Below are 71355 nucleotides of genomic sequence, written 5' to 3'. Positions count from 1 at the left end.
CCTGAGTCCTGTCTCCCTTGGTTACTTGTCTTGTCTTAGTCTGTCTTGTTTTCCGTGCCCTCTCCTGTGCCAACTCCTGGGGGGTTTAGGTGTACGCGCCCCGGGAGTTGCGCGTTCATGGGGGGGGGCATCTGTCACGCCTTCGTCTCGTCATGTCTGTTGTCCCCGGTCATGTGCTCTTTTTAGCACATGGCTATGTTTTGTTTATGTTCGAGTCTCCGCCTTTGTTCCGCCTCCTCGTCCGTGTCATGTGTTAACCCGTCCTCGTTATCTGTCCAGGTGTTTCTCATTTGTGTCTGTATTTAAGCCCTCTTGTGTCACGTCCTGTTGGTCGTACATTTCACCTTTGTTCAGTCGCGTTGGTTTACCTTTCACATTTCTCCTCTGTTATGTCGGTCGTGTTATCTGTCTGTCTCCTTAGTTTCCCTCGTCGTTGTTTTGTTCCCCGGTCTAGTCTGTCTCTGTGATAGTTTCGTTTCATTTCGTGTTGTGTTGTAACTACTGTCGCCTGTCGTTGTTTTGTTATTTCTTTCATTTAAATTAAAATACTGTGCTTTAGCGAGTGCGTGCGCCTCCCTCAATCCGCCCCTCGATCCTGACAGCTGTTCTCTTACAGATGTAATCAACTACAGTGTATGTTTGTTGAGTTTTTATTTTTACATCGATTAACTTCATTAAACATAACTATAGAAAATGTGGAATATTATGCAATGTACACATTTACATTTTTAGTCATTAATTAATTCCTTAATTATTTATTTTTTAGGTCATCTGGCAAACCATCTCTTGCTGCTTCATGTGATATTCGTACCACAGTTTGAAAACCAGTTCTTTAAGCAGTTTAATGTCCACACCTTGTTCTCCTCTCGCTGAGGTAAGCAGGTGAAGACCCACCCGTGTTCAGAGGCCTGGCTCAGAGCGTGGAGTTTCTTGGTTCTGCTTCAGGATCATTAGACAACGCTTGATTAGATTAACACAACTCAAGGGAGTGAAAATCACCTCTCTGGCCTGGGGCTTGATTGAAAGTAGGGCTAGTCTTGTAATCTAGTGGGCTCTTTTGTCTTCCTGCTGGTCAGGAACAGCTTTAAAGGAATCAAAGACGTTAAATGTCTAAAAATATATATATTAGATCATCAGCACTTTTATAACAAGCCCAGATCTGAGCATGTGCACAGCTGTCTGTGTCCATCCTTTCACTGTGAGAACAACAACTCAGCACACTGAGTCTGAAAGGATGTGGAGCTGGAGGAAAGCTTGCATTTGGAAAAGGAAACAAACACGAATTAATTATTTTTTTAAAGATGAAGCTATCCACATTGTGAGTGTGTGAAACTGACCACAGTTGTGAGTGTATGAGTGACTGGGTGAGTGTGTGAAACTGATCACAGGTGTGAGTGTGTGAGTGAGTGACTGGGTGAGTGTGTGAAACTGATCAAAGGTGTGAGTGTGTGAGTGAGTGTGTGAAAATGATCACAGGTGTGAGTGAGTGACTGGGTGAGTGTGTGAAACTCACAGGTGTGAGTGAATGAGTGAGTGTTTGAAACTGATCACAGGTGTGAGTGAATGAGTGAGTGTGTGAAACTGATCACAGGTGTGAGTGAATGAGTGAGTGTGTGAAACTGATCACAGGTGTGAGTGACTGGGTGAGTGTGTGAAACTGATCAAATATTGTGAGTGTGTGAGTGACTGGGTGAGTGTGTGAAACTGATCAAAGGTGTGAGTGAATGAGTGAAACTGATTACATGTGTGAGTGAATGAGTGAGTGTGTGAAACTGATCACAGGTGTGAGTGAATGAGTGAGTGTGTGAAACTGATCACAGGTGTGAGTGAATGAGTGAGTGTGTGAAACCGATCACATGTGTGAGTGAATGAGTGAGTGTGTGAAACTTTTCACAGGTGTGAGTGTGTGAGTGACTGGGTGAGTGTGTGAAACTGATCAAAGGTGTGAGTGGGTGAATGACTAAGTGTGTGAAACTGATCACAGGTGTGAGTGTGTGAGTGACTGGGTGAGTGTGTGAAACTGATCAAAGTGTGAATGATTATAGAGAGAATACAAACATCACAGCATAACCTGAATGTTTATAAAAACAATTATACATTCATAAAAACATACTTAGGGGAAATAAAGGTTTCAGTCGTCAATTAAATAAGTCGTCAAATAAAATGACGGCTGTTCTCTTACAGATGTAATCAACTACAGTGTATGTTTGTTGAGTTTTTATTTTTACATCGATTAACTTCATTAAACATAACTATAGAAAATGTGGAATATTATGCAATGTACACATTTACATTTTTAGTCATTAATTAATTCCTTAATTATTTATTTTTTAGGTCATCTGGCAAACCATCTCTTGCTGCTTCATGTGATATTCGTACCACAGTTTGAAAACCAGTTCTTTAAGCAGTTTAATGTCCACACCTTGTTCTCCTCTCGCTGAGGTAAGCAGGTGAAGACCCACCCGTGTTCAGAGGCCTGGCTCAGAGCGTGGAGTTCCTTGGTTCTGCTTCAGGATCATTAGACAACGCTTGATTAGATTAACACAACTCAAGGGAGTGAAAATCACCTCTCTGGCCTGGGGCTTGATTGAAAGTAGGGCTAGTCTTGTAATCTAGTGGGCTCTTTTGTCTTCCTGTTGGTCAGGAACAGCTTTAAAGGAATCAAAGACATTAAATGTCTAAAAATATATATATTAGATCATCAGCACTTTTATAACAAGCCCAGATCTGAGCATGTGCACAGCTGTCTGTGTCCATCCTTTCACTGTGAGAACAACAACTCAGCACACTGAGTCTGAAAGGATGTGGAGCTGGAGGAAAGCTTGCATTTGGAAAAGGAAACAAACACGAATTAATTATTTTAAAGATGAAGCTATCCACATTGTGAGTGTGTGAAACTGACCACAGTTGTGAGTGTGTGAAACTGATCACAGGTGTGAGTGTGTGAGTGAATGACTATGTGAGTGTGTGAAACTGATCAAAGGTGTGAGTGTGTGAGTGAGTGTGTGAAAATGATCACAGGTGTGAGTGAATGAGTGAGTGTGTGAAACTGATCAAAGGTGTGAGTGTGTGAGTAAGTGTGTGAAACTGATCACAGGTGTGAGTGACTGGGTGAGTGTGTGAAACTGATCAAAGGTGTGAGTGAATGAGTGAGTGTGTGAAACTGATAAAAGGTGTGAGTGTGTGAGTGAGTGTGTGAAACTGATCACAGGTGTGAGTGAATGAGTGAGTGTGTGAAACTGATCACAGGTGTGAGTGTGTGAGTGACTGGGTGAGTGTGTGAAACTGATCAAAGGTGTGAGTGAATGAGTGAGTGTGTGAAACTGATCAAAGGTGTGAGTGTGTGAGTGAGTGTGTGAAACTGATCACAGGTGTGAGTGAATGAGTGAGTGTGTGAAACTGATCACAGGTGTGAGTGTGTGAGTGACTGGGTGAGTGTGTGAAACTGATCAAAGGTGTGAGTGAATGAGTGAGTGTGTGAAACTGATCAAAGGTGTGAGTGTGTGAGTGAGTGTGTGAAACTGATCACAGTTGTGAGTGAATGAGTGAGTGTGTGAAACTGATCACAGGTGTGAGTGTGTGAGTGAGTGACTGGGTGAGTGTGTGAAACTGATCAAAGGTGTGAGTGGATGAGTGAGTGTGTGAAACTGATCAAAGGTGTGAGTGGATGAGTGAGTGTGTGAAACTGATCACATGTGTGAGTGAATGAGTGAGTGTGTGAAACTGATCACATGTGTGAGTGAATGAGTGAGTGTGTGAAACTGATCACAGGTGTGATTGTGTGAGTGAATGATTGAGTGTGTGAAACTGATCACATGTGTGAGTGAATGAGTGAGTGTGTGAAACTGATCACATGTGTGATTGAATGAGTGAGTGTGTGAAACTGATCACATGTGTGGGTGTGTGAGTGAGTGACTGGGTGAGTGTGTGAAACTGATCAAAGGTTTGAGTGAATGAGTGAGTGTGTGAAACTGATCAAAGGTGTGAGTGGATGAGTGAGTGTGTGAAACTGATCACAGGTGTGAGTGAGTGACTGAGTGAGTGTGAAACTGATCAAATGTGTGAGTGAATGAGTGAGTGTGTGAAACTGATCACAAGTGTGAGTGAATGAGTGAGTGTGTGAAACTGATCACAGGTGTGAGTGTGTGAGTGACTGGGTGAGTGTGTGAAACTGATCAAAGGTGTGAGTGTGTGAATGAGTGAGTGTGTGTAACTGATCACAGGTGTGAGTGGGTGAGTGACTGGGTGAATGTGTGAAACTGATCACAGGTGTGAGTGAATGAGTGAGTGTGTGAAACCGATCACATGTGTGAGTGAATGAGTGAGTGTGTGAAACTTTTCACAGGTGTGAGTGTGTGAGTGACTGGGTGAGTGTGTGAAACTGATCAAAGGTGTGAGTGTGTGAATGACTAAGTGTGTGAAACTGATCACAGGTGTGAGTGTGTGAGTGACTGGGTGAGTGTGTGAAACTGATCAAAGTGTGAATGTCTAAGTGTGTGAAACTGATCACAGGTGAGAGGGTGTGAGTGACTGAGCGTGAAACTGATCACAGGTGTGAGTGTGTGTGACTGAGTGAATGACATCTGCAGAGCATGGTTTAGTTTGGTTGCATGATACTAGAGCTTTATATTTAATGAGTAAATTAATTGTTCAGTAATAATGACAAATGCGTTGAGCCCCTGGTAATGAGCCAGTTACTGGGCAACTGCTCTTAATTTGTTTCTCTCTGAATGTTCAGGTGATATCTTGAAACCCACCTACAACTAGAATTCATGCGTGGTCAATGTGCCTCACTATTTATCACATGAAATGAATCACGCCTCACGGGTGTCTCTGCAATTAAGTATAAAACATCTGTCCACTTACAGAAAATAATCTCCAATGTTCTTCCACTTACACGTCACATCAGCCTCAGATCCTATTTGTCTGTACCAGGCTGGAGGGTTATTAAGCGCCCTCAGCATTAGGATGGACAAACTATGGGTTGTAGCTAACGTCACTGTACAAAGTAGCTGCTATATTGGGGACCTCTTCATTACTCTGAACTCAAATAAAAACTGTGATGTTTAAATTGTTTTATTGTTTCGGTCAACACTTGTAGGCCTCATTTAGAAGTTAAAATGAAATATAAGTATGGATCTCTGACCCATTTACCTACATCATGTTTAAAGAAAAGCATGGGCCATGTCCAAACAGAGCGCCATACTACCTACATAGTGCACATCACAGAGAATAAAACGAATAATACAGACTGTAATTAGATGCTGTTCTTGCAGGGCAATGTGAACTTTATTTATGAGTTGCATTGACAGAATGTTTTTAGTGTGAGCGCCATATTGGGGACCGATTTTCTGGTTTTAGAGCACAGCACTAATGTAAATGAATGGGAAAGACGGACATTTATCTCATACACAAGTCCTCTCCCTGCTCTCTGGAGAGAGTCTCACAGCACTCAGAAGCACAGAAGGAGTAAAGGATTACACTGTGAAGTATAATGAGAAGTAAAAAATCATTACCAACTGTTAGCCACATTAGCATTTTAATCATAGGTTCTAATAGAAAATTGTTAGTGTTAGTCTCTAACAGGTTTCTCTGCCCTTTTGTCTGAATTTGAGTGAGTTATTCACACACAAGCCCCATACTCCTCCATCTCAGTCTTTTCCCCTGTATACAGGTAAATAATTAAATCATATATATATATATATATATATATATCAGTGGCGGATGCTGGTCTTTCAAGGAGGCAAAGCTCAATTTCGGCCTACATCATAAAATGTGTTGGTTTATTTATGCGTAAATTCTACCCTCCGTTCCTTAAGAAAATGATCTGTGACCCTGTCGTACCAACAAGGCGTCTTCTCCAGGGACTTGACTAGTGTCCTCTCAATGGCCAGCAGAGCTAGGCTGCTTAAACGGCCTTGGCCCATGTGAAGTGTGTCCGCCTGTGCTCCCACGGATCTTTACACCAAAGGATCGCTGATTCGCTCATTTTGCTGTCAATCAAAAAGGGATTCAGCCTCAGACAGATCATCCAATCATCATGCAGAAGCTGAGCGTCCGGGCCAGCCGAGGCCAGCCCACTGCCCCATAGACCCCCAGAGACGCTGAGCGTCATTTATCCAATGACTCGTCTCGTTTTGCTGCACTTTGCTGCTTCACAATTGAACTCTGTGGACACTCAGTGTCCACATTTTACCAGTGTTAAGAAGCTGTTTCTGAACAAAAGTTGAGCGCGTTGTAGTGCATATTTATTAAATTACATGTACACACAACAGTATATATTTGATCACTTATTTTTTACAATTTAGGGGAAGCTGAGCTTCCCTTGCAGTCTTAGAGCAATCGCCACTTATATATATATATACATATATATATATATGATCTGTATTTTTATTTTTATTTTCTGTAATGGTCACTAGGTTGGGAATATGTCACTACTTTGGGACTTGGCTCAAGCTCAATCCAACATCATGTATCTAATAGGGGATGGGATCAGTGAAGACACCTTCAGTAAGGCACTTAATATCCAACGGTCCAGTTTATGAAAGACGCTTATTCTCTCATTTTGTAGTTCTGGGACAACAACATGTGCATTCATGAAGAAGGGCCTAATTATCTCATTTAGCCAAGAGAACACAGCTTTTCTCTTCAGCTTTGCAGGTTCCGAAACAAGACGTTGAGGTACACAGCTCAGTTACACTGTTAATTGTTCCCACAGTTGTAATCAAATTAGTAAGTCTTAGAGTAAATCAATAATGAAGCCCATTATGCTAATGTCCTGTTGAGATCCATTAGGTGATTTAATGTTTTTAGTTCTTTTCCATGTGCCATGTTTTGGTTTGATTCCTGGTCATGTGATCTTTCTTCCCTTGTGTGTCATGTCTTCTTTTGTGTGATTTTTTTTTTCTAGTCTGTGTTCTAACACTCTTCTAACACTGGTTGTCTGCCATTTGTGTTTGTCCTACTCTTTGCATTGCTCTCATGTTGTGTTTGCTTTGAGATTGTTTCATGTTGGTATTTTGGTCTTTCTTTCTTTCAGTTTTGAATTATTTTTGTGTAGCATTTCCTTAGTCTTGAGGTTTTCTTGTATTTTCTTTTGTCATGTTTACTAATCCTTTGTAATTGATCTATGTAGTCCTATTGCCCTTGTTTAGCTTTTACTTCAGTGTTTTTAGTGTGCTATAATTTTTACTTTGACTCTCTGGTATCTAGTACTGTATTATGTCTAGTGTCCCTTTAGTCCTTAGTTTACTTACTCGATTATTGCCTTGATATATCACGTTACAGTCCAAATATGCCTCACAAAAGATGGGCTCAGTATTGAGAGCTAGAAAAAGAGATACAGGCTACAGATAATAAGTGCCATACCAAGTGCTGACCAAGTGCAGCAACAAGTGCTGATAATTGGTAAAAAGCAACACAGCAGCACAAATCAACACATTGCAAGCAGGAGTTATTCAAAAGCAATTCTAGTAATAGATGACTCTCAAGACTGCATTTCAAGGCAGTGAGGGACTGTTCTGTTCTATGCAGAAACCATTCAGAAGTCGGTAATCTTGCCAAATTTATCTGGGCCAATAAACATGTCAACAAACAGCTATATTTTAAATTGCAGCAGCATTTCAAGAATTCAAACCCTGACTTGTACAATAACAAGACCAAAGCTACTCAATCCATGCATCACTGTGAATCCACAAATGTGTGAACACAAAAAAAAAACTACAGAAATACCCTAAAAGATCCACTTTTGTTTAAGAGATGGGTGAGTGTGAAGAATATTTTAAAGATTTAAAAACCCCTTATTTGATCATAAGGTAATTTACCCATTTCATCAGCAAAAATGGTTCTTTATGGAACCAGAAGTGGTTCTTCTATGGCATCGCTCGAAGAACCATTGGTAGCATCTTTATTTTTAATAGTTTTCATTTAATTATGCTCATGTGAGGCTTTTTATTGTAAAAAGGAGTGATTTACCAAGGAGCATGATGCGCTGACTTCCCTACCTTGCATGTCCATGTATAACATGTCAGTTCCTGAAGCAGGCAGATATATCTGACAAGTTGGCAATGAGAAGGTGGAAGTGGCAGTCTCTAATATAACCCACGGTGAAGCAGCGGTCATTAATAAGTGGTAGTGCTGTGGTGGGTGAAGTGATTGCTAGATTAGAGATGGGGTCAGACTTTAGTCTTTTAAAAGACTTTTTCTGAGTCCTTTCTAAGTCTTTTAGTGTACGCTTAGCTCAAGATGCAAATGATGTTGACGGAGTGATGAGACAAAGTACCCAGCTGGCCACCAACGTCAAAAGACGTTGATATGTGGTTGAATGTTGGTCGTGACGTCGGATGACCAAAATTTTACATCAGGGTAACGTCTAATACCGATGTTAAACTGACGTAAGAAACTGACGACATATGACACTGATATTTTGTTAGTTTTAAGTCATGATATTATGTAACCACAATCCAACGTCTAATAAACGTCATATCCTCATGTCAAATAGACATAAATTACCAACATTTAGTTGTAAGGTATGGTGACCAAATCCCAACGTTTGATAAACGTCTGAATTTTAACGTCAGTTCAACCTGCCATTCTAACATCAATAGACGTTGATAATTTGTTGGTTTTAAGTAGTGATGTTATGCAACCAAAATCCAACATCTTCCAAACGTCACATCCTGATGTCAAATTGACGTAAATTACCAACATTAAGCTGTAAAGTATGGTGACCAAATCCCAACATCTGATAAAAATCTGAAATTTAACGTCAGTTCAACCTGCCATTCTAACATCAATAGACGTTGATAATTTGTTGATTTTAAGTAGTGATGTTATGTACCCAAAATCCAACATCTTCCAAACATCACATCCTGATGTCAAATTGACGTAAATTATCAACATTAAGCTGTAAGGTATGGTGACCAAATCCCAACGTCTGATAAACGTCTGGATTTTAACGTCAGTTCAACCTGCCATTCTAACATCAATAGACGTTGATAATTTGTTGGTTTTAAGTAGTGATGTTATGTAACCAAAATCCAACATCTTCCAAACGTCACATCCTGATGTCAAATTGACGTAAATTACCAACATTAAACTGTAAGGTATGGTGACCAAATCCCAACGTCTGATAAACGTCTGAATTTTAACGTCAGTTCAACCTGCCATTCTAACATCAATAGACGTTGATAATTTGTTGGTTTTAAGTAGTGATGTTATGTAACCAAAATCCAACATCTTCCAAACGTCACATCCTGATGTCAAATTGTTGTAAATTACTAACATTAAGCTGTAAGGTATGGTGACCAAATCCCAACGTCTGATAAACGTCTGAATTTTAACGTCAGTTCAACCTGCCATTCTAACATCAATAGACGTTGATAATTTGTTGGTTTTAAGTAGTGATGTTATCTAACCAAAATCCAACATCTTCCAAACATCACATCCTGATGTCAAATTGACGTAAATTACCAACATTAAGCTGTAAGGTATGGTGACCAAATCCCAACGTCTGATAAACGTCTGGATTTTAACGTCAGTTCAACCTGCCATTCTAACATCAATAGACGTTGATAATTTGTTGGTTTTAAGTAGTGATGTTATGTAACCAAAATCCAACATCTTCCAAACGTCACATCCTGATGTCAAATTGACGTAAATTACCAACATTAAGCTGTAAGGTATGGTGACCAAATCCCAACGTCTGATAAACATCTGAATTTTAACGTCAGTTCAACCTGCCATTCTAACATCAATAGACGTTGATAATTTGTTGGTTTTAAGTAGTGATGTTATGTAACCAAAATCCAACATCTTCCAAACGTCACATCCTGATGTCAAATTTACATAAATTACCAACATTAAGCTGTAAAGTATGGTGACCAAATCCCAACGTCTGATAAACGTCTGAATTTTAACGTCAGTTCAACCTGCCATTTTAACATCAATAGACGTTGATAATTTGTTGGTTTTAAGTAGTGATGTTATGTAACTAAAATCCAACATCTTCCAAACGTCACATCCTGATGTCAAATTGACGTAAATTACCAACATTAAGCTGTAAGGTACGGTGACCAAATCCCAACGTCTGGTAAACATCTGAATTTTAACGTCAGTTCAACTTGCCATTCTAACATCAATAGACGTTGATAATTTGTTGGTTTTAAGTAGTGATGTTATGTAACCAAAATCCAACATCTTCCAAACGTCACATCCTGATGTCCAATTGACCTAAATTACCAACATTAAGTTGTAAGGTATGGTGACCAAATCCCAACATCTGATAAACGCCTGAAATTTAACGTCAGCTCAATGTGCCATTCTAACATCAATAGACGTTGATAATTTGTTGGTTTAAAGTTGTCCTATTATGTGACCAAAATCCAACATCTTCCAATCATCACATCCTGACGTCAAATTGATGTAAAATACCAACATTTAGTTGTAAGGTATGGTGACCAAGACCCAACATCTTGTAAACGTCAAACTTCTAATGTCAGATCAACCTGCCATTCTAACATCAATAGACATTGATAATTTGTGGGTTTTAATTTGTGCTGTTATGTAACCAAAATACAACATTTTCCAAACGTCACATCCTGATATCAAATTGATGTAAATTACCAACAATAAGCTGTAAGTTATGGAGACCAAATCCCAACGTTTGATAAACATCTGAATTTTAACGTTAGTTCAACCTGCCATTCTAACATCAATAGACGTTGAAAATTTGTTGGTTTTAATTTGTGATGTTATGTAACCAAAATCCAACATCTTCCAAACATCACATCCTGATGTCAAATTGACGTAAATTACCAACATTAAGCTGTAAGTTATGGAGACCAAATCCCAACGTTTGATAAACGTCTGAATTTTAACGTCAGTTCAACCTGCCATTCAAACATCAATAGACGTTGATAATTTGTTGGTTTTAATTTGTGATGTTATGTAACCAAAATCCAACATCTTCCAAACATCACATCCTGATGTCAAATTGACGTAAATTACCAACATTAAGCTGTAAGTTATGGAGACCAAATCCCAAAGTTTGATAAACGTCTGAATTTTAACGTCAGTTCAACCTGCCATTCTAACATCAATAGACGTTGAAAATTTGTTGGGTTTAATTTGTGATGTTATGTAACCAAAATCCAACATCTTCCAAACGTCACATCCTGATGTCAAATTGACGTAAATTACCAACATTAAGTTGTAAGGTATGGTGACCAAATCTCAACGTCTGATAAACGTCTGAATTTTAACGTCAGTTCAACCTGCCATTCTAACATCAATAGACGTTGAAAATTTGTTGGTTTTAAGTAGTGATGTTATGTAAACAAAATCCAACATTTTCCAAACATCACATCCTGATGTCAAGTTGATATAAAAAAATGCCAACTTTAGGTTATAATATAGGGTGACCAAAACCCAACGCCTGGTAAACATTAGACTAATATCAATAGACATTGATATTTTGTTGGTTTTAGGTCGTGGGGTTTAGTACTTCAAATTTAACGTCATCTTGATGTAAAATACCTACATTTATTTGTTAGGTATTGGTAATAAAAACCCAGTGTATGATAAACATCATAATCTAAATGTCAACTCAATGTGACATTCTAACAATATTGGATATACTTAGTTGGTTTAAGATGCAACATTCATTCATTCATTTATTAAATGTAACTGCTTATCCACTTTAGGGTTGCAGTGGGTCCGGAGCCTACCTGGAATCAGTGGGGCACTTTTCCTTCACAGTGCGACACACACTCATTCACACACTTATACCTATGGACAGTTTTGAGTAGCCAACTGAGCTACCAACATGTGTTTTTGGACCATGGGAGTAAATTGGAACACCCGGAGAAAACCCACATGAACACAGGGAAAACACACCCAACTAATCACAGACAGTCATGCGGAGCAGGGTTCGAACCTACAGCTGCAGCACCCTAGATTTGTGTGACAGCGACACTACCTGTTGCAGTCCCAAGTTGAATTTTATAAAAAATTCCAAACATCATTCTGATACTCTACCATACTGAAATTAATTAATTAATTAATTCATTGTCTGTAACCGCTAATCCAGTTCAGGGTCACAGTGGGTCCTGAGCCTACTCAGAATCACTGGGAGCAAGGCAGGAACACACCCTGGAGGGGTCGCCAGTCCTTCGCAGGGTGACACACACTCATACATTCACACCTATGGACACTTTTGAGTCACCAATCCACCTAACAACATGTGTTTTTGGACCTTGGAAGGAAACCTGAACACCTGGAGGAAACCCCCGTAGACACAGGAAAAACACACCAAACTACTCACAGTCACCTGCCGCTCCAGGACCCTAGAGCTGTGTGACAGCGACAGTACCTGCAGCACCATCGTGCTGCCCCAAGCTGCAATGTTAAGAAACCAAAATGCAGTGTGTTCAAAACATTATTCTAATGCCATATTGACATAACATAACAAAATTCAGTTGTGAGATACCATGACCAAAATGTAAAATTATAGAATAAGAAATCATTAAAATCATTTAAAATTAGTTTAAAGAGATCAAAAACTACTGAGATGTTCTTAAGTGGGCAATAATCTGAGCGGTCCAATGGTGGACCAGCAGTGGCCTACCATCAGTGGGTTACCAACATTTTCAAGCCATTTGATAGGTATATGCTTGCCGTCTTAAGAATACAAAACACACTATAAATAAATGCTGTATCGAGTTTGCTACTGTATTGTAATGTATTTTTGAATACAGTATTTTACTGTGTATTGTAATGTATCTTGGGTAACAGACTGGAAGCAGCAATGAAGCTAGCTTTACAGTATTTCACTGTATTGTGAGCTGGGGAGGCTGAGGACTGCAAATGGCATCTAAAGGTGAGTAACTTATTTACACCATTTATTTATCACTTATTTTATTGTTTTGACAACGTAAATATAGCTTAGTTCCAAAATTACATTCGTAATTACATTAGTTCCAAAATACCCCCCCCCCCCCTTGGGCAATGGTACAATTTATTTTTGTAACGTCAGTTGTAGGCCTCACTACAAAACAAAACCAGAACAGGACAAGTGAATACTTTTCGTCCAAATAAAAAAAAGAGAAAGAATTGTGTTTTTTCATTTAGTTACACCGCGACCCTGAAATGGACAAGCTTAAAAGATGATGATGATAATGATGATGATTTGCGTTAATATTGTTTTATTTTATTTAAATTATTTTGTTGAGGGTGGGGCGGTTAGCGAGAACGGGGCTAACGGTTCCCTGGGGGCGGGGTGACGAGAACAGAGACGGAGAGAAAGAGACAAAACGTATTCAGAGGCTGCAAGCGTCATCGTACTTTAGGGACTTTGGAACAAAAGTAATGAGTAAATGTATGTTTTAATCATACAGCTCTAAACGTTTCCAACCACATTGTCTTGGTACTGCTTTTTAGCAAGATAGATGGTGCTAGTTATGATAGCCGCGAACATTTAACCAGATAACTCCTGTGGAATTTGCACACTTGTTTGCTCCCAAAAAATGTTAATGTTTTATCGTCGCAGATATCGTCAACTGGCGTTTCCCCCCCTCAAATTAGTCCGTTGGAGGGGATTGAAGCCGGAGACATCACCAGTTTTGTGACGGCTTACAAGCAGGAGACTGAGGGAAAGGTAGGAGAGAAGAAGCGGGAAGAAAAGAAAGAGAGGGTTCTGCTCCATTGAAACAGGCTGCCGGTGAAAGTACGGGTCAGTCGTAGCATTGTTTATTTATATTTAGCGTAGTAGAGAACGATAATTTGACTGTACAGACAATTGTAAACTCAAAGTCCAGTTTTGGGCTTCTTGCGGGTACTATTCGAGTTTTAGTTAGCTAGCAGAGTAATACTTTTTAAAGAAGAGAACGGAGGGAAATATAAACATAGAGATGGACAGGGATTCTGGTCATTGATATTGGTCAGTTTGGTAAAATTAGCTACGTTCATTATAACAGAGAGTTGTAAACGTAGATGTTGTAGACATTGTAAACATGTAATGTTAGCTACAGACAAACTCCATTCCAGATTATTAGCTAATATATATTTGGAGTGTCAGGTGTGAATGAGGTGCAAGATGGGGGGGAGTGAAATAGATTTTACTTTGTGCTGTGTTGAGAATTATAGACTACTGTATTTTGCTGCAGAATTTTGAGCTCCATTCTACGGAGCCCCTAAAGGGATTGGGGGAAAAAATTAAAAAAAGACTATTGTATTTGCGAGGTAACGCAATTGTGTTTGCGAAGGAACGCCAAAGTCTTTTTTTCCCCAGTCCCTTTAGGGGCTCCGTAACAAAGACAATTGTGTATCATAAAACATTTGCAAAGGAGCGCAATGTATTTGCGAGGGAATGCAATAATGTTTGCAAGGGAACACAAAATCAATAGTCTTTTTTTAATTTTTCCCCCAGTCCCTTTAGGGGCTCCATACCATTCCAAATCTGATTTCAGACTCCCATTTTTGTTATTTAGTTTATATAGAGTGTACATTTTAATTGTTTATCAGAGTTTAAGAGTATTGCATTTAAAGTGTCTAAATACTAAATGTTGGCTACCAGTTCTGTGATCACAAATGTAGTGTGTTGGTTTTTGTAATGCATATGAAATGACATCTTATTTCTCTGTACTATATGTTTTAAATGTGGAGAGTCTCGTCGTGCCATGACTTTCAGGAAGTTGGCTGCATTTAAGGCTCACATTTACAGGTATCATTAAAACAGGAAAACTGAAACTAGACCTAGGCTATATCATATAGGTTTTAATTTGACATGTCATTGAAAACTGCAATGGTAAATGTTGAAGACTTAAAATAATTTATATTCTCATCATTTAGGCAAGTGCCACATTTGCTGATTTTAAAACCCTTAACCTGCTTGTGAGTCCTCTGATTTTTATTCTGGGTATGTATATATAATTGCAAGATACTCCAGAATGACCAATGCAAGATATTTGCTGACAGTGGAAGGACAAGTGACCTATGTTTGCTCAAGCCTCCATTAATTTCTGGAAAGGCAGCCCTATTCACCTTGTACTAAAATTTCAATTTCCAATATCGACAGGAAATTTCTTTCTTTCTCTCTCTCTCTACTTGTTTACTTCCTTCTCTGAATTAAACTAGCCTCTATTTCAAGTTATCTTACCTGTAATTAAAAATATTATTATATATAAAAACCTTGAAATATGATAACTTTACTGATGCAGAAACCCCATGTATGAAAATGGATTAAAAAATTCTAAAATTATCTGAAGGTAATTGCTTTTTAATATTTTGACCCGTTTCTGTTGGATAATTCTTTATGAAATTATTATGATGGGCAGTTACTGTTTACTGTCATTCATTCATCTGTTGCAACCATTTAATTCTAATCAGGGTCATTGTGGGAATCATTTGATGCAGTTGAAATTTGTGCTTTTGATATGTGAAATTAAAGGTCAAATACAGGATTTTCTGATTACTATGATACATTGAAATATTGCATAGCATATCAGTATACATGGCTTTTAGATCAGGTATCAAATTGAAATTGCAGTACTTTTGGGAAAAAAATGGTTTTGTTGAGTTCGTATTAATATCTATCCTCAGTCTTCACTACAAAAAGTGTGAGCAAGCGACAACTAGGGCTGGGCGATATGACCAAAAATTCATATCTCGATATGCCTAAAAGAAATGGAGATATATGATACGATATGACATTATGAAAGCCATAACAAAATACAATGTCAAAGTATTAGTGTTTATTTTTAGCACCAAATAGGACATGCTGCATTATCTAACTGTAATTATTAATGTAATTCACCTTTTACCTCACTCATTTGCTCTGATTACTTGCAGAAAAATAAAAATAAACATAGCACAAAAAGTAAGAAAATTTGTGTCTGGTTGATTATTTCTTTGTTGTAACAGTACTTCTTGCCAATAAACCTTATACCATTACTGTTAATTTCTCTTTTAAATGGTGCTACATTTGTAAGAAACATGCTTTTGTGAGATGAGCAGTAGAGCTGAGTATGTGGATTGCGACAGTGAAAAATTTGTCAAATACTCACTGCCAGTGCCAAACAGCTTATTTTGTGTAATGGTGTGATGTGGCATCTCCTTCACTTGAAAAATGAGGTTTATCGTCATTGCAAGCAATCTCAATGCAGAAAAAGATATTGAGATGAAATTCTACAACCAGTGGCAATCCCATATCTCCACAGTCTGGGACCAAACTCTAACCTCCAAAATGACAACACTTGCCCCCACAGAGCGGTGTTTATCAGAGACTACCTCCAGAATTTGGTAGTGGAGAGGATGGAATGGCCTGCTAGCTCCTGACCTCAACCCCAATGAACACTTGTGGGATCAGCTTGGGCGTGCTGTTCATGCCACAGTGACCAACACAACCATATGTGTGACCAGCAGTGTGTAACCAGGATGGTGACCATCATGAAGAGAAAGTCCTGGGCTGTTTTGGCTGTTTATGGTTCTTCCACACGCTACTGAAGCTCCTATTTGTTAAAAGAATACATTGTTAAATTGCCAATATGTCTTGTTTCTTCAAACTTCAGTCAGCCAGTCACAACTCACCAAACGAGTCAATGGCAGAATAAACTCTTTGGCATTGGCAGAGAGGATTGGGCTAATGTTTCATTGGCACAACCCACATACTCATTTCTACTGCTCATCCCACAAATGCATGTTCCTTATAAATGTGGCACCATTTCAAAGGGAAATTAACATGATTCCAACAGCATAAGATTTATTGCCAAGAAACATTGTTACAACAAAGATATAATCTACCAAACAAAAATATCCTTATTTTTGTGCTATGTTTAGTTTTAAAAAATGTCTTGCCCATGATGTCATCTGATCTTCCCCTTACTGTATCCTCTTGTGTACAAAATTTTTATTGCAACTTTTTTGTACTTTTATTTCCACATGCTATGTTACTAACTGTGGATTTTTTATTTTTATAGACGCCTCATTGGTAAAAATTCCCAGGGGTGGTAAACGTAGAGAGCAACCAAGAAGTCCTGGACCATGCATCTGTGTGTATCCTTGCTTTAAAGAAACTGATGGACTTTGAATTAAATTTTATTTACAAACCGGATTCCAAAAAAGTTGGGCCACTAAACAAATTGTGAATAAAAACTGAATGCAATGATGTGGAGATGGCAAATGTCAATATTTTATTTTTAATAGAACACAGATGACAGATCAAAAGTTTAATCTGAGTAAATGTAACATTTAAAAAAAACATATGTTCATTCAAAATTTCACAGTGTCAACAAATCCCAACAAAGTTGGGACAAGTAGCAATAAGTGGGAAATTGAGCATATAACGAACAGCTGGAAGACCAATTAACAATAATTAGGTCAATTGACAACCTGATTGGGTATAAAAAGAGCTTCTCATGGTGTCAGTGTCTCTCTGAAGCCAAGATGAGGATCACCAATTCCACCATTGTTGCGCAGAAAGATGTTTGCTGTGCAGCGATACCAGAATGGTGTTACCCAGTGTAAAAAAGCAAAGATTTTTAAGTTATCATCAACCGTGCATAACATCATCAAAAGATTCAGAGAATCTGGAACAATTGCTGTGCATAAGGGTCAAGGCCGTAAAACTCTACTAGATGCTTGTGATCTCCGGGCCCTTAAACATCACTGCACCTTGAACAGGAATGCCACTGTCAAGGAAATAAAAGAATGGGCTCAGAAATACTTCCAGAGAGCATTGTCAGTGAACACAATCCACCGTGCCATCCGCCGTTGCCAGCTGGAACTCTACAGTGCAAAGAGGAAGCCATTTCTAAGCAAGCTCCACAAGCTCAGACATTTGCACTGGGCCAGGGGTCTTTTAAAATGGAGTGTGGCAAAATGGAAGACTGTTCTGTGGTCAGATGAGTCACGATTTGAAGTTCTTCATGGAACACTGGGACGCCATGTCATCCGGACCAGAGGACAGGATAACCCAAGTTGTTATCAACGCTCCGTTCAGAAGCCTGCATCACTGATGGTATGGGGTTGCATGAGTGCTTGTGGCATGGGCAGCTTGCGTGTCTGAAAAGGCACCATTAATGCAGAGAACTATGTTCAGGTTCAAAACATATGTTCAAAACATATGCTCAAAACATATGCTCCCATCTAGACGTCATCTCTTTCAGGGAAGACCCTGCATTTTTCAACAAGATAATGCCAGACCACATTCTGCAGCAATCACATCATCATGGCTACGTAGGAGAAGGATCCGGGTACTGAAATGGCCAGCCTGCAGTCCAGATCTTTCACCTATAGAGAGCATTTGGCGCATCATAAAGAGGAAGGTGTGACAAAGAAGGCCCAAGAGGCCTGTATTAGACATGAATGGGAGAGCATTCCTATTTCTAAACTTGAGAAACTGGTCTCCTCTGTCCCCAGACATCTTTTGAGTGTTGTAAGAAGAAGGGGGGATGCCACACAGTGGTAAAAAATGGCCTTGTCCCAACTTTTTTGGGATTTGTTGATGCCATGAAATTTTGAAACAACACATTTTTCCCTTACAAATGATACATTATCTCAGTTTAAACTTTTGATCTGTGATTTGTGTTATATTCTGAATAAAATATTAGATGTTGGCACCTCCAAATCATTGCATTCAGTTTTTATTCACAATTTGTTTAGTGTCCCAACTTTTTTGTAATCCAGTTTGTATTTAAAGGGTCATGTTCAACACAAAACTGACTCTAAGTCAGTAACATGTTGGGTTCACTGATGATATTTGAAATACAAAGTTTTAGCAATCCAGATTACATATTTTTTATTATATTTTTCATGATGTTTTACGGTCACTATTTGTGTTGTCTGGTAAGATCAAAATTCATGTGATATAACGTAATGTTTTACTATAAAGATTTGGGCACCTTTCTTGTAATTCATCAAGGCAATAATGTAATTGGATATTGTGAAGTATTTTTGGTTAGAAAAAAAAGCAAATATCATAAGGGGCAAAAATATTAAGTTCAAGTAAAAACATAAATGATTTGAACATGTTATGTAGTACTTGAAATTTGTCCACATTTTGCATATATTCAGTTTTAATAAAGTGTGTTACTGATTTTAATTCTGAATGTAGATTTGGACTTCTTTTGTGTATGTTATGGTTATAGTATTTTTAAAGTATTCATGCTTGGCAGACTTGATTTTTTTTTATTTAATAGTAACACTAATCTTAATACAAAAATATTACGTGCTGGTATTGTTCAGTATATATAAAGAATTGAATGTAATTTAGATACTGTTTGTAATTAGTGTTCCTCTGTAAAAAGGTATTGTTTCTGAAAAAGGCAGTAAATGGCTGGCAATTCTGCTGAAAATATTACTGTACATTTAAATATTTAGAGTAAAACATTGTATTATGCAATTACAGTAGTATTCTGTAAATTTTAAATACAATCTTGTTCCTGTACAAATGCAGTAATTGGCTGGAAACTCTGTTGCCAGGTATTTACTGTAAATCCCAATATTTACAGTTAAGTTTTATTCATTTACAGTAGTATTTTGTAAAGTTGAAATACATTAATGTTCCTGTAAATATACAGTAATTGTCTGGGAGCTCAGCTGACAGTTATTTACTGTAAATCAGTTTTTACAGTAAAGTATTGTATTATTTAATTAGAGTAGTATGCTGTAAATGTGAAATACGGTAGTGTTGAGGCTCTATGTCACACCAGTGTTGGGTTTAGACGTCGACCCGATTTTCATTACAACTAAAACAACATTGGAGCTTGACGTCACCCGAATGTTAATTTTTGAGTAATATCTTACTTTGATTACTAACCATAATTCAATGTCTAAACTACATTGAGTCTTGATGTCACACCAATGTTGGGATTTGACGTCAACCCAAATTTTCATTTCCAACTAAAAATCAACATCTATACAACATTGGAGCATGACATCATCCTGACGTTAAATTTTGAGTAATATCTGACTTTGATTACTAACCATACTTCAACGTCTAACCAATGTTGGTTCTTGATGTCACATCAATGTTGGGTTTAGATGTCAACCCGAGTTTCATTTCCAACTAAAAATCAACATCTACACAACGTTGGAGTTTGACGTCATCCTGACGTTAATTTTTGAGTAATATCTGACTTTGATTACTAACCATATGTCAACGTCTAACCAACGTTGAGTCTTGATGTCACATCAATGTTGGGTTTAGACGTCAACCCGATTTTCATTTCCAACTAGAAATCAACATCTACACAACGTTGGAGTTTGACGTCATCCTGACGTTAATTTTTGAGTAATATCTGACTTTGATTACTAACCATATTTCAACGTCTAACCAACGTTGAGTCTTGACGTCACATCAATGTTGGGTTTAGACGTCAACCCGATTTTCATTTCCAACTAAAAATCAACATCTACACAACGTTGGAGTTTGACGTCATCCTGACGTTAATTTTTGAGTAATATCTGACTTTGATTACTAACCATATTTCAACGTCTAACCAACGTTGAGTCTTGACGTCACATCAATGTTGGGTTTAGACGTCAACCCGATTTTCATTTCCAACTAAAAATCAACATCTACACAACGTTGGAGTTTGACGTCATCCTCACGTTAATTTTTGAGTAATATCTGACTTTGATTACTAACCATATTTCAACGTCTAACCAACGTTGAGTCTTGACGTCACATCAATGTTGGGTTTAGACGTCAACCCGATTTTCATTTCCAACTAAAAATCAACATCTACACAACGTTGGAGTTTGACGTCATCCTGACGTTAATTTTTGAGTAATATCTGACTTTGATTACTAACCATATTTCAACGTCTAACCAACGTTGAGTCTTGACGTCACATCAATGTTGAGTTTAGACGTCAACCCGATTTTCAAAAATCAACGTCTGTCCAACGTTGAAAATTGTTGTCAAGGCAACATCGGGCTATGACGTCAACCCGATTTCATTTCCAACAAAAATTCAACGTCTGTCCAACGTTGAAGCTTGTTGTCAAGGCAACGTTGGGTTTAGACGTCAACCCGATTTTCATTTCCAACTAAAACTCAACGTCTGTCCAACGTTAGAGACCAACGCCTTTCTGACGTCAAATTGACGTCCTGTGCCTGCTGGGTAGTCAGGAGGTTTTTGCCTGTGGATCACAAACAAAAAAAAGGAGAAACTCAACACAAATGAATTGTGCAAGGTCGGAACAGGCAGAAACAGAGCATGGGAGAAGGAGCCTGAGAGAGAGAGAGAGAGAGAGAGAGAGAGAGAGAGAGAGAGAGAGAGAACGAGAGCGAGTGAGTGAAAAGGAGATGGGGGAGGGACCTAATGGAAGTAAAAAGCCCAGAACCACACTCTCTTGTTTCCAGCTGGGCTCTGCTTCAGCTGCTACTCCTTGGCGGAGGATTGTATGAGTCAGGAACATTCAGCGCAATCTGCCTCAGGTTGGAAATGGCACATGAAAAAGAAAATGAAGCAGTAGGACTACTTTAATGCACATGTCTCTGACTTTTCCTCCTTTTCCAGCTCTGTGCAGACAATTCTTGTTGTGTTTGTGATTTCTTGAAGAGATTGACTTTTTTATTGTTTTTGTTTTGTTTTTTGCTTTTGGAACAAACTCATTTTTAGACCAACTTTTTATTTTCCACAGGAGGTTCCTCTGCCTTGGTCATAGTTTTCTGGACACAGATCAGAATCTCTTGCACTTTTTGGTGATACGTTTTTTTTTTGCATGGTTTTGGACAGACTTCCTGAAGCCCTACTGAATGTGATCGTCTCTGGATCCCTTGGGGAACACATCCTGACCTCTTTGAGTTTGTTTGGAAAGTGTTTGTGCCCTATTACCACATTTTTCCGGAAAGTATTCAGAATCTTTACTGTTTTCAAAAGAAAGTCCTGTACTCAGTGCTCCCTTTGGATTCCTTGAAGAGGGCTGCACCTGTTCCCACTACAGTATTCCTGGAATAAAGTAAAAGGAGTCTTGTAGCTTCTTCATTTGTTTTGGAGGGGGGCGGGGTTGGTACGGACACATTTATAGCTTTTTCAGGTTTTTGAGGGTTCTTCAATCTTTAACACAGACTGGGATAGTCATCCTCTTCTGGGATAATACTTCCCTTCCTTGCCTTCTTTAACAGAACTCTAGAAAAAATCCAGGAGAGGACTATTCTCTTCCTCACCTTCTTGAAAACAAATCCTGTATCCTGAAAGGCACTGTTCCTTCAGGTTGGGACTCAGCCCCATCTTGCCCCACTTTTACCACTCTAGCTGTGGCTGTGTTTTTGGTGCCAGCTAGGCATGAGCTCAGACTGTACAGAGTACTACAGTCCTGAGAACGTGTTTGTGAGTGCCTTCAGCTGCCCCAAGATGGATGGGGATGCCAGGGCCATCTTCTGCTGTGGCTTCAATGACATCAAGTACTGCTGCGATGACCCTAACAGCTTCTTTCCCTATGAGTATAGCTACATGTGGTGGCTGAGGTAAGACGAGGGGAGATTAAGCTTTAAAAAAAAAAAGACTGACTGGGTGTTACCCAGTCTGTGTGGAACACACAGTTATTAATGAGTTGTAATGCTGTTAATGAAATTGTTACAGCTGGTTTCTGTTTTTGGAGACATGGTTTCAGATCCTCCAAGAAACCTACAGCCACGCCTGCAAAGTTCTCAAAAATTAGTTTGCATTTTCAAGTAGTACAATCACAAATGAATATATTAACACAAACTTTCAGACCCAGAGTTGAGCGTTTCCTTTTCCACAGTGGAGGGACATAAACATCTCTGTGCTTTGTGCTGCTGATCTGTTCTGAAACATTGGCATAGCCCTTATAGGAGCACTGGATTCATTTAACAATGGCAATCAGAAGCAATTTGAAATGTATTTGGGCTTTTATTTACAAACCCATGGTGAAGGCTTTTGTGCTGAACTGCAAGGAGATCCAAGTCAAGGATCTTCACTCTCATTCCTCAGTTTATTCTGAACATTGGGGGAAAAAAAACTATAGTTATTCAGGTCCATGGTGCAGCACAACCGGACCTACATAAAGGTACATAGTAAAGTTCACTGAGTGTAGAATACACAATAAACACACACACACACACACACACACACACACACACACACACAAATGTTTTTCAAATGGTTTCTAAATCAGACCTGTTACAATCTGATGTCTGCTGTAACTGGACACACCCAGGATTAAAGAAGCTTCAGAGTCCCACAGTGATGCCCTCACCAAATGTTCAGCCTCAGACCCCGTTGAGTAGTCTTTGTTGGGTGTGGGGCATGGTAATTATCTTATTAATGCTAAACATGCAGCACATCATAATTAACTAATAATTACTATGATATGATATGAAAGTAAGTAAGTAAGTAAGTAAGTAAAGTAAGTAAGTAAGTAACATTAATATTAAAATATTAAATCAACAAAGACTTCTTCAATAGAGCTCACGTGCATAGGCATTTAACTAAAAATGACTGTACAAATATCTCAAATTTGGAAATGTATGACATGTATGTTTTGTAATCACATGTACGTCACTGAAATTAACATGTTTTCTCAGTGGTGAATATTTGTGGTCTCCTTAGAACGAACCAGTGTTTTACTTTTACATATACTTCCTGTCAGATTCGGCAGCTCCACCTGAAGCATCTTCCCAACTGTTTATGATTCTGCTGTGTTCAGCAGGGGGTAGAGTGGGAAGTACAGGGCTCTTTCTCTAAGGTAATCAGATGTAGACTTAGGGTCACACTGACAACCACGGGTCAACCTGACAACCAAGTGTCATTTCTCCTACTACTTAAAGAAATCCAGAGTGCAGATCTCAGACATGTTACTTACTTACTTTCATATCATATCATAGTAATTATTAGTTAATTATGATGTGCTGCATGTTTAGCATTAATAAGATAATTACCATGACCCACACCCAACAAAGACTACTCAACGGGGTCTGAGTAAATATCAGAACTGAGCAAAAGGTAGAGGGTTGAAACTTCCCAGCTATTCCATCATTGTTAATGACCTGTGTCAAGTCTTTGAGAGCCAGGAGAGCCCTTGAGGCACCATGTAAAGCATCATTCAGTACCGCTCTCTGAACAGGTTATCCTGAAGGGCACTTGATCTGAACCAGAAGGTATTAACTTGGAATATTGTCTGTGCTACAGTAACAGCTTGTACTTTGACATATGCATTAGTCAGGTCCAGATATTGTGGTGGCCACAAATGCCAATCCGACTCAATGAACAGAGAATGGACATATACTGGAGTCCCCTTCATCACAAGCTTATTATGATGTTAAACTGGAACATCTGAACATGGTTCTCCTTTCACTCCCTGAGCTCCTGAATGTTTGTAATGTTTCTGCATTGAAATAAAGGTGTCCTCAAAAGAAGCCCACTGTGTGCAATTGTGAGTGGTGAACTATTTATCAAAGCATTGTGGGTGTGAGACACGAGCCATGACCATGTTCTAAAGCACGTACGTAGAAAACCTTCTGCGTGGGTTTACTTTTGTCATTAGCTGTTAATTTGTTTACTTGAATTCCCTGACTGTGAGGGTACCTCAGAGGTTACTTTATTTACACAATAAACGAATTAGGAGAGGATTACAGTGGATTAGATAACATCCCAGCACTCGCCCGACCGTGAATCAGAGTGAAGGTTGGACTCTTTAATCTGCGTCCGTTGATTTGATCCTTCAAAGCACTATGACCATGACTTTTGGAGCTACCGGTTTCATCATGAACAGATTTGTAAGATGTACATTAATATAAAGATTAAAAAAATGAGGAATAAAAACTCTTGATACAGTTTTTAGGCCCCTACTACACTTTGAGTGACTGTGCATTAACCACTACTTTAGGAAATGGCTGTCAGCATCGTGAAAATGCAAGAGAAAAATGTAAGCAATTTATAATTTGAATACATTTTGAATTAAATATTTGAACATGTGTTTAGAGTCCTAAAATAAATAAAATAAAAGTAAAAATAATTATGTATTTTATGCTGCTTTGAGTTTGTTGACATCTGACCCTGATTGTCTGGGGTGTGGTCTTTATACTTTACAGTTCATACCCTAACCATAACTCTCTCTTTCTCTCTCTCTGTCTCTCTCTCTCTATCTCTCTCTCTCTCTCTCTCTCTCTCTCTCTCTCTCTCTCTCTCTCTCTCTCTCTCTCTCTCTCTCTCTCTCTCTCAGTGTGGGTGCTCTGGTTGGTTTGTCCATAGCTGCTGTTGTTCTGTTGGCCTTTATCATCACAATCTGTGTGCTCTGTTACCTCTTCATAGCCACCAAACCCAGAGGACTGGACAATGGGCTGCCCCTCCATGTGCCAGGTGGGTCCCCTGAATCTGAATTCTAGACCTTAATCAGATCTCAAAAATGGGAATATGCTGTTTACACTAGAATGATCTGATAATTGTTGAAATCTGATTAAAGGCGTCGTTCACGATTGTAACCAAAAAACACTTTTTTAGGGGGATGTCTAGAATTTTGGGGAATTACTGTACTCTCTCAGTGTCTAAGCTCAGTGTTTTTTTTTAATGTGAAACAGTGTGTTTGAGGGGACATAACAACTGTTTGTACATGACTAAAATGTAACTTGTCTATGTTTTTATTCACTGTTTGAATTACCATAGAAACTCATTTGTAACTGGAGTTGTTTAGTTTTGTAGTACTTTCTGTTTTCCAAAAGAAAACAGTGACAACTGCATTTTCAAAAATCTCCACCCTGGAGAGTATTTTCAGTGACTTAATTTCATGTGGATGGGAGGCCAAAACACAGAAAAAAACATTTGTTTTTAAAATTATCCATGTCCGTATGGACATGTTCTAAGGCTCTGTGCTCTTTCTGAAGTTCCGTTATCTTGACACACCCACTGAAAGACCTACTCTTCTTGGGTTCCAGCTGGGAATGGATTTTTCACAAACCAGTTTATGTTGGTGGAAACATGCCTAAAGTTCCCAAATTAGGTTCACAAATGAGAATAGAAAAAGAGCTAAGAGCAAGTCTTGTTTTAGTGGTTTCTGGGATCATTACATACATTGCCACTAATGGTGGAGAAACCTAACCTTAACCACACTGCTACTGGTTTAATCCTAATCCTGATCTTAACCCTAACTTTAACCTTAATCCTAACCCTAATCTTAAATGTATCTTCATTGTTCCCACAATATGACTGTGTAAATAATACATACATACATATATATATATATATATATATATATATATATATATATATATATATATATATATATATATATGTGTGTGTGTGTGTGTGTGTGTGTATGTGTGTGTGTGTGTGTCTACTGTATATCTGAACAAACAAGTGCCAACCCTCAAGCAGGAATGAACATTCAGTTTATTAATATCCTCCAGCGTCCGCCTCCTTGCCGAGCTGGACATGGTGAAGGCATGAGTCAAGGCATGTTTCACAGTAGAGTTTCCCAGAATCAATCAGAACAGAAAAGAGTTTCATTTTAAAAACAGAGCTGAAAGGTGCACTCCTACCGGAGTTGTTTGCAAGGGTTTGACTACTACTAGCAAGGGTATGACTACTACTAGCAAGCTAAACCTCTTCAATGCTAATGTAATAAGGGCACCACAATTGTATAAGACCATACACACATTTAGGAAAGCAGTGAGTCATAGCATTCGCAGGAACCATCAGAAGTGGCAGTCTTACACAGCTGTTCCTTTTTAACCTCACATTTTTCTTTAAGGAAAACATTGTTGCGTCAGTCACTAGTCTCAAAAGCCCTGGTCTCCAAGGAACTCAGGAAAAGTGGGTTTAGTCAACATCGTGATGTGAATTAGCTCAGGTGGTAGAGCATCGGTAGAGCATGTTGACCTTGGGCTCATGAGGTTGTTCCAGAGTGTTCTCTCTGTTGATCAAAGATTCTGAATTGATTGGACATGAGTGAACATGATGCTAATCAGCCAGCTTTTACTATTCATTTGGCAAATCAGCTCAGCACAGCCCCACACACATTTCCTTGCTCATTTTTCCACTACCATGGCCCCCTGCAGAATGTAAGCTGTGATGTCACAAAAATGTGTCTCTAAAGGGAACTGCCAGGCTTGTTTTTTTTTTTTTTTTTGGTTTTGGGACTGAACACAGCTCCGCCTCCCTGTTCCCAAAGATTAGCAGTTTTTCTTGTTGCACATCTGGCTCCTACTGGAGTTTTCGATGACGTGGTCGGAGCCACATGACTGAAAACAACCTGTAGGAACAGAGTTTTACATGAGGTGCCAGAAAAGTAACAAATATAATGCAGGCAATTTTTTGCCGTGTGTTTCTGTTCCTCGTAGTGAATTTTTGCCAGCATTGTCCTTGTTTTTCCCTGTTCCATTTTTTCATTCATTCCAAGACATTCAAACATACCATTCCAGTATAAAAGACAGAGCTTCTGAATGTAAACAAACCAGAGAAAACTGCAATTCCCTAAAATCTTAAACATTAACTTTAAACATTTGCTCAAACTGACTTTGATCAGAGACAGGATAAAACCAATTCTCAGGTAGCTCTCTGTCAAAAGCCACCTTCCACCTGCAAAGCTTTAATGCTTCCACTTCAGAAAAGCAGTCATCTGACTGCAGAAAGCCATGTTCTTGAGGCAGGGGGCTGCTAGTGTGCTCCCCACATGTATCGATTCTGAAAGTGTTCTCTGCCTCTTTTGAGTGAAGTGACAAAAGGCTGTTTCTTATGGAAGTGTAGCGGGATTTATAGCTCGGTACGTGGTCACCTGCAGTTTGCAATCATTTTGCGGAAGTAAAAAAAAAGTAAATGAACTGAATCACTGTTAGCCTTTGAAATGTGAGGCCCTCTGCTGCCCATCTCACTATTTGACTCCTCTTACAAATCTTGGAAGTGGAAGGCAGGATGTCCTCAGAGACCCATGAAATCAAGCACTGATTTCTTTTTAACCTTCCTCTATGACATCACTGAGACTCAACACGCTTGGAAGAGAACACTAAATGGCCAGTTTTATGTTTCCAGCATGCGTCTGTTGTGGTTAGCAGTATGCTGAAGGATTGGAGAAATAAACTCATCCTTCCTGCCCAGAGACAGCAAGGGCAATTTGTCTTGAACATGCCGTTATATGGCTCCATTATGACCAGGGGGTCAACCTTTCAATTCCCTGATGATTGGACTGCCATTTACAGTTGCAGCCTCAGGAGACCCCTCTCAGGGCTTTATACACGCTTAAAAATCAAGGTGCTGCACAAGGTTATTTGAGCATTACCTTAGAATGACCAATTTATGTTCCATAAAATACCATTTATGTTAATAATATATGAATGGCTGTTTCAACCTTTACAAGGTTCTTCACACCAACATATTTCTTAAACAAATATGGATATTTATGGAATGTAATGTGGTTCTACTGTGGCATTGGTCAATTTTAATAACCTCTACACTCTAATAATAAATCTAGTTCTTCAACAGTTCTAAATAGAAATAGAATCAAATGCCTAGTGAAATGGTTTTCAGATTGATGCACAATGTCCTGCACGTGTTGGTAAAGAACCATTCTGAAAATGGTATTACAGCTCTATGGTTACTATTTCTAACTTGATTCAGTAGAAGGACCATATTTGGTGTTTCTCCTCTCTCTCTACCTCTCAATTCAGAAAAATAGGACACTAATTTAATACTGACATATAGTTGCTACGTAACCTGCCTAGATTCCAGCACTATACTCTACAACAAGGGTGAACCCTCCCACTTCATACTAACTCTAATATCTGTGTCAAATCTAATATCTAATATCTATAATTTCTCATTCTTCAAGATGGCCTTTACTTTCTCTACTCCCCAAATGGCTGGGGCATCTGCAAATGTGATATTTCTTTGTTTCTTTTGTTCCAGGACCCGAGACCGGACCTCAGGAGGGTCCTAGCCAGCCTAGTGCTCCGACCGGTCCTCAAGGCTTCCGGAAGCATTTCTTCAGGGGGAAACTTGACTGTGACAACCAGCCGGCAGACCCAGAGAGGCTGTTCCAGCGCTGCTTCATGGCAACGGTCACCACCATCAACGTGGAGGGACCGTCGTGAAGAACCAACCCACAGAATTGTCTCACGTTATAGTGGGTCTCTAATTACCATATAAATGCATGTTAATAACACATGTTGCACTTGTAATAACTGACACAGATGGATTAGAGTAGCACTGCTTATCTAAATACACGTGGAAGCAGGTATGTTAATAATAGCATGTCCTGTTTTTGACTGGACACACTAAAGTGTTAACGATACATTATGTAACGTTTAAATTAATGTGTAGTTAAGTTAATCGGGCAGCCCAGTGCTGTGTCTGGCATGGATAAACCCAGTAGTGTTGGGTTAAAAGTGTTTATCAATGCATTGTGTTATTGGCCCTTACCCACCTTTTGGGTAAAAAGAATGACAAGGGTTGAGTTACAGCAACCCAGGCTGGGTTACCAGTCACTCAGCACACTAATTTGGGATTTGGGACACAGCCATTGTCAGGCTGTTATTCACTAATAATTAAACCATTGAAAACAGGGGCTTGAAACACCTTTACAATCACAATTTCTATTAAATTACATGTTATTACATGGCTATAAATACATTGGTGTACACATTCATTTGTTTGAGGAGTACATTGTAATCCATCTGTACCAATGCACCTACCTTTACAGTTCAATTCAATGTGTTGTTAACATGTAATTAAAAAATTATTGCTGACAATATATATTGGGATTGCAAGAATGAGCACACTAATTTTGTAAACTATATTAATATTCATATAAAATTCCTATAAAACGAGGTGAAACAACTAGGAAATATTATTGCCTTTAATCAGACAGGCAGCTCAAATGTGAGTTTTAACACATACAGTTTCAGCCCAATAGCTGTTCTGTAGTGGGACCGGCAGGAGAGCCACAGGAATTAAGACCCCTTGTAAGTGGTTTCAAATCAGTTTCAAATCTCATCGACAAACACAGGATGCAGTTTGAGTGGTCAGACTGGAGTCCATGTGTGTACCTGATGTGAGGGCAGAGCTCCTTGGTCCTCAAACTTTGTAACCAAAGTGCCAGCTGTTTCAGGGGACTACAGTGTGGCTGAAAGACAAAAAAAAAAAAAAAAAATGAAAAAGACTATTTACCATGCCATAATGGATGTTTTATGTGTATTATAGTGATAATACAGATGTGTGTTTGCAGAGGTTTTTAATCATACACACAATCGTACACACTTCAAAATGGTGGTCCTTAAGTAAAAAAAAGGATTTATATAGAACCATAAACACTCAAAGAACCATTTTTCTTTGCACAGTGAAAGGGTTCTTTACATTGAGAATGTGCTATAGATATTTAGCATCTTTTATGAAGGGGACTGTATTGCACCTAAAACAGGTTGTCTATTGTAACAAGCTTGACACTGTAACTATAGAAGAGTGCTTTTTGGTGCAATATGGAACCCTTCAGTGCATTTTCCATGAAGATGAAGAAGGCATTCCCAATGCAAGGAAGCCTCTTCTACTCAATCACACCATTCCACCTTAAAAGATGCTGCATTTCATAACGTAAAACAACCCACAGTACAATGTTTTTCCACAGTCGTAGCTGCTGGCTTTAAATGAGGGAGTGCCTAGCACCTCATGCTTAAAAAATAAAGGTGCTACAAAGTGTTCTTTGAGCAATGCCATAGAAGAACTACTTTTGGTTTCATAAAGAACAGTCTTTGTTTAAGAGATGTGTGAGTGTGTATAAAGTTTTAAAGGTTTAAAAGTCCATCACTATAGGTGGATAATGTTCTTTACCCATTTAAATGTATTAGTAAAAATGGTTCTTTATGAAAGCCAAAGCAATTCTATAATACTTTCTATAAAAAAGAAAAGTAATTGTATAACATTGTTCAAAGAAACTATTCCATCATCTTTATTTTAAAACTGGAATGCATAATGATGAAAGAGATGGGTATCAGTTTGCCAGTGGTGGTGGGATGTGAAAACTTTGCTCAGTCCTCAATGCCAGACACCCACTTACGTCTCTTATAATAACAGTCCTTCAGAAGGCATTCTCCTGCTTAAGGGCAAGGCCACCTTGCCCCTCCATGTTTGAGTTTTTTTCTCACCAAAACACTGAAAATATGAGGTCTGCAATGGAAAAAAAAAGCTAAATAATCTTTTTAAATGTACCGAATTTTCACAGCCATTTTGTGGTCATATTTCTCATGCTATTTTTTTTTTTTTTTGTATATGTAGAAACAGAATGGTTTATTTAGGGTTAGTGGTATTCGCTTTGGTATTCGAAAAGCCCCCAAGTTATTCCACAGGGAATAAAGGTCAGGCTCTCAGGTTCATGATTATCATGTGTCAAAATGCTAGCAGAAAATACTCAATAGAAAATAGGTGAAGGAAGATTACCGCCATTTTCTCAGGTACACCATCAGAATAAACGAGCATCCTAATCTTTGCCCAGTCCTGAACCCTTCAGAATGGGACACCAGCCGCTGATTTTTTTCTGGTGAAAATGCAAACATTCTTTAAGAGAGATTCATTTTGGGGGTTCTTTCATTGACCACAGTGTCTTTTCTCACCCAAAGTGTTGTAGAACTGATAATGAAGCCCAATTGGAGGATGAAGAACCTTTACTTCTGGATTTTTGATGTTTACTAATGCTCTACAGACTTTACCTGGACCTTTCAGAAGAAGAAATCAGAAATGACTCTGAGATGACAGCAGTGGGGCAGCTATTTTGTACTCATGATGGCTGCCAGTCTTTTGGTAGAGGGTAAAGGTTTGGAGATATATGTCTTGTGCCTGTTTAGTGTTTTTGGTGTAATTTTCTACCGAATCTGAATGTTTTGTGTAAATATAAGGTGAAAACTTGCATTGTGTCTTTGAGCTGGGTTTTTTTTTACCCATTTTCACCAAATCAAATTTGGATCATTATATTTGATGCTGGCAAATGTTGTACCATAAAAAACAGAGATGTAAGCTACACTATAGGGTGAACTTAAATACTTGACCAAAAAGAAATGGCCTATGCCTTTAAATGAAATGTGTTGGAGAATGCTGTATCAAAAAGATACTGTTTACACTTGGTATTAAAATACATCCTGAATCATTATGTTGTCTGAATGTCATTTCAACCACCAGTATATCAGAGCCATGTGTGTAGCTTGGTTACACAGCAAATTCACCCGTGTTAAATTAACACTGAGACAGTTAACAAGTTTACATTTTTACACTAATGGTGTTGATTTATCACTGGTGAATTTGTTGTGTACATGGGGTACAGATGTCGTCCAAGCATCTTACATGGGCCAAGGAGAAAAAGAACTGGACTGTTGCTCAGTGTCCAAAGTCTTGTTTTCAGATGAAAGTAAATTTTGCATTTCATTTGGAAATCAAGGTCCCAGAGTCTGGAGGAAGAGTGGAGAGGCTCACAATCCAAGCTGATTGAGTCGTGTGAAGTTTCCACAATCAGTAATGGTTTGGGGAGCCATGTCATCTACTGGTGTAGATCCACTGTGTTAAATCAAGTCCAAAATCAGCACAGCCGTCTACCAGGGAATTTTAGAGCAGTTCATGATTCCCTCTGCTGACACACTTTATGGAGATGTGGATTTCATTTTCCAGCAGGAATTGGCAAATGTCCACACTGCTAAAATTACTAATACCTGGTTTAATAATAACCACAGCAACACTGTGCTGGACTGACCAGCAAACTCACCTGACCTAAACCCCAGTGCCACAGACTGATCACCTCCATGCCACATAGTAATTCATGTGAAAAGAGTCCCGACCTAGTGTTGAGTGCATATCTGTATGCACTTTACAGTAGACCAACATTTCTGTATTAAAAATCATTTTTTAGACTGGTCATTTATAATATTCACATTTTCTGAGATAATGACTTTTGGGCCTTCATTGGCTGTAAGCCATACTCATCAAATTTAAAATAAAATTTTGAGAATATTCTAATTCATTGAGCTGCACTTGGTTGATGAAGTTGAAATAGCATTATGTTAGCAGAGGAACCCTGATGATTGATGAAAGTAAAGTAAGCCTGCGGAAAAAGCCGGTTAAAATGTTCATTCATTAAACACTGCATTATTTAGTGCAGACTGAATTGATGTTTATATTCTTTCCTGATGTTATGACTGTGTAATTTGCAGATACGTATTAATGCAGCTAACCACACAGGAAGCCTAATGGGAGCACTAATTAGTGCACTAAATACTGTGCTAATTAACACTTACTGTAAGTGTCCTGTTTTGTTAGCCAGATTAGCCTTGAAATGCAGACAAGTCACCTATTGCCAGCCTCTCTAGAGAAGGTGTGGTACCTTTCGTCACTAAACATGGTCAAAAACGGCCTACCACTGCAGGAAATAAATGTGACTGATGCGCAAACGAACCAATAACAAGTCTGCTATTTAGGCGTGCTGTGTTGAAGGAGGTGAATAACCAGAATGCAGCTAAACTCCTGACAGTTTAACGCAGAGAAAGTTTAAGACACTAAAGACTAAAGAAATAAGCTTCAGGTAACAAACATGTCTTAACTGACAATAGTTTTCTTGGTTCTCTTTTTTTTGTCCCAGTGTTTCTTTAACACTGTTTGCAACCAGCGCAGACACATGCAAGCCCTTTGTTACCATGGAAACTACATGAATCAATACTGGCATCGTGTCTCATTAAATCTTGTCTGAGTGAGAGGTTTAGTAGGGTTAGTTTCTCATTGTAACAAATGCTACTGCTGATGAAATATAATAGGGATAAGTTTGAAATCAATAGCACAATATCTGCCTAGTATTGTAAGACACGTCTGTATAATATATATTTATATATATTTATATGTGTGTGTGTGTGTGTGTGTGTGTGTTTATATTATAACTTATGAAGCTGGCCGGAAGCAACACAGTGCAACAGAACATTACAAATGTGATAACACTCAGTGAGAGTAATTTCTGCAACCAATTAGTTGCCAAATCTGAAACTGAAAAAATTTCCATGTGTAAACTACATAGTGTTTTATGGGTTTCATAATTAAGCTAAAATCTGTTTGTGTAAAAAAAATGGTTGGAGGGCAGAGCAGTGTTCCCTCACTTCTTATTTCCATGGAGGGAAGGCGAACTCACAGTATTTTGCAAACTCCACGAGAAAGCCCAGTTTCAGCTTCTTACTGAACATAAGCAAAGGCTAGAGACAGACGTGACTGATTCTGACTTACAGCAAAAAGATCAAAGTGGAAACAAGAAAAACAAATAGCATCCAAACCCAGCGAAATACTCCCAAGGCCAAAAAGACTAAATCTAGAAGCACGAAGAGAGAGAACACTTAATTAAATGAAAACAATGTAACCGATCTTCGCATCATTAGAGTCCTAAAACACTTACACAGCACAGCGCCTCCTTCACCTACCAATGAATGCTGCAGTGACCTGCTCCAAGCGCCGTGTTGTTTTCACCTATAGTCTATTAAAGCGCACATTAAACTGATCTCTCTTCACGTATTTATTTCCTTCAAAATGCTTATTTCCACAAAAACTGTAGCTGTATGTTCTCATAAATGTATAATTGTGTTTAAAACATACAGCGCAGGCCTGATTGTTTGTATTTGCTCTATAGTGTTTTTAGTAATTATTTTAGAATAATTTGGTTTAATGCACGCAAACTACAAATATTCAAGCAAATCATTCATAGAGTTGAGAGGTGGTACTTGGTCTAAAAGGTTTGAGATCCACTGCCCTAGTGGACAGCAGATACCCATAACAGACCACATCCAAAACACTCACTACACTAGTGCTAGCTCTGCTGTCACCACACAGGAAGTTAAATTAACCAGGAAATCTGTCCATTGTGCGGTGAGATGACATATGGATGGACTTCACCACAATCCAATGACATCTGTGTTCTTCTGTTGTCTTTTGTGGCATTGTCTGTATGTAGAAACGTACCATGATGTATATCTGTGTAAATGTTTAGACAACTATGTTTAAGTTAGTTTGCTGTTAGATTGCTCAATTAATTGTGGCATGGGTAAAACTTCATGTGCCTTCTCTGAGCAAGCTGCTACTCTCCACTTATACTATCCTAGTGTTCAAATTATTCCTTATTCTAAATGTAAATATAAACATACCTGCAAGCTCCAAAACATTGGAAACAGCTGTGTTTTGTGCTTGCGTAATGCTACTGCTAATAGAGAATGGCATCTTTTTTGTGATTCTACTTCAGGTTCATGAAAGAGAGTTGAAGAGCATGAAGGGAAACAGCACCACCAGTGGACAGGAGCTGTTTCAGTACACTACGCTGTGTTTTTAGGGACTAGAGGGTGGGGCTTCTAGTGTAGTTCTATTGAAATAAGCAACTACCCCGTGTTGTGTGTGTGTGTGTGTGTGTGTGTTGCCTGCCCGAGTCATTTGGCTTTGTATGGATGGACAGATGGGTACTGGACACTGGAATTTACAAATAACTTGTTTATTTAGTTTTTGGAACAACTGAATGTCATGTTCACAGAGGCAATATCACAAGAAATGGTCATTTTGTAGTGTCAAGGGTTGGGGGTTCATTTGTTGATTGCATTTCTGTGGCCCTGAGGTGGATTGGGTTTGTGTGTGTGAGTGAATTAGAAAAAGGCACAGAGAGATAGATGTCCTGGTCTCCATCACAGCTCCTCTTTGCGTTTGAGGATGAGTTTCCGCACCATGTCTGAGATCAAAGGTCGGATCTCCTTCACCGAAACTTTGGGACCCCAGGACCCCACCACCTTTCCATCTGCATCGATGAGATACTTCCAGAAATTCCAGTCAGGCTCCTTCCCCGTAACCTCTGAGAGAGAGAGAGAGAGAGAGAGAGAGAGAGAGAGAGAGAGAGAGAGAGAAATAATCAGACTCTGTTGTTCTCTCTAAAGAAGCTGAGACGTCTCAGCTCTACATCAACTAAGGAGTGTTCTTTTGTAACAGAACTCTCTTTTTTTTAAACCATTATCCATACACTTTACTAAAGAAAATGTTCTTCAAATATTGCTATATGAGCTATCTGTAATACTGACACTAAAATTTTACATTAACATTATCTCTGCTCGCATGGTCACTTCATGACTGCACGATGCTATATTTGTACCTGGCAATCCAGTGGGTTTGGACTGTACTGTGATTGGACAGAGGGCAGGAAGTGAAGCTATATATATATATATATATATATATATATATATATATGGTTCAAAATATTAGCACACTCCACAGTGCAGCATGCAGATTGGTGTGTATCTGGTGTGTATTCACTGTGTACCTTGTATATAAAGGGTTAAACTCCAGTATCCAGACTTCAAATTCAATAGTATTCATATAATAAATAAATAAACAAATTACAAATGAGTAAACAATTCCTCACCATGAGAACTAATTCTCTCTTTCTCTCTCTCTCTCTCACTCACTCACTCACTCACACACACACACACACACACACACACACACACACACACACACACATACACATACACACACACACACAAGCTGATAAACATAAAAAAAAATAATCCTCTGTAATGATCACAGCTTTATTGCTATCCCCACTAACAACAGGAGGCTGGGGTTTGCCTCTGAGACAAGAGCCTACTCAGAAAAGACCAACGGTCTCAGAGCTCCATCTCTTCACCAAATAGATCCCTCAAAATGAGTGCATTTGTGAGTAAAAAGCACAGCCCAGATGTTAATAACAGAGCAGTTAATGTTTTGTACCAGTTGTCGGTTATGAATCAGAGTGAACCCAATATGATTGTTGGGGTACTTCAGGGTTCAACCCTTGCACCCTTCCTTTTCCCTTTTCCATGTTTACTTCCAGTGTTTCTCTGGGCTCTACTGCTCAAACCTCACAGTCTAAGCTGATTCCTGCCACATCAAACACACACACAATTCAGTTTGTGACATCACAAGTTCTACAAAAATACACCCCTGCATTTCTTTCCAGCCATTGTTCATTCCTTTAATGAAACTATGATGAACAATATTTGTTGATGCTGCATTTAACACAAACAAAATGAGAACTAATTAAAAATAAACTAAAAACGAGAACTAAAATGAAAATGTATAACATGAGTTTTAAAATATAATCTTCTTTAACATGCTCTGGGTTCATTTGAAACTAATAGTGTTGATTGAAGCCTGGTTAATTTGCTGTGTACAGTATTTGTTAATGAATAAAAACTGTATGATAATGTAAAAGACAGATAAAAGATCTGTTGTTCAGTTTCTGATGTAAAAACAGAAGGTTTTAGTTATTGAATTATATTGGACTGTATGAAAATTAAAGTAGCGCTATATACCAGCCTGCCTTTATAACTGCTCCTTTTATCAGTCTCCGTGACCTTTTTGATTTAATTTTTACCTTTGTCTGTTTCTTCAGGTCTGGAAAACATTTTAACACCGGCTCTGTAACTGGTTCTGTAAATTTTCACGTGTTATTGTTTCCCTGCTCTGAAAATGATTTCTGTGAGAAACAGTGAAAACATGCATTCAGAGGCTAAATACGATGCGCAGCAGTGAACAAACTCTTTTATCCAATGTTGAAAACACACAGTCGTGCGTCTGGACAAGAACAGGAAAAACACAGACATGATCGATTCAGACAGAAATAAAACTACAAAGGATGGGGGACCTCAGAGGAGACAGAAAACAGAGAATTACATCAGGACCACATAGAAATTTAATCCTGGCAGTTGGGGCTTTACCTACTGCTTTGTAGCTCAGTGACAATAATTCTTTATGAATTAAAAAGGAGGAGTCGAGGGGTTAAAAAAGGTTTCATTGATGACAGGGTGGGGGCCTGGATTGACAGTTTGTGGCTACTTGAACTCAGCCACAGGTCCACCTTGTACCAGCTCATGCCATTTGGCCCATATCCAGCCCACACCACATTTGCCAGAGCTGTAAATGCCAAAAGTGAGACAGAAGGTATAAGGAGTGTTGAATGAGTGTTGAACGAGGCTCAACAGGGAGGTCAAAACATGGTCAGAAATGATGAGTGGTCCAGTTTTTGTCCACAAAATCATACCACAAAAAAAAAAAAAAAAAGAAAAGAATAACTGTTAATGCATGTTGGTAGGATTCACGCGTCATTAGGGGCTGGAAAACACTAATTGTCAGGGCAGGCAGGGGTCAGCACACAGGCAGGTAACAGCAATGCAGGCAATTACATAATCAGCCAGGTCAGGAAAAGGTCAGTAACTACAGCTACACAACAAGGGGCAAGACAGAAACTGATGAGGTTTGGAAGTGGGTTTGACAACAGAGACTTCACAAAATGGCCGACAAACTGAGGAGCACTTGAAGGAGAATTAATGAGTACAGTACTGTCATGAGAGGCCCAGGCTACCCACAGGGAAGACACGTGACAATAAAGTGTCAATGTAAACATAGTGTAACAATGTAATTACTATGAATAAGTCTGTAATTTGAATCCATGTGTTTAGAGAAATGACTGATATAATTACTATAGCCTCCTGCGAGTTAATGATAGTCAATAGACAGAGAGAGAAGGGGGGGTTACATTCTTTACATTTATACATTTCATGTCAAAACTTTGTCTCACCAGAATTCTGTGAAGCTGCTTTGTGACAACATCAGATGTAAAAAGCGCTATACAAATAAATCTGATTTTATTTGATAATAGTTTATTCCTTGGCAGTACATTTTAGTGACATATTTGTACCATTTCATGAATGTACCTTAGTGCTCCTGAGGGAGCCACTGCATTAAGTGTAAAGGTCAGGGTTTTTTTTTTTTTTTTTTACCTGCGAGGTATTTGAAGGCGTTATTGGCTCCGGTGCCCACCACAGCGATCTTACTGAAGATTGGGAAGGAGGCGCCGTACACTCTCCGCACGAAGCTGTCGATCTCTTTGTCGCTGCCGGGCTCCTGCTGACCGAACTGATTACAGGGGAAGGCCAGGACGTTGAAGTGAAAGGGACCAAAGTCTCGCTGCAGCTGCTGAAGGTCGGTGTAGTGCTCTTCAGTGAAGCCACATTCACTTGCCACATTCACAGCCAGAGAAACCTGGACACAAACACACACACACACACAATTTAAATAACCAATTATACTGACGACCACATCTTTGTTTCTGCACTTACTGTCCATGCTCTCAGCTCCACTGACCACACAGGAGCACTCTGCAGTTCTACAATTACAGACCATCCATCTATTGCTCTGCATACTTTATTCTTCAGCGCTCAGGACCCCCACAGAGCAGGTGTGATGTGGTGGTGGATCATTCTCAGCGCTGCAGTGACACTGACGTGGTGGTGGTGTGTTAGTGTGTGTTGTGCTGGTGTAGAGTGGATCAGACACAGCAGTAGCTGCTGGAGTTTTTAAACCCTGTGTCCACTCTCTGTCCACTCTGTGAGACACTCCTCCCTCGTTGGTCCACCTTGTAGATGTAGAGTCAGAGACAGTAGCTCATCTGACGCTGCACAGTATGTGTCGCTCGTCCTCTAGTCCTTCATCAGTGACACAGGACGCTGTCGGCTGGATGTTTTTGGTCGGTGGACTGTTCTCAGTCCAGACACTGAGGGGTTTAAAAACTCCAGCAGCACTGCTGTGTCTGATCCACTCTACACCAGCACAACACACACTGCATGTGTTTTAAAAAGATATATCAAAATTCATTTAAAAACTAACACAATAGCAGCACTCAAATCACCTCAGAGGGGCTACACCTAAGAAACCAATGCAACTGTTCTCTAGCTCTAAATGGGAGGAGGGAGGGAAAGAGAGCGAGAGAGAGAGAGAGAGAGAGCGAGCTCTGAGGAGAACTGGACTTGTATTATAATATTTAATTTAGTAATAGCATAATTGCTTCACTGCACTGATTTAATTGCTGTCTAACAGCTTATTAATTGGATGAATGAATAATTAATGCTCTCATTAGATCTCTGTTTAATCACATCTTCACTCAAATGAGACCGGCATTATGCAAATAAGCCAGACCTTTATCTCACAATCTGCAAGTAAGCATTAGATATGCTTTCAGCTCTTTAGAAAAGCAGCATGAACATTCCCTGGTGTACCCAGACTTTTGCACACACATTAAGTTAAGATCCTCCGTGACATGATACAAACATAACTACTTAGTTACCACAGAACAGAGACTGCACACAGCGGCCAATTCAGGGAAAGTGTTTTCCTCAGACGTGAGGTTGAATGTCACAGAACAAATAAAAAGTGAAAAAAATAGTATAATATAGAAGCCTACACCACTACATTGTGTATAGGGTTGAGGAAGATATTTGAGATTCAGCCCCAGTGGTTTGGCGGTGTAATTGCAGAGCGACGCAGAATAAATTGACCTTAAACCTAACTTCGAAACATTCCTTCACCATGAAATGTAATGATGTATCTGGAACATGAGTGTGTCAACAGGTCCTTGTCCCCACCATGTGATGTATACACAATAAAACACACACATGCCCACACAGTCCCTGACATGTGTTGAGATGAAGTGTTAGGTCAACAGGGACCATTTAATTATATAAAAGCAAATGGAATATGACAACCTTCATTGCATTTCCCCATTCAGCTCAGTTCTTTTCCATCAGATTATTTCTTTCTCTCTCTCTCTCTTTTCTGCTGGTTTCAGAGTGCAGTACTAATTGATTGAAATGAATGGGAAAGACATATACATTTGTCTCTTACACTCTCAGAAAAACTGTCACTGCAGTGGTACCCTCAAGGCCACATGTTCTGTACCTTTAGTTAGAGAACTTAAATGTACCCTATTTTTTTTTGTAATTGTAGGTTTTTTAATTGTGTTGATTGCATTTCATCTCCAAGACTTACATATTGTTGTTATATTTAACACTGTTTTGTATTCACAGATAAAAGATATCCCCTTCTCCTTCAGGAGAAGAGAATCTAATAAACTTTTATGGAACAAAACTGGACTTTAACACCACCTCTGTACATTTAACAAGTAGCAATTGCACTGTTTGTACATTTAGTGATAATAATGTACCTCTAACGTAAGTTGTTTTTTTTTTATGACTGTACATATACAGCTCCTCTCCCTGTGCTGGAGAGAGTCTCACAGCACCCAGAAGCACAGAAGCCCACCTCGTTTGTGTGTCGGGGGTTATATGATTGCACATTGTAGCATAATAAGGAGACAGAAGTGTTCAAAACTGTCTCTAACACTTTTCTCTGCCCTTCTGTTTGAATCTGAGTGAGTTATTCACACACATATCATACACAACTTTAGTAGTCGTCTTATTTCACTGCTGTGTTGTTGTAGAGACTACAGACACAAGTCCCATACTCCTCGGTCTCAGTCATTTCCCCCTGTTTACAGATTAATAATCTGACCCCGCTGTCCCTGCGCACTGAGAATGTAAAAGATACATGGAGGATAAAGTTTTATTGCAACTGTCACCTAAAGTATTCCTCTGGTTTGGCTCAAAACTTAATAAAATAATTATCTTCTACTGAAGGTGAGAGTGCAGTCCCAAATGTATCCCTACACCCGCCATAAGGCACAGTGTCAATCATGAAATAACGGTTGCACTCATGTAGTACATTGTATGTCGAAAATAATTTTTAGAGAGCTACAAAGTTCAAGTTTCCCTGTCAGATAAGTGTGTAATTACTGTCTGGGTGCAGTATTATTAGTTTTATTATCAGTGATGTGCACTACGTAGGGAGTATGGCGCTATTTGGGATGCAGCCCAAGCTCCTCTACTGTCTGACACGGATAAACAGAGCTGTTTACAAACGTGACGCGGATAAATGGGTCTGGAATCCATATTTATATTTATTTAATTGTATTGCCTTAATGTGTACTAAAGGTGTCTTCAGGAATAATTAAACTATATAAATATCACAGTTTTTATTTGAGTTGTGTGTCTGAGCAATGAATATCTCTCCAAAACTGCAGCTACTCTACGCTGTGACATCAGCTGCAGAAGTAGGCCACATCTACATTTATCACAGGGGAACTCCACCCACATCTGCAGAATTCTGCTGCTGAGTCCTTCAGGCAACAGCATTAATCATGTATTGATAATGTATTGATAACATAGGCTGGAATAATAAACTGCAGCTCTTGCAATTTTACTATTCCACTCTTTCAAAATGTAATGTGTTTCCTTTTTGTGCAGTGCTGATTCACTGTTACAGGTGGGCATTCTTGGTGCTGCAGTGACACTAATGTGGTGGTGATAGTGGTATGTTTGTGTGTGTTGTTCTAGTATGAATGGATCAGACACAGCAGCGCTGCTGGAGTTTTTAAAGAAACACAAGTATTTTTTTCTTTGGGGTTTGCCCTAGTATAATAAATGTTTACAGCACTGTACTGAAATCAAAGCATAGGTGAGGAACAGGGTATGGCTTTCCTACTCTTTTCCAAAGGTTACACAGTGCAGTTTCTGCAGTGCTATGCATGGGATGACAACAGCAGAGGCTTTGTTTTTTCCTATTACAAGTCAGTAAAGCATCACAATGATATATAGGTATGTGTCACTCACCTTACATCTACAAGGTACGTGTGTCTAATAGAGGGGACAGTGAGTAGACACTGCTTAAAAACTGCTGTGTCTGATCCACTCGGACCAGCACAGCAGACCACCCTGTCAATATCACTGCAGCAGTGAGAATGATTCATTACTCAATTCATAACTTCTCTGTGGGTGTCTTAAAGAGGTCCAGGTCGTTGGAGAACGGTGAAAGTGGACAAATAAAGTATGCAGAACCACAGATGGAGTACAACGTGCTCCTGTATTCCCAGTAAACAAGGAACGTCCCTGGACGTTCAAAATAGGTCTAAAAGTAGTCTGTCCGTCGAGGACATATTTTAAACGTCAATGGACGTCCAAAATCCATCTTAATAAGTTAGTTAAGTGGTGACCAATCGATAACGTCAGTGGACGTCCAAAACACGTTTTATACAAGTAATTTATTTCGGGACCAATTAATAAGTCAATGGACGTCCAAAAGACGTCTAATAGTCGTCTTTTCAATATCTGTGTTTGGACGTCTTTTCAACTTTCATTTTCAACCTTAAGATAACGTTGATTTGACGGCAGGTATTACGTTATTTCAACGTTGAATCAACGGCTAATTGGTTACTGGTTGTGGGTAGAGCTGAGTATATGGGCGAGGAGTGGAGAAACACCTTTTTCTATGTCCAACAGCACCCTCTTGCGTTTGATCCAGTGTAATTACAGGTAGAGTGTAATGCTGAAACTTCAAATGAGTTCAGAGCTTGGATTGATATGGATTCTGGTAATGAACAGTGATTCAAATCAAAGCATTAAAGCAACTAAACAATGTACATCTGCAATGAAACCAGACTGTTGCAAGTCAGTTAAAAACAAAATACTACTATAAAACAATACATTGACATTACAGTCATCAATTTGTATGTGGTATTGTTATGTTCCTCATCACTGAAGGAGTCACAGACCTAAAGAAAAGGCAGAGCCCTATATTTAACCCATTCTGGTCCTATCACTGACTCTGTATATGAGTCCACCATTTAAACAGTGAACACAACCTGCTGATAGCTGGGGACCCAAAATGGCTGTGTTGGCTAAGAAGGCAGATTATTCTTAGATGGCGTTTAAATATGAAATAGTAAATAATATAGTGACAGTAGTGAACATGGATTCCATGCAAGAGAAACATCAATGTGTTTCATATATTTGCAAATGGATAAGTCAAAGTGCACTTGGAAAGAAATATTGTGAATGAAATCTCATATACAAAAAAAAAAAAACAGAGAACACTGAACCCCTTGTGTGTTTTTATCTGTCCAGGGAACTGCTCCAGGGAAAAGCATAGAAAGTCCAATGCTGTAAAGTCGTGCAAGAACTAGTTTGCCACGTAGGCACAAGGAGACGGAGGATGAAGGAGGCAGGACTCGGTTCTGTTCGGTGTTAGTGCTTTTATTCCAGGAGGGAACAGGAGAGCTCAGAGTGAACGCAGCATGCTGGAGGAGGTGAAAAGGAAACAGATAGGAAAGAAAGGTGTAACGCTAATTTTTCGCCCATGCAGAGGCAGTAAACCGTTAGTGAGGGGCTTTAACCCCCTGTGTACGGTTTCTCCCACTCACCGAGCCTCTGTATTTCTCCAGAGAAACTAGTCTCCCTCGGCTGTTCACCACCTTAAACGAATAAAAGTCTCTCTGCTTCGCCTCGCTCACGAACCACATAAACATGAGCTGCAGAAAAGTCACAGCCCGGAGGATCATGACTGCACCGACCTCCATTCAAACCCGCTACAACACAGCCCAGCTTTTTTTTCTCTCTCTCTCTCTCTTTCTCTCTCTCCCTCTCTCTCTCTCTCTCTGTATTCTCTCTCTCTCTGTATTCTCTCTCTCTCTCTCTCTCTCTCTGTATTCTCTCTCTCTCTCTCCCTATCCCTCCCTCCCTCTCTCTCTCTCTCTCTCTCTCTCTCTCTCTCTCTCTCTCTCTCTCTCTCTCTCTCTCAGCCCTGCGCTACAATCGCGCAGAGCACATATAAACACGGCGTCGACAATTCTGCGCAAAACACGCGCAGCAACATATGAGATATCTAAGAGCACGTGAGGAAAATAATTTGTACATGGTTTATTTTTTTAAAAAGCTTTACAAAACCAGAAAATGTCACGTGGTCACTAGGGTGAACCGTTTTATACGACGTTTTTGCTACGTTAACGCAAAAAGAGAAAAGTGGTTGCTAAGTTGCCTCAGGCAGTTGCTATGGTGTTATAAGCTTTGTGTTGGCTGCTAGGTGGTGTTATAGTGTATTTTTTTTTTTTTTATGGCAGTTGTTACTTCAGGAGTTTGTTGTGGTGTTTGTAGTTGCTAAGTTGTTTCTTAGTAACGTATCCCATGTGAATACAAGGATGGCTGCTAATGACATTTTCAGGAGTTTGCTGTGGTATCCCCGGTAGTTGTTATGGTGGTTGATGCAGAATGTATTTCCTTAAGTGTCCCCAGCTGTTCCTAATGTGGGTGTGCTATGGTATTGCTAAAGTGTTTTGGGGTTGTTGCTAAGGGGTTTCAAGTGGTTGCTATAGGGTCTAGATGGTTTACTGTCAAGTGGGTATGGTGTTACAGCATATGGTTGGGTGATATTTGATTCACTGTGACAACAGCCAAAATGCACAGAGAGGACGCAGCGCGGCGTGCACTAGAGACTAACACACACACACGCGCGCGCACCCTTTATGCGCAGAAGGCGCGCAGACTCCCACAATGCTCCTCGGCAGCAGGTTAAGATGGAGTGTGTGTGTGGTGTCTGGATCGGGGCCTGGCGAGAGAAAAACAAAAACACAAACACACACGGAGAGCGGACGGAGATGAACTGAAAGCGGCAGGAATTCTCCAAACCATGTTAACGTTCGTTGTGAGACACTAGTTTACAAACCAGCACTGAGTTTCAGTAAGAACCTGCCTTTTTATTTATTCCGCTTCTTTTTTATTTACAATCGTCCGTTCCACCTTAAACAGTACGGCGGCTACATTCAGGCGCCTCGGGCGCATTAATCTATCCGCCGCACTGTTTAAGGTGGCACGGACAGTTCCAAAACAAGAAGCCGCCGTAGTTCGCTTAGCGTGTATTGAGTCGGGGCTTTTATTTTTCCTCTGTTTAAAGTATTCATATTTTTGTTTGAGCTCGTATTTCATCAATCTAACGAGCTTTTATCCCTGTTATCGCTCTCTCGCTGCACGACCGACTTCATGGTTTATTATAGTTTCTTCCTCAGGCCCATGCTTATGACCTTTTAAAATGACAGTGTTTTGTTGTTTTGGTTCTAATCCGAACGCCATTTTAAAGTTTGAAAGTTTAATCAGCGTCACTTTTGAGAATTGGGCATCGGCTGTTTGTTTGTTTGTTTGTTTGCTATTGTGTCGTCCAAGCGAACAGGTCTGGGAACTGTGCGTGTGGAAATGATGCAGTTCGGATGTGATTGTATGTAAATTATATGCAAATAAGATTGTCAGTGCGTTTATCTTGCACAGTTCAATTTGACGCACATTATGCGTCAGTGACGTGGGCCGTGCGTCTGTTGGATGGCGGTGTGGACATGTGCACGGTGTATTTTGTTCTCAGGGTTTAAAGTTAATGTCTTCAGTGTCTCAGCCAGTTGATGTCTTGATTAGGTCTTGTTTCTTACAGCCCCTGGTGAAAAATATGGAGTGACCACACCGAGGACGTTCATCTAGGTTTCCTTCTCTGTACCAAATGAGCAACCACAGAGATCACTTTAAACAGTCCCTGTGTCCGAAATGGCTCCCTGTTCACTGTTTCCTATATTACTCACTGTATAGTGCACTACTAAAAGGGAACTTAAGTCAGGAGGCTATTGAGCTGTTTCAGACACTACCTCGTGGTTTTTTACCAAATACTGCAAGGCATTATGGGTATCCGCTATCCACCAGTGTCCCAGTTGAACACAACTTTGTGCAGTGCATTGTTGGATTGTTTGAGTGCACTGCTAAATGCTCACTAGGTTTTGGGACACTACTCCATAATGGCATAACCTCAAAATAGTGCACTGTATAGTAAGTAGGGCACAGTTTCACACACAGCATGTGTTTATTTTAATAGCTGAACTTTCTGGCTTTGAGAATCACACCTCAGTTAAGTAAAATTTAAAAGCATGGCATATTTTTTCCAGTTCCTGTCGAGAAAACAAAGATGGAATCACAAGCGAAATGGTGTGTCCCAAATGTGCACTAAACACAGTTTTACGTTTTGTTGTTTGGGAGGTCTGTAAAAATCATCATCCTCATACTGTAACCTATCCCCACAGGTTTTCTCTTGCTTACTCTCTCTTTTTCACATATAAGCCACTTTCAGACGTACACTAACCTTGAAGCGATCAGGGCTTTACCCAGAGGAGCTGTATGTGTGAACGCAGACACCCATACCTTTCATCTGCGCATGTCCAGTCCAGGTCAGGAATGGGAAGCTGATCAGTTAGCGACAGTTCACTACTTTTCAGTTTTGTTCCAGGTGCAGCGCCTCCCCTTTCTGTGTTGCCTTGCATTGTGGAAAAACAGTGTGTGACCACATTGCACCCAATAACTCACTGGTTTTAAAGGAACACTTTATTGTTTGTTTTTTGCGCTTCTGAACCTCCCTAGTGTACTTCATTCTCACAGCACTGTACTGAAATCAGTGGGCAAGAGTGTGCTTTCCTACCCACCTTAAAATATATATATATATATATAGTACAGTGCTGAGACCAGAGTAGCATCCACAGAGGGTATATACTCCCTGTTATAGATCTGTGAAGTGCATTATGTTTTACACGTAAGTGGAAAGAAAAACAGTTTAATACCAACATTAATTTTCAATTGGATTTTGGTTTGGTCCTGAACCTTATGGGGGTAAAAAATGTCTTTAATTCAAACAATTAAATTGAATCAACTTCACAAAGCCAGAACCTTTAGCTATTAAACTAACTTTATTTTGTGTCATACGCAGGGTTGGTTTGAATGAATGGGTGAAATGAATGATGGATGAATGTCGTCTAGGTGTGAACTAGGGTGGTGGACGTTTTTGGCCTAGGGTCGTAGGCTCCCCAAGGACTAAGAATATGGTCCTACAGTTGGGTGTGTGGTGAAGTAGGCATTCTTTGCTCAGATGTTCAGTCCTAACCTCTCTTTGTGCTTCTCCAGGTTTGTAGTGGGTCGCCCCTCCCCCTTCCGTGGACATCTGCCACTGGGTAGAAGCCCCTGTGGGTGCATTTCTTTTTTTTATTTTAATTTTTTTGTAATCAGTTTTTTTTAGTCATTTTAATCAGACTTCAGAACTACTATGGAGGAGCGTAAAAGCCCCCTGAAGATATTGCGGGCTGCTCGTTCTGCCGGGGGCAGAGGTTCGTGTAAGGGGCAAAAAGAGGCCGGGTCTCAGAGGGAGAACGCCAGAGCGGGTGGGCGCAACAAGGACGGGACTTCGCGGATGAAGGAGGACGGTCAGGGCGGCCGGACTTTAGCGGGCAGCCCCCAGGACCAGAGCAGATCCTCAAAACCTCGCCGACTCACCGGCAGAACCAACTCCGGAGAGAGAGGGAAGGGAAAACCCTCGGCCCAGGGACAGGACAATAAACCCGGTGGAAGAGGCGGAGCAACACGAGGAACGGCGACCAGTCAGAGTCTGCTCAACACTCCAGATGAAAACAGTGCTTATGGCAAGTTGTCCAAAGTGGGCACAGCAAAGGACAGACTTCCAGGTGGGTGGCACAGGGGTTATGTTTCAGTTCATTTTAGTGAAGCATCCAGAGGTTTTAAACAATCGTACCATTTTGCATTTAAGACACACTCTTATCTAGAGCTTTGCTGTGTAATTACTGTAGATGTTAGTGGCTCCTAGGTTCAAGCAGTAGAGGTATCAGCAGGAATTGCTGGATTGGACATTGGAGAGGCAATGAGAGAGAATCTGAGGTCACGTTCATAAAATAAATATTTTATTCATTTTAAATGTGGCTCATGGCATTTATAAACTGTAAAATGTAACTTTATTGCAAGTTGCCCACAGAAGATAAAACAATAAAGAGTGTCTCTAGAAAAATCCTCAGAAAAGAGACAATAGTCAGATGATGTTCTGGAGAACATTTTGAAACACTCTTATGAAGAGCCTGTCATAAGTTATTTTTTGGTAGAAATGTTGTTGTGAATCTGCCCCCTGATCCCGTACTGCATATTTAAAAAATAAATAAATAAATAAATAAATAATAATAATGAATTCTAGCCTGCAACAGCTTGCAGCTACACTTCCAGGAGCTCCTGCCCTTTTCATGGAATGTAAAACAGCGCAGGAATGTGGAAGATGGTGCAATGACAGAGCCATGGTGTGGTGTTTAATCTCACCTCCCCGTCCTAATTTCACTCCCAAATTACCCTCGAGACCAGGACAGGGAGATGAGATTGGGAACAACACCTGAGCTTTTTCAAAGCTTTATAATCCTGGATTACCAAATTTCCAGGATTACCAAATCCCACTTTTTCCTGTCAGGGATCGAAATGATCTCTCAGATTTTGCCTCAGTTATTTTTTTCAACACATTTTCAGACTGGATAAAGTTAATCCAGATATCACAGGATAAAGACCTGATGGACAAATGATACTTTAACGTGATTTAGATACTTTGCTAAACTGATTATTTTATAGACTTTTATTATATAAAAAAATAAATAGTTTGAATAATGTTTTTTTTTTTTTTTTTTTTTTTTGTCTGTGTTTTAAATATTTTTTTACAGAACAGAGGATTTATTGTGAAGTCATTGAAATGTGTCCTCAGTATCTCAGTACAGCTTTAATCCACCTCTCTGTGTGGGATAAATACTATCCTGATGTTTTGTATTAAAAGTATCCAAGATGACTGCAGTAAGGTCTTTGAAAACCACAGTGTTGATAGTAGTTTTGACAAAATAGTTTATAACTAAATATTACGAATGATTAAAAAAAAGTCAGATTGGATTGGTATCGGCTGATACTCCAGGTTCAGTATCGTATCAGATACAAGCAAACCTTTGATCTGCTTACTGTGTAGTGCCATGAACTCTACTCCAGCTGTGCTTTACCTGGTGAGACAGCTGCTGAATATTCAGGGGTTATTGGTCGGTGGAGCTGATGGGTGGAGGGGTTAGTGGATGGGGCTGGGCTGTTTCATTCTGTCTCTCTCTTTCTCACTCTCTCTCTCTCTGTGTCTCTCTCTTTCTCTCTCTCTCTTTCTCTCTCTCTCTTTCTCTCTCTGTCTCTCTCTCTCTCTCTGTCTCTCTCTCTGTCTCTCTCTCTCTCTGTCTCTCTCTCTCTCTGTCTCTCTCTCTCTCTCTCTCTCTGTGTCTCTCTCTTTCTCTCTCTTTCTCTCTCTTTCTCTCTCTCTCTCTCTCTCTCTCTCTCTCTCTCTCTCAGGTGAAATGTCTGGGAGACGCCCACTGGAGTGCATTGCGGACATGGTGGGCTCGTTGGAGGAAGAAAACCTCACCTCTGATCAGCAGCTCGGCCTCAAACAGGCGGAAGAGAGACTGCAGAGAGACTATATTCACAGACTGGTGAAGGTAAGTCTCTTCCTCGTCAGGAGTGGTTAATACCTGTTAATACAGGTGGGATTTCCTGAGTCTTTTTTTTTTATTTATTTTTTTTTACCTTGGACTCTGATCCAAATCCTGAGTAATATCCAAATGTGAAGTCTGTAATTTGTTTGGAACCAGCCGCACTATACTCTTTAAACACACTGCGAGTCCTCTAAACACTGGTCAGACTGAACAATGGTCACTCATTGTGGCTGTTAAGTAATGTTTTTATATATAACTGACCATAAAGTATGTTTAATTACTTTTATTTCAGCTCCTTGGTTCTGTTCTACAGCTTTCCCCTTCAAGGCTCTGTGCACGATTCTGTACACATGTCAAATGTCTTGTTTTATATACACAGTCCGGGTGTCCTAGTGGTTAATTTACGAGACGCTAAAGCACACTTTACAAGTAGTTTATACGTTATCAATTTAATTTTATGGTAATTGTCATTTTATATAAATAAATAAGAGCCTGAAAACAAAGTGTTAATAAGCTACCACTGTGTTTTAAATCTTCTAAACCAAAACTGACACACACTTTTGTATATGATGTCCCCAAGAGCAGGATGAATCAGTGCGCATGTGTTTTTTTTTTTTTTTTACTGTAAAAATGTACTGTACACCTAATAATGTTGGGAAAAACAGCCTCCAGCCTTGCCATGTGTTGGCTGTTTCAGTTTGGGAGACTGCTGTTCAGGAAATCCCTCCTCTGTTTACGTGTGAGAACTGGTGTGAATCACTTCAGTTCAGCGGTGTTACTTTCCGCTCTGAAGTGACCCAGCCCGGCCCTTCCCTTAATCACAGCCCCATTAGAGACCAGCCGAAGCTGTGAATGGCCGCTCCCATTAACGTGTGTGTACGTGTGAAGTGTCACGTGTGAGCAGTGATTGGCTTTCTGCCTTGTGTGTGATGTTTTAATGTCATAGTCATGGGTATTTATTTATTTTTAAAGCCATCTCCAGACTATCCAAATTTCCAGTATCTATGCAAGCTTTGCTCGGTGCATGTGGACAACATCCAGGGGGCTCACAAACATATCAAAGAGAAGCGCCACAAGAAGAACATCATGGTAAGAAAGGCACATATCACATGTTGTTATGGAAAAACACTGTGGTGATTCACGGACTGTGCTTGTGGAGATGAGGAAGCACAATCAGAGACATGCATCACACTGCTGCTGTGTTTGTTTATACCTGTGTGTGTGTGTCTGTGTCTGTAGGAGAAGCAGGAAGAGAACGAGTTGAGAGCCCTGCCCTCTCCCTCTGAAGCTCAGCTGAAGGCTGTGGACGCTGCAGTGATGGAGGCTGCACAGCAGCATGGGATCTCTGAAGAAGACTTCCAGCAGAGACAGAGTGTTCTCCACCGCATGGAGAGCATAATTCAGAAACACTTGCCCAGTATGTTCTCGTTCTCTCTCTCTCTCTCTCTCTCTCTCTCTCTCTCTCACAATGACTGTCTCTTAATTCATCCATTCCCTGACCTGTGAGTGTGGATCAGACACAGCAGTGTTGCTTGAATTTGGACAGAAAATAATCTAATGAAGGACTAGATGATGGTCCACAGCGACAGATGAGCTACTGTCTCTGACAAGGTGGAATAACAAGGGAAGAGTGTCTCATAGAGTGGACAGTGAGTGGACACAGGGTTTGAAAACAGCAACTGCTGTGTCTGATCTATTGCAACACACCGCCAGCAACAAACTGCTTCTGTATCGTCACTGGAGCAATGTGGACAATGAGTGTACAAACAGTTAAGGAGGTAATTTTGATGTTATTCTCTCTCTCTCTCTCAGCCTGTTCTCTGCGTCTGTACGGTTCTTGTCTGACTCGATTCGCCTTCAAGACGAGTGACCTCAACATTGACGTCGCCTACCCTTCTAATGTAAGATGACCAATGGTCGTTATCCTCTGTTTAGTGGCTGTTAATTCAGTGTCTGAAGGGCATTGACTTTTATGTTGATTTCAAATTTAAGAAACGTTGTCTCTTTATTTCTAGATGACTCAACCTGACGTACTCATCCAAGTGCTGGACATCCTGAAGAAAAGCGGTTAGCATCACACAGCATCATTAAGGCAGTTTCAGAGTTAACTAGGAAAGCCAGGAAAGGGGGGAAAAACATCCTCCAAAATATTCAGATTTTTATTTATTTATTTTAAAGCCTTACCTCAGGTTATGCATCATCTTAGACACATAGATCAAACAGACTCGCCAGTGTAGTTTAAGTGGAGAGTTGGATGAGTGTAAATTCCTATTAGTGAGGTATGTTTACATGATGTTCCCTGCTTAGCAACACTCCTGGGGGCTTATTTTCACTTGAACAAGGCCAAGCATCAGACTGAACAGATTCACTGTGGAGTTAAATGGAGTCTTTTGTTGCAGTCTTTCAAGCCCTGAAGGGTGTAATCCTCTGAAATTCAGCATGTGTTTATAAACATACCTCCTGATCCACAGCATCGTACATGAATAAAGTAGGAATAACGAAACCTAACCATGCAGCCAATGCGCTGGCGGGTGTGTTTTTTTGTTGTTGCTTTCTCTGTGTGCTGTGGCTTATTTAAAGGGGACATCATCTCCATCTTTTCCACAAGTGAACACAGTTCTGGGGTCGAACAAACACACAAACTGTCTACTAATTAAAAATGGAACTGCTGAACACGCCACACAATTACTGCTTTTGTCCAAAGGAGTGTGTCCTGTGGTTGTAGTTGCTTTTTTATGAATTATTATATGTACTTTATTGCTATTTTACAATAATTGTTTACACCTGTGCTATTGTTCACTGTGAATAATGCACCTATGAAATGTAATTGGAAACAGAAAATTGCACTGCTCTGGAAGTTTGACTCAGGAAGGTTAATGTTTTGTTGTTAGTTTATTGACCGCCTCAGTGACCGATGCCTAAGAAGCGTCAGAATGACAGCCAGAGTTCACTTTCAGTTTTATTTGTCCTCTGTTTCTTTTGTTTCCAGCCGAGTTCTCCGAGGTGGAGTCAGATTTCCACGCTAAAGTCCCAGTTGTCTTCTGCCGTGACGCGGCCAGGTCAGTAAACAAACTTCAACCACAACAATAATAAACAACAAACAACACTCTTAGCGTCACCCCTCCATTTGCCTAGGGCTAGGAGTGTCTCAGTTCTTGCTGGGAAAGGGGGGTAGGGCAGATTTTATATACCTTTTTTTCAGGGACAAACTTCAAACCAAGGCTTATATAAAGCCACAGAAGTCTTGTATTGTCTCTTTTATATTAAGCTAAGTCAATACAATGGTTTTCACAGTTTTAGTTTCAGTGCATGATGTCATTCTCATAACAGGCATAAAATATCTCTAGTACTTCTCAGACGATACCCATCTTAAAAGCAATGTCTATGATTGTGGGGAACTACAGTTCTCTCTGGTTTGTTTACATTCAGAAGTTTAGCAACTTTAAGGTGGAACAGTGTGTTTGAGGAGAAAAACAACTAAAATATAACCTAAGATTGTTGTTCACTGTGTGAATTATCTCACAAACTCCTTTGTAACTCGAGTTGTTTCGTTTTGTAACACTCTCAGTCTGCGTTTATTTTCATGCAGTTATATAGTCAGTTCCGTCTACAGCAAAAATATTGCATTATCACCCACATGTGGAGCAGGAATAGGGCAATATCTTCATCTCTTTTTATGACTTTCATGCATCTTATTTGCCATTTCTCTACTGTGAGCAGGGAGAGGAAGCCTAGCTTGTCTGACAGAAACATCTTCATGATTTTAGAACAAAGTGTTTTTGATTAAAATTGTGAACATCACTTTTTAAGTGTTGCAGCTGAACTGTCTGACAAAAAGCTGCCTTATAAGCTGAATTCAGTTTTGTATCACAGAGAGTATGGTATGGTTGATTAATATATGCTTGTGGATCTTTACTTAAGATTCTCCCTTCCTCTCTCGCTCTAGTGGTTTACCGTGTAAAGTGAGTGCCGGAAATGATATCGCTTGCCTCACGACCAACCACCTCGCAGCTTTGGCCCGGCTGGAGCCTCGTCTGGTTCCCCTGGTGCTGGCCTTCCGCTACTGGGCCAAGGTACACACAGCCTCAAACATCAGCGCACACACTCATTCTATTTCATCAAGAATTTTATTACTGTATACTCAATACCTCAGACTTCCTGATTCCATCTCTCTCTCTCTCTCTCTCTCTCTCTCGCTCTCTCTCTCTCTCTAGTTGTGTCATGTAGATTGTCAGTCTGAAGGTGGTATCCCCTCCTACTCGTTTTCTCTGATGGTGATCTTCTTCCTGCAGCAGAGGAAGCAGCCCATTCTGCCTGTGTACCTGGGCTACTGGGTATGTAACACGCACATAAGCGGCTTTGTTGTCAGAGTGAATTTGTGTTTACATATTAATAAATTAACAATAATTCAATTGTCAGGTGACTCTGAAACAGGTTGTAAATGTTTATAGACCTCCGAACATATGAAATTATGGCCAGAAGGTGAAAGTCCATGCCCAGAATGTTGTTCCTATTTTCTAATTAGACGGTGGAAATGCACCTAAAATGACCAGTGCACTGAGCTGCTTCATGGTAAATAAACACACTCCTGATGTTTGTGTGTGTGTGTTCTCAGATTGAGGGCTTTGATGTGAAGCGTGTGGATGACTATCACCTGAGTGGAGTGCAGTCTGAGGTGTTTGTTAGCTGGGAGCACAGACCCGGCAGCAGCGACAGCCGCGGAGACAACAAAAACAAACCGCAGTCTGAAAAATCTGCAGAGAAGAAGAGTGAGAACACGCAGGGAAAGGTTGGTTCACCATAGTGCACACGACTGGAAACCAAAACCACAGGGGTTGCATTTAATGGTGTGGAAAAATGTCAAAATATATCAGTGTTGTTTAAGGACGAAATTGACAAATTAAAAACAGACAGACCTTAATTTGTGTGTGTGTGTGTGTTTAGAGTCGTCTGGTGTTAGAGAAGTGTGAGAGTGTGCCTTTAGGGCAGCTCTGGTTGGAACTACTGCGGTTCTACACCCTGGAATTCCCTCTGGAGGATTACATTATCAGCATCCGGCTGAAGGAGCTTCTGCCCAGAGATGCCAAAAACTGGCCTCGCAGACGTCTCGCCATTGAGGGTAAGCTAAACACACACACACAGAGAACATATTATTTTGTGAGACCCTTTTACCTAAACCATAGTGGAAACACTCCCAGCAGCACATGAAAATTTGAAGCAACTTACTCATGTTTTAGCAGGTTAAATACACTCCACAAGAGGGTGCTGTTGGCACTAAAATAGCTATATGTGATTTGCAATAAGAACTCCTTGTGTTATAGTCAAAGGGTTCCCCTGCAAATCTGTCCCCCGCTCTGCGGCTGATGTTTTGTCCTGTACCCTCTCCTCAGACCCCTTTGCTCTAAAGAGAAACGTGGCTCGCAGTCTGAACAGTCAGATGGTGTTCGAATACATCCAGGAGCGCTTCCGCATGGCATACAGATACTTTGCCTGCCCTCAGAGCCGCAACGCCCTCAGGGCAAAGAGGGTCAAACACAGAGCCAAAGCCTCCAAACTCAGAGCCAAGACAGACAGCAGCGGAGAGGATGAGGATGAGGACAATGAAGAAGAGGATAATGAGGACGATGATGATGAAGAGGAGGAGGAGGAGGATGATGAGGCCGGGGATGAAGAACAGTGTGTGAGCAGTGGTGTGTCCAGGCTGCTGGTCTCAGATGAGACAGGGGATGAGGGCTTACCCCATCAGCCCCCATCCCCCTCCCCACAGAACGGCCTTCTCCTCGACAGTGAGGATGAGGAACAGGAGAAAGAGGGGTGGAAAGCTCCAGACAACAGAGCCACCATCGCCCCGGAGGACCTGCACTATGTCTTTGATCGGATGATTTTCACTGGAGGAAAGGTAGGAGACTGTGAATTGTTTAAAATATTTTTTTTTTCCTTTTCCCCAAGAGATTTAAGTGCCCCATGTCAAATAATATGTACATTTTTCAAAGCCAACATAAGAGACATGTCCTGCACCTTTTAAAGTGGGCTGTGGGCTGATGTGACAGATGTGGGCAGTGTGTGTTCTTCTGTAAACATGGGCGGTTCTTTCATTACAGTGATGGAGAACATGCATTGTTGTTTCTTTTATTCTACCACAGTATTAGCCCACACATCTGAGCATCACAGTCCAAACAGCTTTAGAGATGGTTCCATACTGAGAGGACTTGCTGATCTCTCTTCAAAATATTTGTGCGAGTAACTAATTGACTGTTTTTGACCACAGTTGATAGTTCTGTCGCTGTATTGACAAACCAGTTTTAATAAAGGGGACCCTTATAATGAACCATTGCCCTGCTGAAAGATCTCAGTAGCTGGTACTTTCTAACAGAATTTTAAGTTGAGGTTGTGTGTTTGTGTGAGCAGCCCCCCACGGTGGTGTGCAGCATCTGTAAACGGGACGGCCACCAGAAGGACGACTGCCCTGAGGACTTTAAGAAGATGGAGCTGGCCCCACTCCCACCCATGACTGACCGCTTCAGAGACATTCTGGACAACCTCTGCAGACTCTGCTATCGTAAGCACTTCTGATAACATCCTGAAAATGGCTTGGAGTGATCAGGGTTATGTTTTATCAAGGTTTTTGGGAGGAAGATATGTAATTCTAATTAAACAATATATATTTTCATAAGACTTCAGGGCTTCACTTAATCATTGAAAGTGACAGTTGTTTTTTTTGTTTTTTTTTGGATCACATTCTTTGAATGTTTCAATGGTGAGCAATAATACACTCAAAGTTTGTGCTGTAATGTGATATTGGCACTGGTTTACAGATATTCAACCTGTTTACAACCGAACCTTGAGTGTATTATTGCAATTAAATCACAGTCCTTTATCACGGTTTATTGTTAGGGCTTAGGATACAGAATTCAAGAAACTGTTTATCAACTTTCAACGAGATAAAGTTCCATTTCATCTCACATCCTTTTTTTTTTAGCACTTTACAACAAACAAAGGATCTTTAACTGGTTCTGTTCAGGATTTTTAACCCATGGTTCTCTTCAGCGAGCCAGTTACACCAGTTTTGATGGGAACCAAGGCTGTTATTCAGAGCTGCTCTCTGCAGGTTCAGATCATAGTGATGTATAATAAACATGTTATCGATGTAGAGCTCTCCCTGTTTACAGTTAAAAGTTGGAGTGTGGCTCCAGAACCGTGCTGCTGAGCTGGTAAACGAGCAGTGGAGAAAAAGACGTGTTTCGACTCAAGTAGATCACAGTCACAGTAACCACACAGTTCCTTTTGTTTACAAATCTGAAAACGGAGGAAATGTCCGCTGTGACAACCCTTTACTCTGTTCAAAACAAAGTGCGCTGTTGGAAACCGAACCAGTTCCCCATTATTGTGCAATATTGGCACTCCTAGAACATCTCTCGGCCAGTCACGTTGCCGGGTCAGAACTAACGGTGGTATAACTGTAAATGTATACCTATTGTGTGTCTGTGTAGGCGAGCTGTCCCCAACTCAAGGAGAGCAGCAGAAGAGGGAGCAAATCCTTGCCGGGCTGGAGCGCTTCATTAGGAAGGAATATAATGGTATACAACCCCCCCCCCCAAAAAAAAAAAAAACATTACTGTTTTTAATATCACTGCTCTTAGTCTCTGTCAAGGACCAGTAACACCAGACTTTGTTTTTAACCTTTCTTTCTTTACTTTGCTTATAATGTGACTGTAGCCTTACTCTGTTCAATAGTTGGAGATCTTTTAAGCATTGACTATATCCACAGTAAACTTCCTCATGGCTGTCTCCTTTAACTGATGCGCTACTCACCCTGGATTAAATCTGTTTGTGTGCAGACAAAGCCCAGTTGTGTCTGTTTGGCTCCTCCAAGAATGGCTTTGGTTTCCGGGACAGCGACCTGGACATCTGTATGACGCTGGAGGGTCACGACACAGCAGAGGTAGTTTTATACATCACTATTCCACACACACACACACACACATTACTGAAAACATAGACTGAATTTATTATGTTTTTCTTTGTTTTTATATCTCATTTTCTGTTCTATTTTCTCAGAAACTGAACTGTAAAGAGATCATTGAGGGCTTGGCAAAGGTCCTGAAGAAACACACTGGTAACTAATCATCGCCACTCATACACAACTTTCATAAACTGATATTTACTCACTTTACATTATAGCTCTTATGTAATGGACGTTTGTACACATTAGCATGAAGCCTACTGCCCTCACCTTTGAGGAATCTCCAATAAAAATGATTGGGCTTATGACATTGGCTATAGTGCAGTAACTGAGTTTGTGTGTCAAAGTCCAGCTGCTATAAATCAGTTACAGAGTGTTGCTCTGTGATTAATTTATCTTTATAAGAAGACTCAGCACTTGTAACAAAGGATGCACAGTATCTTATTTTTATTTTATTTATTTATTTATTTATTTTTTTGTCCTCCCCTCTCATGTTCATGCTGCACAAACAGGTGTATAGATTTGATGGATATTACACTTCATAAAACCCACTGACTGCTGTAAATGTTGTCTCTGTGTCTGTATGTTTAGGTCTGAGGAACATCCTGCCTATAACAACCGCTAAAGTGCCTATCGTGAAGTTTGAACACAAGCAGAGTGGCCTAGAGGGGGACATCAGCCTCTACAACACACTGGTCAGACTCTCATGTGTCTTCTGTTGAAGTGAACTTCACTCTGATTCCACTTTTCCCTTAGAAACTTCATTTGAACTTTAAATGAAACAGAAACGTCCCATTTCTAACACCTGTAAATCATTACACAATACAGTTCTCGAGTTATGAGCATCTGTTAGTCTCTACAGAGCTTACGGCATTCCATAGGGTCCAGTGTATATGGTCTGTGGGGGGGGGCAGTCGCTTGTGTTTTAATCTGATTTTATGCTACTGAAAATGTCAACGCTGTTTGTTAACTGTCCTCTTCTGTTTTCAGGCACAGCACAACACCCGCATGCTGGCCACCTACGCTGCGCTGGACCCTCGTGTGCAGTATCTTGGCTACACCATGAAAGTTTTTGCCAAGGTAACATGCAAATGACCCCACAACAATACATCTGCCCACATATGGAGTCTTAAACTTTTATTATAAAGTCTTAAACCCTTGGCTACTTAGGAGTAACATTCAGTTCAGCAATGTGTAGCAGGTGGAATGTAACAGTATACATCATTTTCAGAGTAATATATTGTTTAGTAACTTTGTGTGTGTGTTCTACAGCGCTGTGATATTGGTGATGCCTCAAGGGGAAGTCTGTCGTCGTATGCCTACATCCTCATGGTGCTGTATTTCCTGCAGCAGAGACAGCCCCCTGTTATCCCCGTGCTACAAGAGGTAAAAACACACACTCACCACTCCTTGTTGTTTATTTTATTATTAGTTACACTCACTCCCTTTCTAGACATTTGTGGTCGCTTTACACTCAACACACACAGAGCATTCTCAGCCAGAAAGGAAGACTGCGTCAGCATAGGGGACAGGTTTTTAGAGTAGCCAGTTCACCTAACCTCCATGTTCTTGGACTCTTTGAGGAAACGGGGACACCAGAGGAAACCCACGCAGACACTGGGAGAACATGGGTCCTAAGATCTTTGGTGTTAAACATCAATCCTCCATGCTTCTTTACTGCAAATGATCTTAATGTCTCTGACCTTCTGTGTTCAATGCCATACAGCAGTGTTCTCCCCCTCTTCAGAATGGCTGGTTTTTGTTCGTTTAAATATTAATGAGCTGCTGTTCCCTCAGACCTGAGCACACAACGGAGAGCTCTAGTTTTTGTCCATTTCTGCTCGGTTCTCTTTCTCTGTTTTCACTCAGTAGTCTTGGTTCTCCATGCTCATTGTGTGTTCTGCTCTGTTTAACACACTCACACCCAAAGAGGGATTGGCAGGATCCACATTTTTTATACCGTCTCAAAATAATATCTCGGTATACGGTATTACCGTGAGGAGGGGGTGCTCTGTCACGCTGCGCTGAGCCTTATATCTGTGAGCACGAAGTCAAGTTAATTTAGCTAAACACAGCCTGACGGTGCACACCAGCAAACGTGTTGAAGATAAAAACCCATTTCTGGGACAGCAAATTTCAGCAATTGCTGCTGAAGGACCAGAAAAGTTTGTTAACAGGCACTTGTGGTTTAGCACATCACATCAGAGTTTTCAGCGAAATTTGACACACCACACACCTCATAAATACCGCCCTCATTATTACGTACCATCCACATTTTAAAATACCATAGTATACTGTATTATTATTATACCACCCAACCCTATACACAGACACTGGTCCAGCGCTGTGATTGGAGAGACCTGCAGGACAAAATCAGAACATCTCATTTTACCCCCACCCCTTTTTTTTTCTTTCTTTATCACTTTTGAAATTGCAGTTAGCTTTGTTAGTTAGTTTGGAGAAATTCCAGCTTAAGTGATTTAGAAACAGAAAAAATAAAACTGACTGGGTGGTCTTGTTCCACAGTCTGTATATTGGTGGGCTCCAGATCCCAGAATGAATGTCCACACTTATTGAACAAGTGAGGTTTTCCATAATATGGTGCCTTTTTAAAAAGTTAAACTTAAATAATTGAACACTAAAGCACATTGATGTGAAGGTTCCAGTGTGTAAAGCCCACTTCTAAGCGTGTAAACCCCTCTTTTCCTTTGTCTTTATGAACATCTTTGATGTTGAGCAGATCTATGATGGTACCTCCGTGCCCCAGAGGATGGTGGACGGCTGGAACGCATTCTTCTTTGACAATATGGAAGAGTTGGTGAGTGGACTTGAGTGGCAGGGCTGGGTTGGTCCAGCAAAGCCTTTTAAAGCTGCGAGCTGTGGTTCAACGTGTTTTCCACCTGTTCCTCAGCAGAGGCGTTTGCTGGAGTTCCAGCAGAACCGTGAGACGGTCGGAGAGCTGTGGCTGGGCCTGCTGCGCTTCTACACCGAGGAGTTTGACTTTAAAGAACATGTCATCTCCATCCGCCAGCGCAAGCGCCTTACCACCTTCGAGAAGCAGTGGACCTCCAAGTGCATCGCTATTGAAGGTACACCTCACTCACCACTTTGAAGTCTACCTTTGCTCTGGTACAATTTCTCAGTCCACTGCTAAAGGATCAAGCTCATGAAGGTACAGCTCTCTGACCACTTATAAACAGTAACCTTAACTTCAGTTTAGATTTCAGCCTCTCTGAACAATGTATTTACAAAGTACCCATCACTGACCAAAGCTACACACATTTAAGAGACAGACACCCCACTGACCACAGCGTTACACTAAGTCCAAGAAATGTAAGCCCCACTAACTACTACAGTACACCAAGCCTAAATAATACAAATCTATGCCTAGCTCACAGTAATGGATTTTGACTACCTTCGCCTTAAAATTAATTTATACTTGTGTGTAGGTGTCTGTGTCACTCTGCAATTACACGCCAAACCACTAGGGCTGAATCTCAATCATCTTCCTCTACACTATGTAATACACAGTGTAGTGTTATAGTACCTTTTATTTTTATACATTTTTAATGTGTTCTATTTAGGGAGTAAGTCATAGTTTGGGACAGAGCATACTTTACATGTGGTGCCAAGAAAAAGCTGCCACATTTTTCTGACGTGGTCCAGTTTCTCGTTGTGAGATTTTTTATTATCGGAGTCGTTCCGTGACGTCCAAACAAAGATTGTTTTTTACTGACCACGACTGTGTTAATGCTAGAGGTACACCTACTAAAATGCTGATAAATGCTTTAACTAGCAATAAAAGTTAAACAAACACTACTCAGTACTTTATCGTTAAATAAAGTTAAACACGCACTACTCAGTACTCAGTAATACACCTTAATACGTTGATTAAATGTTGAAGGGGTACACAACACTGTTTTATTTATTTCATGTCATCTGGTTTTTGTATTTTATTTTTTTTTTTTTAATAGATCCCTTTGACTTGAATCACAACCTTGGTGCTGGAGTCTCTCGCAAAAGTAAGAACAGCAGCTATTCCAAAGCTTGTTTCCTCTTTTAAACGATGGTTCTTTTTAAAGACTCTGTAAAACCCAGTATGTTTAAGGACCCTTACTTTAAAAGGGACATGTGGCAACTTCCTTGTTCAGTGCACATACATGTGTGTGTGGAGCCCACCAACACACACTCTGAACTAAGACCACCTAATCAGTTTCTTGTGTCCCTTTTAAAACAGTTTTTGTGCATTACTAAAATTTCAAAAGGAATTCTGTGGGATTTGTTCCATGAATAATGTTTTAGAAGACATTGATTCTCTCTCTCTCAGTGACTAATTTCATCATGAAGGCGTTCATTAATGGGAGGAAGCTGTTTGGGACCCCGTTCTACCCTAAGCTGGGGATGGAAGCAGTGAGTTACCTCTTATATTATTAATTGTGTATAAAATATGGTTAGAACAGTAAACCCAGCTCCTGATAGTGGTGGCTTCTATTAGGAGAGAATCACATTTTTATTGATCCCCTTAGGGAAATTCCTCCCTGCATTTAACCCATACATGGTAGTGAACACACGCATAGTGAGCAATTCTTCACACACACTAGGGGCAGTAAACACACACAGAGCAGGGGGCTGTGACTACCTTGGGGCTCAGGGAGCAGTTTGTGTGTTAGGGGCCTTGCACAAGGGCACTTCAACCTTGAATTAATTATTTTTCCTGCCGGTCCTGGGAATTGAACCAGTGCCCCTCTGGCCTTAAGCTCGCTTCTCTTAAGTATATCATTAAAATAATATTGTGAATTTTAATTTCACCACACACACAGTGACATTTAAATCTGTAAAATGTTCTGATTAATGGAATTAATGTAGTGTAAATGTGTAAAAACAATCCTCTCTCTCTCTCTCTCAGGATTACTTCTTTGACTCGAAGGTTCTGACAGACGGCGAATTGGCTCCAAATGACCGCTGCTGTCGGATCTGTGGAAAGATCGGTCACTACATGAAGGATTGCCCCAAAAGACGCAGGTGAAAACCCAAGCCCTAAACAAGAGGTCTACAAATCTAGACCCTGAATCCAGTTTCCAGACCAAGATTTTAAAATGGCAAAGTAGTCACACACTATAGGTGCAACTGCTAATCAAACTGACTCACCAGGTATAATGCAATAACGGCCGGCTGTTCTGACTCCCTAAACTATCTGTGTCCTGTGTGTCCTGTGTGTCCTGTGTGTCCTGTGTGTCCTGTGTGTCCTGTGTAGAATGAAGAAGAAAGAGAACGATAAAGATGAAGATGTTAGGGAGGAGGACAGAGAGCCCAGAGAGAGGCGCTGTTTTCAGTGCGGAGACATGGGCCATGTCCGCAGAGACTGTCCTGACTACAGACACCTCCGCCAGAGAGGGACATCCGCACCAGGTACAACCTTATATCTCCAAATGGACATTTTACAGGTACAGTTGATTTAAACATTTGATAGAAGCTAATGTAAGTCATTTTCACGTATAAATGATGGAAAACTCTTTTGGAAAAATTTGAGCTGCTAAATATAGGAAAAAATGCTTTTAAAGAAAGTTTAACACTGATAAAGAACATAAGCCAAGACTTTTTATGAGTGGTTAGCCAAAAACTCCAGCAGCGCTGCTGTGTCTGATCCACTCTTTGCAGTTAGTCATGTGTTAGTGTGATTTGAGCTGCTAAGTGCTCCTGTATGGTCAGAACAGGTGTAGACACAATTTTAATAACATAAAATTGGGGTAACATAAAATTATGATTGGGGTAACTCCTTTTCCTTCAGTTCCACAGATGGTTCACTCGATGGTGAGCTCTCAGGCCATCCCTATCCCTCAGAGCGGAGCAACCCACGACCGGCCCAGCAGAACCAGGCAGCCCTCTGAATGTGTAAGAACCAAACTGAGCAGAATCACTTTTTTTTTTTTTTTTTTTTTTTTTATTGGTTCATTATTGGCCACAGACATTTTATTCTTCCTCTCTCTCTTTCAGTCGGACTCTCGTCAGACCCCTCCCTACTCCCCCCAGCCGTCGTCTTTCACCCAGTCTTCAGTGTCTCCTGAGTCATCTCAGGGTGTCAAGCCTTCGTCCTCTGGATCTTCCTCTTCCTCCGCTGCTCCGTCCAAAGCCCCCCAGCCCCTCGCTGCCACTCCACAGCAGCACCAGGTGCAGCTCCCTGTCTTTGGTTTCCCCTCTTCTCATGGGGGCCAGTACCACCCTGCTCTGGGGCTTCTTCAGCCCCACACTCAGCCCCACCCCCAGTCTCATGCCCCCGGCTCCTGGCCCCTACACACGGCCCCCAACGCCTCCGTCGGGGTCAAGTTCCCCATGCGCAAGGCCAAAGGCAACGGAGGGGCAGGGCAGCAGGCTATAAGCACCGCCCCCGTCAACCTGAATGACCCTAGCATCATCTTCGTCCAGCCGGCCGGGAGTGGGGCTGGTGTCGGGGGTCCAGCCAGGGATGGGGCACATCACTGGCACAATCACCACCTTAACCCAGGGGCACTAGTGGCTAACGGCACGGTGGGGAAAGCAGGTACACAAACACACACTATATGGGGAGCACCATGTGTGAGTGTGTGTGCGCGCGCGCATGGGAGATTATGGTTAAAAGTAAAAGAATGATTTGATTGTGATGCATGTTTATATTATCGGCCGATGTATTTACAGATTACGTTAAACGAGAGAAAATACTCTCAACCACCGCAGTGCAGGAGCCCGTCTTATAGAAAACACATGAAAATGGGTATAGACACACTCAAACACACTCATTCTCTCTCTCCCTCTCTCTCTTTCTTTGTCACTCTCTCCTTTGCTCTCAAATTGGTCTTTCATTAATTAGACTTTATTAATGCAGAAATGTTTGAAAAATTATAAAAAATGAACTTAAAGGTACAATTTAAAACTCCAGATATGTACAGATTCTGAAGGAACATTTGTCCTATGACAAACAGATAATTTTATGATGAGTGATAAAAAGAATATTGCTTCAATCCAATCTAAATATGCTTTAAATACATAAAGATAACGTTAATTAATATCAGTATCTTCCACACCATTGTGCTAATTAATGTTATCATATCGGCCCCAAAAAAATTAGTGCATCCCTAAATAATACGTTAGTACTAGTTGTTTATTTTTAAATAGAGAATGGAGTGTGTGTGTGTGTTTGTTGTGGGGGGGTGTTAAATAAATCCATTGCTAGCATCACAATTCAGGATTGTTTATTATGATCAGAAATGTGAGCGTGGACCTCAGGTCTAGAATGTGCATCGTGTGTATGGTGGGAGTGCAGGTGTACTGAGAGAACTCGGGTAAGTGTCACAGATAAAGGGTTTCAAAGGTTGATCACATCTGTTGCACTGAGCATATTTCTGCACTGGGCTGTTTTTCTTTTTATGAATTGGACACAATTCCTGGGTGTGGTGTGCTGTGTCAACACTTCTTTTCTCGCCAGCTCACTGTCATTTGGGAGCTTTTCATTTTTAAATACTAAAATAGGTTTAACTCTGAAAGGGTAATTTACACCATAAGATATTCATTCCCTGCTGTTTTCGTGATCAGTTCCTTCAAGGGGGCAAAGCCTCTTCTACTATTATCTAGATGCCTAAACATGAAGCAGTCTGAAAGAGCAGTTCATCAATCACTTGAAGGTGACATCACTTCTATAGTAGCCTCCATATTGTAAATATGTTTGGGCCTCGTTAAAATTAAAAAAAATATACGCATGGGTCACATTTGTAAACAGAGCTCAGCTTGCCTCAATCATTCAGGGGAGGAGCTTGGGCTGCTTCCCAAATATTACCAAAGATGATAAAAATTCCGCACACAGGCGGTGCACAAACTCGACAGAGAAACGTGAATGTTATAGCTGACTAAACTTATTTTCGACATGCAGCCTATTTTGTGAGTGCAGAAACTGTCCTACAGTGGGTTTAGGGAGACTTTTGTGATCCGGCCTCCACTTTGCTGCAGTGTGAAAACATCACTCTCACTTTCAGACAAGGAGAACTACTTTATTAAATGAAAATATTGTCCTCCAAAAATCTGTTCCACTCTCGGAGCGCAGGGACCTCGGGATCAGATTATTGACCTGTAAATTAAAAATGAGGGGGGGGGGGGGGGGGACAACATGGCTTGTGTCTGTAGTCTCTCACACTAAAACGAAATGTGTATGAAATAAGATGATTTCTGAAGCTTGAATATGATCAGTGTATGAAAGACTCACTCAGATTCAGACAGAAGATCAGAGAAACACAGTCTGATCCTATCCTTTGATGAAAATGCCAGTGTGGCATAATGTGCAAGTGCAGGGAGGGGAGCTGTGTATAAGAAAAATGTATCCGTCTCTCTCATCTGTTTACATTAGTGCTGGGCTTTAGTGCTGCTACAGTCACGTCACAAAATCACATGACTGATGGATTTCCAAGTCCCCTTGGAGTAAATGTATCCTGGTAATGCACCCAGTAGGTTTCACTAGACTTCCACCTGATATTACCCGCATCTTTAACCACTACTTGTTCAATTCCAATGTGGATATAAAAAAGTACACGCTCACGTATCACTAATACATTTTTTTTGGGTTGGGGGGATGCCTGTGTGCATTTGTTTCAGAAGCTGGTTTCCAGGCACCGTTTGGAGCTGTAGGGCCAGCATCACGCTCCTGGGAGCACGGCAGTACTGTGGGCTCATACTCACTCTCACCGTCTTGGCCCTATCGCCTTCCTCACGCTTACATGCAGCAGCCCAACAAACCCTTCATCTCCCAGGGTAAGGTGTGTGTGTGTGTGTAAGCAGGAGATACATCTTGACTACATCATTATTACTAGTTTTATTAGTCCTAGTACATTAGGAGTACTAAGGAAGTGTTCAAATATAAATAGGTTTACACACCCTCTCATGTAGTTCACGTTTTAATATAAAACTCCCAATCGCTTGCATATTTTACCATATTGGAGGGGGGCAAATGTGGCAGAACGATACGTTCACACAAATTGTTATTGATGGGTTAAAGTGATGATTGTTATTGTAGTTTGTAACATAGTGGTATTGCATTGTGAACAGTATTACAGTGTATTCTATTAGAGTTCCATGTTCATTTTCGACCTACATGTTTCTCCTCCATCTCTCAGGTGCCACAGCGAACCAAAACTTCCCCCTCCTCCAGCCCGGCCGGCACGTCAATCTCAGCTACGTTCAGCAGAAGAAATAAGTTCTGACACTTTCCTTTCGATCCAATGCCCAAGGTCCTTACCGAAAGAAGAACAAGAAAAAAAAAAATGAATCAGTCTAACTTTGCATCATTTGGTCTCAAGACTTTTTAAAATGAATTTTATCATTTTTTTTGTACAGTTTTTACGTTCTATTTTTTGTCTCATCACATTGATTTGTGATAAGAAATGTCAAATATTTTAATACCCCCATTTTTGGAGGGGTCAAAAAAAATGAAGTGTTTTTATTTGTTGTGTAAAGCAAGGATTTAAAAGTAATCCTCTTTATTTTTATTGGTGTATTCATATTTTGCTTGCATAAGGACAAAGGCTTTGGATAGGAATTTGTTTTAAATAAAACAGCATACCACCCCATAATTATGTAGTGCCAAAACACACTCTACTCTCCCTCTCTTCAGTAAGCAAGACAAAAATACAAAAAATGCATAAAAAAATCAAGAAAAGACCTAAAATGGAAAAAACTAAAAAAAAAAATAATAATAAAATAAAGAAAAAGCAAACCAACATGTTGATGCCACCGTTGTTTTATTTACTTATTAAAAGTTGACATTTTTCAACAGTGAATTATGACATACACTTCTATACTTCAAGCTAATGAGACAATTGCCTAACATTAAACAGGACAAGTTATTAAAAATATTCATCTAGGCATCTAGTGCCCACCATCCCCCACACTGAAACAAGACCAGCCAATCTGTTAGACGTAAAGTACAGAGACTTAGTGAGGAAGGATCTGAACAAGCTGCACAAGAATCTGACCTCAGCACTGTTGGGATGAACTGGAATGACAGTTTTGAGCAAGTCTTTTTACGCAACATCAGTAATATTCTCTGTCTGAAGGAAAAAACAGTGGAGAGCATTTTCAGAAACGTGGATGTTGAAATTTGAAGTGATTTGCACAAACCTCATTTCTAGGACAGTTAGGATTTTTTTATGTTATTATTAATTTTTGATAAATTACAAATGGAACAAAAAGTGTTTCTTGTAAACATAATTAGGTTTAGAATATGACGCTCTGCAGTTGTATCATGCAGAACTCGGCCTGCCATTGTCTTGCTAAAATAACCATGTACTTCCAGGGGAAAGACATTTTCTTCATGGCAGCAGCGTATTTTTATCTAACATCCCAGTATTCAGCTCCATATCACACCAATGCTGGATGCTTATTGATGCTCGATGCTGCAAATCATTTGAGCAGTGCATGAATTCCACTCTCCACAGCTCAATGTAATCCTGACACCATAAAGCTATTGTTCTAGTGTTATGACAGTTTCTCAAGAAAGTTTGAAAGTTACGCACCATGGTGGCCTGCGTAAGGTTTATTAGAGCAGAGAAATCTAGACTTTGGACAGACTAGCACTGGCCACATTTGTCCTGAAGGCTTCAGCTAATGGCTGGTAACCTAGCCACATTCTAAGCCTAGACAAACATGAAGCCTGAGGTAATGAACCTGTTGCACTGGACACACGTATCTTCCCATCCCAATGTTGCAGGTGTAGTAAAAATGTTTCTTGCAGTTGGGCAACATGCCGATGATCATTTTAAACAGCACATGGTTAACAAGCCTCTGTACAGAACTGGACTATATTGACTCGGAGACCATTCCTGCCTTTGGAACAAAGGATCAGCCAAATTTACTGTCAGTATAACAAACCAAACATTTGTTTTATTTACTTTTGGAAAAAAAATTGTTTCCAATATATCAGTTTTTTTAAGAAACATGCTCTCCCCATCCCTTATTTTTAATCTCTATCTCTCACTGATCCTGATGGCACAATGGCAGAAGGGGCTCATTACCACATCAAGGAGATGCTAAAACACAAATCTGGTACTTATTGAGATGTGTACACTTATTTTGTGAGGCTTATCTTTATAATATTGTGGTGTACTTGATTAAATTTACAAATTAATGTTTTACATATTGTCAATTATCTGAACACATTTTATAAAAGATTTTAAGAGTAAATTCAACTTTTTTAAACATGAACTAAAAAATTTTCATTAGAAATTCAACATACTTAAATATTACAAAAATAAATGCACAAAAAGGGAAGAAATCCTGAACTATTTGCAATCCTTGGCTGTGGCAGGAAAAAAAAAAAAAGCTGTATTTGTTACACAATAATCAGGACTGGCAAAAGTAATCAGTTTGGCTGAAAACTTACATTGTTGCTTATACTTTGTAAACTCTTACTCATAGTACGTAATGTTGGACACGTAACAAGTGATGATTCAAGTGACAAATGATTCAAACATGGCTATGCTCTCATCCTTATTCCTTTATACTTATTTCTAAAAAGAACACATTGTTTTCCTTAAAACCCATTAGTAATGGCATGAAACACTTACAGCCATTTTCATCCCAGCATTATATAAAATCCACTGTACAATTTTAATAAAATTTGCCAGAATAAGGTTAAAATCGTACCTTCATAATTTTATTAGTTGAAAAAATGTGTCCATATTATGGACATGTATATTCTTCTAATAGTGAATTTTATGCAATATCTGAATTATAAATGCTGCAACACTCTTCTTTTAATATCCTCTGAGCTTTAAAGAAAAAGTAAGCTGTGTTATTAGAAATTCTAATTGTGTTCTCCAGTGGCGTTAGTTTTGTTGAATAATTGTTTTTCTTTCAATATTCTGCAAGATTTTACAGTAAAACTGTAAAAACTTGGAAGTATTTTTCAGGACAATTCTTATATATATATATATATATATATATATATAATGCACATGACAAGAAGGTCTAATTATTGTGACTTCTATGCAATTCACTGTTAAATAGTGCAAAAACAGATCTCTGTGGTATTTTAAGGAGTGTATAATTGAATTGAATATTTCTCCATAATTCTAATTAGTATTAATTTTGTCTCAATCTGCTTTTCGAAAATTCCACATATTCAAGCATTATGACTATGACTATAAAGATATGATTTGTGGCACATTTCCTAAAATGTTCTTAGTGGATTTTAGTGTTAGTGTTATGTGAGCATTTTGAGTTACACTTATGTGAAATATTTATTACAAAATGGTGGTAATAGCTTTTAAATTGATAAAGAACCTTTACATCAAGTGAGAATTCTTAAAACCATTACAAGATTTTTACACTCACAAAGTTCGTCATGGAACCAAAAGTGTTTCTTTTCTGTGGCTTTGCTCAAAGAGGCTTTATTTGTCACAGAGTTGGTGCAGGTGAGTGTGAGTGTGTGTAAAGGTGAATATGAATTGCTGTAGTTTCTTTTCTGTGTGTGTAAAGGTGAATATGAATTGGCTGTAGTTTCTGTCTGTGTGTGTAAAGGTGAATTGACTGAGGGGTATATATGTTGACGCAGTGTGAAGAAACTATATACCCAATCTATCTCAGGACATTTCAGGTTACATACACCTGCTGTTGGATGTTACTCATACAACAGTCCTTCCTTCCTATCGATCTATCAATCTATGTTAAATCGTTTCAAAATGATTGGTTCTCATTTGATATTTTTTTTTTAAAACAACATTGTAAAAAAAAAAAAAAAAGACTACATGATAAAACCCATATATAACCCATAATATACACTGGGCTGTGTTATTACAACCATAAAATGTAATGTTGGTGGTACTCTAGCTGTTATAACCACACCACAAATGACAGGCAATCACAAATTACAAGGATCAATGTCCAACTTTAAAATGTGAGCTAATCCAGTTAAATTTTGCAGGTGCTACTACTGGCCCTCGTTCATCAGTATCTCTCAGAAACCTGATTCTAACACTTTGTTATCAATAAAGATTGGGTTCTACTGACACATAGTATATCTGTGGCCTTTTAACCACTCAGTAACTGGTGAACAGCACTTAAATCCACAATCAATGTATAATGCTGAAAAGTGCGCTAAGACTGCAACTCATTAAGAAAGGGCAACAACTACTTACTATTCTAACTTCTGTCTTTATGTCTTTTCCTGCACACTCCACTGAGTAAAGTCAGTCCATTATCCATCCACCCATTATCTGTAACCGCTTATCCAATTTTAGGGTCACGGGGAGTCCAGAGCCTACCTGGAATCATTGGGCGTGAGGAGGGAATACACCCTGGAGGGGACGCCAGTCCTTCACAGGGCAACACAGACACACACACATTCACTCACACACTCACACCTACGGACACTTT

General features: G+C 39.9%; 3 protein-coding genes and 1 long non-coding RNA gene across 9 annotated transcripts; 3 read left to right on the top strand and 1 right to left on the bottom strand.

Moving 5' to 3' along the window:
* The first annotated feature begins 12739 nt into the window (after positions 1-12739).
* LOC136697673 (uncharacterized) lies at positions 12740-19046 on the top strand. 2 transcript variants are annotated; one of them, XR_010802732.1, is made up of 4 exons: positions 12740-12877; positions 13547-13729; positions 14662-14719; positions 16974-19046. It is a non-coding gene; the product is annotated as an uncharacterized lncRNA (long non-coding RNA). The 2 variants fall into 2 exon arrangements; XR_010802733.1 differs by lacking the exon at positions 12740-12877 and adding an exon at positions 13283-13375.
* Positions 19047-22288: 3242 nt separating this feature from the next.
* Positions 22289-29046, top strand: LOC136697632 (protein shisa-like-2A). The gene is made up of 3 exons (XM_066672845.1): positions 22289-22470; positions 25188-25324; positions 28862-29046. The coding sequence occupies exons 1-3, from the start codon at positions 22289-22291 to the stop codon at positions 29044-29046; spliced, it is 504 nt and encodes a 167-aa protein (XP_066528942.1).
* A 6427-nt stretch (positions 29047-35473) lies between these two features.
* On the bottom strand, positions 35474-44300 carry gpx7 (glutathione peroxidase 7). The gene is made up of 3 exons (XM_066672842.1): positions 44064-44300; positions 38755-39016; positions 35474-35792 (listed from the first exon to the last, which is right to left on the bottom strand). Exons 1-3 carry the CDS (start codon positions 44217-44219, stop codon positions 35629-35631), a joined length of 582 nt encoding a protein of 193 aa, XP_066528939.1. The 5' UTR covers positions 44220-44300; the 3' UTR covers positions 35474-35628.
* Positions 44301-45211: 911 nt separating this feature from the next.
* tut4 (terminal uridylyl transferase 4) lies at positions 45212-67691 on the top strand. 5 transcript variants are annotated; one of them, XR_010802726.1, is made up of 30 exons: positions 45212-45376; positions 47623-48176; positions 49858-50003; positions 50973-51089; positions 51240-51417; positions 51813-51901; positions 52016-52067; positions 52990-53059; positions 53947-54073; positions 54215-54334; positions 54616-54789; positions 54945-55119; positions 55391-55899; positions 56409-56559; positions 57491-57577; positions 57839-57942; positions 58059-58116; positions 58555-58658; positions 58954-59043; positions 59236-59349; positions 60704-60781; positions 60875-61052; positions 61938-61985; positions 62291-62373; positions 62870-62985; positions 63218-63372; positions 63752-63855; positions 63958-64131; positions 66583-66735; positions 67098-67691. XR_010802726.1 is itself a non-coding variant. In XM_066672802.1 (30 exons), exons 2-30 carry the CDS (start codon positions 47762-47764, stop codon positions 67175-67177), a joined length of 4419 nt encoding a protein of 1472 aa, XP_066528899.1. In that variant the 5' UTR covers positions 45212-45376; positions 47623-47761; the 3' UTR covers positions 67178-67691. The 5 variants fall into 5 exon arrangements, 3 of the variants coding, with proteins under 3 accessions (XP_066528899.1, XP_066528898.1, XP_066528897.1); XR_010802725.1 differs by having other exon boundaries at positions 66580-66735; XM_066672802.1 differs by having other exon boundaries at positions 60878-61052; positions 63958-64501; positions 66580-66735.
* The last annotated feature ends 3664 nt before the right edge of the window (positions 67692-71355 follow it).

Source organism: Hoplias malabaricus, chromosome 5 (assembly GCF_029633855.1).
Source record: "Hoplias malabaricus isolate fHopMal1 chromosome 5, fHopMal1.hap1, whole genome shotgun sequence".
NCBI classification, from domain to species: domain Eukaryota; kingdom Metazoa; phylum Chordata; class Actinopteri; order Characiformes; family Erythrinidae; genus Hoplias; species Hoplias malabaricus.
The sequence above is the reverse complement of the archived record's forward strand: the minus strand, read 5'-3'. Positions and strand labels throughout refer to the sequence as shown.

Excerpts from the sequence above, each read along its gene's own strand:
- LOC136697632 (XM_066672845.1), top strand. The coding sequence starts at position 22,289 with ATGAGCTCAGACTGTACAGAGTACTACAGTCCTGAGAACGTGTTTGTG. Across the intron at positions 22,471-25,187 it reads AGCTACATGTGGTGGCTGAG|TGTGGGTGCTCTGGTTGGTT; the intron begins GTAAGACGAGGG and ends TCTCTCTCTCAG. Across the intron at positions 25,325-28,861 it reads GCTGCCCCTCCATGTGCCAG|GACCCGAGACCGGACCTCAG; the intron begins GTGGGTCCCCTG and ends CTTTTGTTCCAG.
- tut4 (XM_066672800.1), top strand. The coding sequence starts at position 47,762 with ATGGAGGAGCGTAAAAGCCCCCTGAAGATATTGCGGGCTGCTCGTTCT. Across the intron at positions 53,060-53,946 it reads TTCTGCCGTGACGCGGCCAG|TGGTTTACCGTGTAAAGTGA; the intron begins GTCAGTAAACAA and ends CTCTCGCTCTAG. Across the intron at positions 63,856-63,957 it reads CCAGGCAGCCCTCTGAATGT|TCGGACTCTCGTCAGACCCC; the intron begins GTAAGAACCAAA and ends TCTCTCTTTCAG.
- gpx7 (XM_066672842.1), bottom strand. The coding sequence starts at position 44,219 with ATGGAGGTCGGTGCAGTCATGATCCTCCGGGCTGTGACTTTTCTGCAG. Across the intron at positions 39,017-44,063 it reads TGGAGAAATACAGAGGCTCG|GTTTCTCTGGCTGTGAATGT; the intron begins GTGAGTGGGAGA and ends GTTTGTGTCCAG. Across the intron at positions 35,793-38,754 it reads CGCCTTCAAATACCTCGCAG|AGGTTACGGGGAAGGAGCCT; the intron begins GTAAAAAAAAAA and ends TCTCTCTCTCAG.